This window comes from Dermacentor silvarum, chromosome 10 (assembly GCF_013339745.2).
Source record: "Dermacentor silvarum isolate Dsil-2018 chromosome 10, BIME_Dsil_1.4, whole genome shotgun sequence".
Lineage (NCBI taxonomy): Eukaryota > Metazoa > Arthropoda > Arachnida > Ixodida > Ixodidae > Dermacentor > Dermacentor silvarum.
In genome coordinates this window covers 154,494,050-154,557,255 of record NC_051163.1, presented here as the reverse complement: position 1 = coordinate 154,557,255, position 63,206 = coordinate 154,494,050, and the positions used below count along the sequence as shown (strand labels likewise).

At 44.1% G+C, this 63,206-nt stretch overlaps 1 protein-coding gene across 1 annotated transcript; it reads right to left on the bottom strand.

Moving 5' to 3' along the window:
* Positions 1-14,069: 14,069 nt before the first annotated feature.
* LOC119431946 (zinc finger protein 182) lies at positions 14,070-45,813 on the bottom strand. The gene is made up of 6 exons (XM_049658121.1): positions 42,641-45,813; positions 35,327-35,524; positions 35,128-35,247; positions 33,213-33,392; positions 24,987-25,421; positions 14,070-18,767 (listed from the first exon to the last, which is right to left on the bottom strand). Exons 1-6 carry the CDS (start codon positions 43,179-43,181, stop codon positions 18,112-18,114), a joined length of 2,130 nt encoding a protein of 709 aa, XP_049514078.1. The 5' UTR covers positions 43,182-45,813; the 3' UTR covers positions 14,070-18,111.
* Between the last annotated feature and the right edge of the window lie 17,393 nt (positions 45,814-63,206).

Here is a 63,206-nt window from a genome sequence, read left to right as displayed (position 1 = left end):
TGTGATTTGACGGGTTCGTGTCAAACTGCGCAGGCCGTTTGACGAATGGACCGAACGTTCTCAGCGAGTTAATCACCACTCGTCGTCATCCGAGAACCAGAAGGAAAACTGCGTAGAGTTTCATATTACTATTTTTTATTTATTTTTAGGTTTTTATTTATTTATTTATATATTTATTATTTATTTTTTATTTATTTAGGTTTTTATTTATTTTAGGTTTTTTATTTAGAAACTCTATGATATCACTATAACTTTTATTTAGAAACTCTACGGAAAACTGGTTGTCGCCATGACAACGGGACTGACGTCACGTGCGCCGGAGGGAACGACGTGCGAGGAGGACCGAAAGAAAAAAATTCAGAGCCCTTCCACTGTGTGAAGATGGAAGACCAGCGAAGCTATTGGTTTTGTTTAATTATATTTACACTTTTTTTAATTTGGTGGTTATGTTAAATTGTTGAAAAGACACAACCCGTAACTTCGTTGCGTCGCCGCGCCCCGTATGCTGTATGTGAGAGTGAAAGCGAGTTTAGGCAACTACATTCACACCCCCTTGCACCGTCGGCCGCAGCACGTTGGACCACTGTGCTTTCGGCTGTACCCATACCAAATCCAAGGGGCGACTGATGACATCGCTAAGGAAATGGATATTTCAAGAGATAATGAAACACAGTTATTGGTTGGTAGACTAGCTGTGACGTTATATCACTGGCGTTTCGACACGCATCGTCATAGGCTAGCGTTTGAGCAACAGTGTTCATCGCTCCGGCGGATTGATTTTGTCTCTTTGAGTCCCACGTGTGACAAGGGTAGTTCAAGGGCGCGTTACAAGTCCCCGAGCCAACAGGGGTATGTACCATTGAGCTTGGACCCTTTCTGCACTATCGTTAGGATCGGCCCCCATGACAGGGGTATATGCCAGTGAGCTTGGACCCTTTGTGCACTATCACCAAGATCGGCCAATTTCGGAGGGATGGAAAAAACTTTATTGAGAAAAGCACCTGTAAGGTTGCCGGCCTGGGCTCAGGCCACCCAGGCATTATGTGCGGTTAGGCATAGCCTTTGCACACCTGCCCGCGGACCGCTGGATTGCCCATAGTGGGTCATGTAGACCCGAGCTATAGTCAGAGCTCTTAGCCATCGTTTCTCGAGAAGGCCCGGTTCTATGTTGTCCTCTCGGTGTATTGCTCTGATCTCTGTGCATTTCCATAAGACGTGTGGCATGTCTGCGTGTTCGTGCTTGCAGAGCTTGCAGCTCGCTTCTGGGTATTGTATGGAATTTACTTTGTTTAAGTGCACTTGGTTTCTGATGGTTCGGGTTTGCAACCTTCTCCAATCTTTCTTGAAATCTGTCTAGTAGCTTGTGTGGTTGTGGGTATGCTTCTCTTTGTTACTTATAGTGTGTCAGTATGTCGTGGTACGTGACCAGTCTGTCCCTGTCGTCTGGTGTCGCTACTTCGTCGTCGTCGCCTCCTCCGTCTTCCCCATCGCCTCCGCCGTAGTACTCAACCCCTCCTCCGCGGGGGGTGCGGGGTGTCACGCCGTCACTGTCCGAGCCGCGGTGGGTTAGTTCTCGCGCGCCTCGGTGGCCCTTCTCGTTGAAGTTGCTCGTTTTTTTCAAGCGAAGCTTGTATTCCCTCACAAGTGTCGGTGGTGGTGGTGGTGTAACGATAAAACCCTATCGAAAACCTGTCGAACACTCGCGTCTCGTTCACTTGGTATCTGTCAAAATTGGCATGGAAGGGTACGAATGTATGACTAACATGACTGATATGTCATCGCATCAATAACATAACATGCTCGTCAGTTACGTCACGATTAACAATAATAAAATCACGTGTGGCGCATACCCGCATTGGATATGCGGGTATGAGCTAGTGACAAGAAAGCAAGAAATAATCAAGGAAATAAAGAAAGAAAGAGAGAAGGAAAGAAAAATTCACAGCCCTTCCCCTGTCGAGAAAATGGGGGTAAGCGAAGCTTGTGGCAAGACAGCACTGTCGCAGGCGTTCCGCTTCGTTTGCCCTATAACTCAGGGTCGGCGGCTTTTCGCTGAAGTTTGGCCTCAACATTGCGCTCCCGCGGCTCTTTGCTGACGTTTCGCCTGGGCTTGGGAAGCCCTCACGCTAGACTCGGGCGACAAGCTTCGCATGCCCCCTTTTCTCGACAGGGGAAGGGCTGGTGATTTTGTCTTTGGGTCCCACGTGTGACAAGGGTAGTTCAAGGGCGCGTTACAGGTGCCCGAGCTCACAGGCGTATGTGCCATTGACCTTGGACCCTTTCTGCCCAATCACCAGGATCGGCCAATTTTTCAGAGTGACACCACCACCGCCGACACTTGTGACCCTATAAAGCTCCGCTTAAAAATCACGTGTGGCTCATACCGGGGCTGCACATTTCTGTTCCGCTACCAGAGTAGAGCAGGTGCGGGGAAAGCTGCGGCGGCGCCGGGTCACGTGACGCGCGACCAATCAGGGTCGTTTTGTGTGTCTCGGGAAGTGAAAGGGAAGGAAAGGGGGTTGGCGTGCGCTCCACCGGGCTTCCCTCGCCTCAGATCAGTTTCGGCGTCCGGATGGGAAAGCCGCGCGTGCTACGTTCCACCGAGGAGCAGGCTGAGTTTGAACAACGGCGCCGCGAACTCGCTCTGGAAAGGGCTCGTTCTCGATGTGCCGATTCTGGCGTGAGGGCTTCCAAAGCCCCGACGAAACGTGAGGGAAGAGCCGCGGACCCCCAGTTGCGGGAGCGCGATGTTGAGGCCAAACGTCAGCGAAGAGCCGCAGATCCTGAGTTTAGGGCAAACGGTGCGGAACGCCTGCGACAGCGTTGTCTTGCCACACACAAGCTTCGCCTAACCCCATTTTCTCGACAGGGGAATGGGCTGGTGATTTTTTTTTTGTCAACATATCGGACACATTTTTTTCCAGATCCTAGCCATTGACAGCTTCGCTGCAAAAAGAAAAGCAAAGTCTGCGTATCCCATGCAATGCGGGAATCGATGTAATCGAAGCTTTCTATGCTGTTTGTTTGGATTGACGATAATTATTGTTCTGCTTTTCGCTTCTGGTCGTGGTGCCCACCACGCTCGTCATCTCCCATGGCTGCCACGCATTTTTGTTCCGCTTGTCGCTTCTGGTCGTAGGGCTCACGACGCTCGTCGTCTTTAATGGCTGCCACACGTCGTTGTCTTGCCTCATATCTTCGAGCCACCATAGCGAAGAGAAGACGCGAAGACGCTTCTGGCCTGGGTGTCCTCGACGCTGAGTGCACGCTTTGGAGCCATTTTGCTGGCTCGTATTTACGTGCTCCTTCTGCATACCTGGCCTGCAAGCCGCCGAGACGCCAGCTCCAAGCACTCTCTTCAGGCTATGGACGATTGTAATGTTTACACTATCACAGCTCCTGACGCGACCTCCACGGACCAGCACCTGCATTTTTGTCGCATAGGAAAGCAAACACAGCTCGTGACATACGCACAAACTGTGAAACGCCGCGCCGGCAGGGATGCGCGGAGGCGAGCGCCATCTGGTGGTGTTGCGAGAAACCCAGCGGCGCGCGAGGGAAAGTACACAGCAGCAGCGCCCGGGAAGTCGGGAGAAGAGGCAAAAAAAGCTTCGCTTTAAAATCCATTTTCACTCTGGCAGGGAAAAAGTGTTTACAAGCAGCAGTGCGGATTCGTGAGCAGATTCCCGAGACTTCGCGAGCAGCGCTCGTTTTGCTGCCGGAGCTTCCTCGAGAGCAATTAGTGTTCTTTGCCGTGTTTTTCTCTTCTCGGCCTAATGCCTGCAAACACGTAAACTCCAGTTAATCTTCGCTCCTCGAGTGTCAGCATCCCTTCGGCAAGCTTTGGCATCTCTGGGCGGGAGAGTGTTGGAGGTTTCCGGACACCGACCTTGTAGAGAGAGCTACCGGGCGTTCAGGAGGAAACCTTCGAACCTCTCCTGAAATTCAATAGCGCTCAACATAAGTACCCTATCTGGTGAAGCGCTTACCAGGGCTTTTTGAGGAATGACGAGGCATTAACTAGAAAGTCATTCAGCTTAGGGGTGATATAAGTGTTGGATAGTCATGTGCAGACGCAGTCTCTTTGCAGATGACTGCGTCTTGTGTAATGAAATAAACTGCCCGGCCGACATCACTGTGCTGCAGTCTGATTTAACAAAACTTACCGAATGGTGTGACATATGGCAGATGGAAATCATCATGGCCAAAACTAAACACGTAAAATTTGCTCCTTTTACTCGAGTTACCTCTGTCCAGTATAAAATACGTGGTATTACTATTGACACAGCATCTTCAATCAAATACTTGGGTGTCTTGCTTACTTCCAATCTAAGCTGGAATACCCACATTGAACACATTACCACAAAAGCATGTAATAAACTTGGTTACCTAAAACGGCACTTACACCTTGCGAACACAGATACCAGGCTTCGCGCATACAGTTCTCTTATCAGGCCCTCTTTAGAATATGCGTCCATAATTCGGCACCCCCATCATTCAAATCTCACGAACCTACTTGAATCAGTTCAAAATAAAGCTGCGCGGTTCATCTCGTCTTCATACTCTCGCTATCAAAGTGTGTCTTAAGAAGTGTGTCGTCTTAAAAAGTGTGTCTTAAGAAGCCTTAAAGAAATCACTAAATCTCTCGTCTCTTGACATGCGCAGGAAATTAACACGGTTGTCGTTCTTCCATAGCCTTTTCCACAGCAACATCCCATTTGCCCGAGCCCATATTCTTCCCGCTGCTCACATATCGACGCGCTCAGACCATGTTCATAAAGTAAAACCTATATTTGCCAGGACTAATATTTATCAAAATTCGCCTCTAGTTTTATCTATTGCCGAATTGAACTCACTCCCATTCAAACATTGTCTCGCTTACGGAATCATCATTTCACGCAGCACTACTAACCTTCTTAGAGTGTGTCAACCTGTCATAACCCACGTATTACGCTTGAATATTTACTTGAACATGTGCCCTATGGTGTGCCCTATGTGCACACCAAGCAGCCAGACCAACTGGAGCAATCGTCACTACCACCTGCCCTCTTTGATGCATCTCTGTATGCCAACTGGCCTCCGCCGAAAAGAGGCCACTATGCTTTATCGCTTATGGCTAGGGGTGGCATTCACGAAATCTTATTCATTTCTCATTAGAATGGCCGACAACGCTTTTTGCAATGCCTGTCTCTGCGAGGAGACGCTATAACACATTCTATGCGACTGTCCTGAATATAATGTTCCGAGACAGTCCCTGGCGTCCGTTCTAGCACACCTGGACAATCGACCAATGTCAATTGAAACGATTCTCACGTGTCGTCGACAGAAGACATCGCAGCTGAAGGCGACGAAGGGACTACTTAGGTTTTTAAAGGAAACAGGCTTGGTCAAGCGGCTGTGACAGTGATGTCACGTACTACGCAACAGTGACGGACTGTGACTGACGATGAGTGTGCTGTGTTATGTGCTCTCTCTCTCCTCCCCATCTTTCATTCCCCCTCATCCCGCTCCCATGTGTAGGGTAGTGCTGAACTGGTTAACCTCCCTGCCTTTCCTTCTCCACTCTTTCCTTCCTTACTTGAACATGTTTTTGCGTGCTTAGTATTGTATAATTTTTTCCGTTTCGTCTGATATGTACTTGCGAAACATCTTATCTGTATTTCTGCCGACGTTTTTTTACTAATGTTTTGACGGGGACTGATCGTCCTCTTCGCGTTTTCAGTTCTCTTGCGTTTTTTTACGCTACCAGATATTGTATAAACGTCGTTTTTGTTGCTGTTTTCGTTTCTTTGTATCTGTGCCACGTTTTGATAATTTTACTGTACCTAATAGCGTGCCATATTATTTATATTCTACACAGTGCACGTCCATTTGACCTTTCCCATCCCCCCCCCCCCGCCCCCTATGTGATGCCCTAACGGGCCTTTAGGGTACTTAAATAAATTTAAAAAAAATACACGTCCTTGCTTAACAGAGGCTTCCAAATGTTAGAGATACGGGGTAGAATTTGTAGTGCATACGGATATAGCGGAGAACTTCAATGACATTATAAGGAACAAGATTCTGGAGATTATGAGACGCCATAGGGATTAAATTTGACAACCTGATGCTCAGCGTGCACCTAAATCTAGTACACAAGCATTTGCGTATCACCTCCTATCGCAATGCGGTCGCCGCTGCCAAGATCGAACCCTCAACCTCGTCGTCAGCAGCGCAACGCCATAGCAACTGGGCTGCAAACTCTGGTGATCCTATGGAAGACACAATATCGCGTGTCTTAGCGAACACTTTCAAAATTTTTAAGGGTTGTATGTTATTCTGCGGTCTAGATAAAAGTGCTTTGTGACCTCGTTGTATGTGGAGGGAGGGTAGAAAGAAGTACGTTCACTTCTTTTTGGTTTCATGCGTTCTGGTTCCATGCGTTCTCGTGCATCATACGAGATGCCTTGGTTGTTTCTCCGGTGTTCTCGGTGAGCTAAACATGGCATCTTGTACATATATGGGGAAAATTAGGGGCATGATATGGGCAATATGTAGACAATGTTCCAAATGAGTGGGTTAAACTTGCATTTTCCGGTAGGATAGACGGCTGCGCTGTCAATACAACTGAGGTCAAATTTTGCGAACATACGGGGGAACAATACGCCAAGTTTACTTGCGATGGTAAATGTGTTGGTCAAATACAGCTTTTAAAAAACTGTTAGGAAGTATGCGAAAGTATCACACTGCTGTTATTAGCTAGGTTTTCCAATGTCCCAAGAAAACTCTGCGTTTCAAATATAGTTTGACGGAATAGCCAGCATTTTAAGTACAATGTGATGCGAAGTTTTAACGTTTCTGGCTTATTTAGAAGAGTTACGAATACTTTTTGAACCCTCTTTTTTTCTTTTTTTCAATTTTTTTTTCCTTTTTCATGCGTGATATATTGGGTTCGCCTGGTGGCCTCACTGAACTAAAGGAAGCCGCTTCTTTATGGTTTTTGACCTTGAGGAACAAGTAATGTTTGATGTGTTGGTAAAGTTCAATATAGATGGGTAACTGGGAGTTTCGCAACTAATTACGTATGCAAGCACTCACGTGTGTTATGAACCAGTCTAATGAGCGGGGCAGAATTAAATCCACTGCCAGTGAAATAGCGTGCTCAACGCAAAACCCAAACGCAGTTTGCGTCTCTCGCATGCGCTGTGGCGTCGACGCTATATCCTTGGGACCCCAAACCGTTTGGGGCCCTTATTCTAAAACTCTAATTTACTTATATAGTACGTGAATGTTTATAGCAGTTTATGCAGCTGATAAAACGACTAATACCCCTGTCACACGGGCACTCGAAAGTCTTTTGAGCAAAAAGACTTCTCCCGAAAAAGAGTTTCACCCGCAGACACACGACAGGGAGCGATCTCTTTTTCAGAAGCGGTCTTTTCTGGAAACGCAGTTCGCCGATCTCCTTTACGGCCGAAAAGGAGTAGCCTCGAAACCAGTGGGCACGAGCAATTATCATATATTAAACAAAATAATCGAATGCGTAATTTTCTGTCGCCTAGCTAGGCTCATCATAATAAAATAATTTTATGTCTCGCAGAAGGTGTAGTAAACCCAGTAATGCTCATTTTCTTATGTACTCTCGTAAGCAGGTCGAACCTCGTCACGTGATGACGCTCTTTAAACTACTATAATAAATCTTTATATGAACGTTTCTTATGTTAAATTTAAGTGAAAGACGTGTAAACAATAAGTTTTCGCTTTATATTTTGAGCTAAATAAGTTTTTTTGGCCGATATTGTTTCGAACGCTAGCGCCACGCTTTCGGTAGTGTGCCCAGAAGGAAACACTAAAAGGAGATCGTCGGCGCCGTGTGTCTGCTGCGCAACACCTCTTCATTCAAAAGTCTTTCAGCTTGGTAAAAGACTGCTTGTGTAAAAGAGTTTTTGCGTGCTCGTGTGACAGAGGTATAACCTTACTTCGTATAGCGGTGTAATATTTGCTAGCGCAATAAATATCGCAACCAATATTGAGTTTCGCCTATTTACAGCAGTCTGTGGCGACGCCCGGGAGTTCAAGAGGGCACGCATTGTGGTGATGGGTAGACCCTGAACGAGTTTCTGACGTCACCTTACCCCTGTTCCGCGCTCTTGCGCCTTGCATATGCACGCTCTCAACCCCCCCCCCCCCCCCCCACCCCCACCCCACCCTCCGACGCAATGTACAAGACAGCAGCAGCAGCAGCAGTGGAAAAGTTGGAGGATGGGCACGGAAAGCTTCACTTTTAAGTAATAATAAACATTGGTTTACGAAGGTAATATTGTTGCTGAAACCTTTGAGGCAGGTTGTTAGATGAGTAGTACCGTATTTATTCGATTATAAGGCTGTAACTATTATAGGGCGAAGGTGCAGTTGGGGGAGCCCAGAAATAAAAAGGTATGCACGCTAATATAAGGCGATATAGGGTAGCCGACGGATTATTCAGACTCGGCGGGAATTACCCGAAATGCTCAATTACTAACACACCCAAAACAAATAACGACAACCATGAAATAGGGGGGAGGAAGCTTCAACACGCGTAGTGCGGGTTGATTATATGTGCATTTTGCCTTTACATGTGGCTTCACGGCATCGCATGGCGCGCTATCGCAAAGCCACACTATCAGGCAAAATTCGCGCTGCCGTGAAGCCACACCTAAAGGCAAGAGAGAGAGAGAGAGAGATGGTGATGAAGGCAGGCAGGTTAACCAGATGTTATAATCCGGTTTGCTACCCTGCACTGGAGTAGCGAAATAGGGGTTATAAAAAAAGGACAGAGAGAGAGAGAGAAAGAACAGAAAGTACACGCAGAAAAAAAAAAAAAAAACGCACACGCCGGAAGAGCATTCTAATCACAGTCGTTCAGATAGGCCGGTGACTCGCAAGAAGCGCAGAAGCGCCTGCACGGCCTTCTTCTGTGACGTCAAGTCCAGTCTGTGGTGGAGAATTCTTTCTTCTCTGAAGGTGTTTATTGGAAGAGCTCGGAGCAGCGCAACGTCGACGGGCAGGGCAGTTGCAGCTTCAAAGCACGAGAGCCGTTGCTGAGCGAGAGCGCTCGACCCACTAGCGTTTAGATCCAGTAGCACTGAACCCACTAGTGTCTGTCTTCTTCGCTACAATCACCCCCGGGAACGATAAGGGAGCCCGGCGACCTAACAGCTTGTCACGATGAGCTTTACACGGTCGACATGGACAATGTCTCGTCCACGGCGGCACATGTCTGAAGATGGTTCCACTGGTTCTATAACGTAGTTGACAGGAGATGCGCGTTTGAGAACACGATAAGGGCCTTCATACTTCGGGACCAGTTTTGATGAGAGGCCAGGGGCAGTCAAAGGGACTGAGAGCCACACGAGCGCTCCCGGATCGAAGGTGACCGTGGAAGTGGCGTCACCGCGATTGCTCCTCTGGCGCTCTTGATCATCGGAAGTAAAGGCCCGTGCTAGGTCGCGGCACTCTTCTGCATGCCTGACTGTGGCAGAAATAGGCACACACTCGGATGCATCCGGCCGGTACGGTAGAATGGTGTCGATGGTGTGCGAAGGGTGTCGACCATACAGCAAGAAATAGGGTGAAAATCCAGTGGTGCTCTGCGTAGCGGTATTATACGCGTAGGTCACGAAGGGCAGAATGGCGTCCCAGTTCGTGTGGTCGGAGGTGACGTACATTGAAAGCATGTCGCCGAGTGTACGGTTGAAGCGTTCTGTGAGGCCATTCGTTTGAGGGTGGTACGCTGTAGTCGTACGATGAACAACGTGGCACTCGCTTCAACTACTTCCGGCAGGAAGACGCGTCCGCGATCGCTGAGCAGTTCTTCAGGTGGACCATGCCGCACAATGAATCGGCGAAGCAGGAATGTGGCAACGTCGCGCGCTGTTGCTGCCGGAAGGGCGGCCGTTTCGGCGTATCGTGTGAGGCGATCGACTGCAACAATGGCCCAGCGGTTACCAGCTGATGTCAAAGGAAGTGGTCCATACAGATCGATTCCAACGCGACCGAATGGCCAGTTAGGGCAGTGTAGAGGCTGCAGACCAGCTGGCGAGAGCTGGGGTGAAGATTTCCGGCGCTGGCAGTCAGGGCATGAGCGAACGAACTTTTGAACGTATTTGTACATTCCTCGCCAGTAGTAACGTCGTCGGCGGCGCTGGTAGGTTTTCAAAAGTCCTGAGTGTGCACACTGTCGATCAGAGTGGAACGATGCGCAGATCTTAGAGCGGAGGCTTCGAGGTACTACTAATAACCACTGGCGGCCGTCAGAGGTGTAATTGCGTCGGTGAAGCAGGTCGTCGCGAATGGAGAAATGGCGAGCTTGACGGCGCAACGCACGAGTGGTTGGCTGCGATGACGGGTCAGCAAGGAAGTCTATGATGGAGGCAATCCAGGGGTCCTTGCGCTGCTCGGAAGCGATGGTCCCAATGTCGACGGAAGAAACGTCGAGCTGGGATAATGAGCTGCAGGCATTGTCGTCAGGCAAGGGAGAACGTGAGAGGGCGTCAGCGTCAGCATGCTGACGTCCGTTGCGGTACAGCACGCGGACATCGTAATCCTGTAAGCGAAGCGCCCAGTGGGCGAGACGGCCTGAGGGATCCTTCAATGACGACAGCCAGCATAGTGCATGGTGGTCCGTGACGACATCAAATTGGCGACCATACAAATAGGGCCGGAACTTAATACGCGCCCAGATGATTGCCAGACATTCTTTTTCCATGACGCTGTAATTTGTCTCTGCTTTAGTAAGCGTACGGAACACAAGCCTACGAAACTGCGTAGTTCCTTGACGGACGTCGGTTTAGGGAATTCGGCGACGGCACGAAGTTTGGCTGGATCGGGGAGGATTCCATCGTTCGAGACGACGTAACCAAGTATCGTGAGCTGCCGCGCTGCAAATCGGCACTTCTTTAGGTTCAGTTGGAGGCCAGCGTTTGCTAAGCACGTCAAAACACGCCGTAGGCGTTGAAGGTGCGTGGTGAAGTCAGATGCAAAAACAACAACGTCGACAAGATAACATAAGCACGTGTGCCGCTTCAAACCGCGCAGAACTGTGTCCATCATGCGTTCAAAGGTTGCTGGCGCATTACAAAGTCCAAACGGCATGACGTTAAATTCGTATAAGCCGTCGGGTGTGACAAAGGCTGTCTTCGGCCTATCGACGTCAGCCATGAGTACTTGCCAATATCCGGAGCGTAAATCTAGCGATTTACGAACGCCGTCATTTCTGCGAGCAAAGCTGTCTGGTCGGACATGGCAGCCAAACCAGCGAGGTGTTCGTCACGCGGTAGAGATCGACGGGTCAGTGATCGCTGCCTGCGGAGTTATTCATAGCTCTGGCACAGTGTGATAATTTCAGCCACAGAGCGAGAGGTCTTTTGGCTAGCAATTAACATGTTAAAGGCGTCGTCTTCTATGCCCTTCAGGGTGTTTTGGATTCGATCAGACTCCGCCATGGTCGAATCGACTTTCCTGCATAGGTCCCGGACATCTTCAATATAACAGGTGAATGTTCCTCCTGGCTGTTGAGCTTGTTCTCGCAAACGCTGCTCGGCACGCAGCTTGCGAACAGCAGGGCGACCAAACACATCGGCGAGGGAAGTCTTAAATTAGGACCATGTCTGGAACTCTCCTTCATGGTTGTTATACCACAGGCTGGACACTCCAGCGAAGTAGAACAGAACATAGCTCAGTTTGGCCGCGTCGTCCCACTTGTTATGGGCGCTTACCCTGTCGTACGCCATGAGCCATTTGTCCACGTCAGTGTCGTCCTCTTCAGTGTAGATAGGAGGGTCGCGATGACGAGGCACCCCGAGACACGCAGTGGGTGCGGGGGAGGCGTTTGCTGGGAGGCGTCTTGGGGCATGGTAGATGGTAGGGTGCGGGACCGGAGTTCCAGGATGATTGTCTGAGGTTACCCAGCACACTCCACCAATTCTGAAGGTGTTTATTGGAAGAGCTCGGAGCAGCGCAACGTCGACGGGCAGGGCAGTTGCAGCTTCAAAGCACGAGAGCCGTTGCTGAGCGAGAGCGCTCGACCCACTAGCGTTTAGATCCAGTAGCACTGAACCCACTAGTGTCTGTCTTCTTCGCTACACTTCCGACAGAGGCCGGTCGTCCAATTGGTTGAACGCGTTGTTAAGAGATTGTCTCTGCGCACTGTACTGCGGGCAGTTGCACAAAATATGTTCAATCGATTCTTCATTGCCGCAGTGGCAAAACTCATATATAAGGCGGGGGGTGACGTCGAGGCTAAGAATTCTGGGAAAAAACCTCGCCTTATATCCGAATAAATACGCTATATAATACTACTGTATAGCAACCTTAGTAAAGCTCAGCAGATATCTTAATAGTCTAATTTTCTTATTAACAGCCTTTAACCACACCTACTTCGATGGCACGTGCAACTGATGGCGGATAATGACGCAAATTCCAAACCACGACCTCAAAAACTTGGAGCACGCTTAAGCTTCGCCCTTAAGAGTGGAACGCGATAGCATTATTGGACGCCGTTGACGCCGACACCGTATTTTCTGCGACATGGGGCCCGATCAAAACGAATTAGTAGGCGAAGTCCCAATTTGACCTGCCCAGGATGCGAGCTCCATGTGGATATTATTTTTGCAAGTAAAGTACCCAAACGCGCGGCTGTAGGTCTAGTAGAAAGGCTGGAAAAGGGGTTTGTGTTTGAGTTTCCTCGCAGCAGAATTAGGTTTTCTCGTACATTCAAATTGCAATCCGACGCCGATTGGTAAACAATCCGACGGCGAATCCGACGCCGAATTGTAAAGTCGTACTTTACCATTTTTCTGGCGGACTTCACTGTGAGAAATTCAATTTTTGTTGACCAAAACCTTGCACACCGTGGAGGGCCTGCGCAGTCGTAGTAGTTGGGGATGATTTTCTCCGCCACATGCCGACATCGCACGCCGATTGCCGACACAGGATTTTCTGCAACACGGGGCCTAAACGCTGTCGCGTTAATAAATTTTCAGCGTGCCGTGGGCACTGCCTAATTTCGGTCACCGGCTCTCAATGTTCTGGGTTCTCTGTGACTGCCGGCAAGCCTTCAAAATGAAATTGCAGGGAAGCTATACAACTGTCAGCCATGTCATTTGGTGTATGACCGAGGTAGGTAGGTAGGTAGTAAAATTTATTGAGGTCCGGAAGAATCTTCACCCCATTTTTATAGGGGCAAGACTGCGGGCCGCTCCCACGTTGGGGCGGGAAGGCCAAGCCTCACCGCCACAGCGTGGGCTTTCTGGACAGCCTGGAGTTGATCAATCCATTCGTGGCTCTTGACCAATGAATGCCCAAAAATTATATAGACACAAATTTCGTTCAGATCCATACACCTTAAAATATTGGCATAGTTACCTTTTAAGCCTAACCAGACAAGGCATTATAAGCCTTGTCTGGTTGCACACATGATGACAAACATGCGAATAATTCAAAATCCCAACCTATGGACAGTCTTTCTGCTGCAATGCTTCACTTCCCACACCAGAGCCTTTGCTCAGATTTTCACCTTCGAGCATGTCACACAATGATCGGACACTGTCACTCCCTGTCATCCAGTGTCATGAATGATGATGTCAACTACTGCACAGCAACGCAATTAACCATGCTATATGGCTACCTGCAGTGTCATGGAGGACCTTAATGATGCAAAGCCTGAAATGCAAGTATAAATCACCACAGATATGCAAAAGTTCAGTTGCCAACGTAATTACTGAAGCTACTGCAGCATAAAAACCTGATTGCCATTCATGATATGCTGCTGCTGGATGTCAGTTTTATGAATTGTATTTTTTCATGGCAGTCCATAAGCGTTACTTACTTCAAACTTGAATCTTCTGGAGTGTTTTTATGGAATGTGTAGATTGCCCCCTTAAAATTATCAATGTTTACTGAGGTCATTGCTGCATAAGCAAAGGTGCCCAGGGCCACAAACAGCAAGGCAACTTGACGATTTATGCCTTTTTTTTTCATAGTGCAAGCACAATTTTGTCAACTTTTGTACTACCAGGTAAATATACCACACTTCAAAGGCCAACTGAATATCATAAATGAGTTTTATTCACAGACTTTCGGTGTCAAAATTGAACACTGACAACAAGCACCAATTATCAAACTAGAAAAAAACAACTACACCAGAGGAATTGGTAGTGATAAGCAGGGCTGAGTGATTGCGAGTTAACATTATCAAACGAGCCGACATTGTCATCTAAGTGTAATATCGAACAATACAAATGCTTCTGAATTCCAAATTGCACGTCGCAGACATCAGCAGACGGACATGTTGCACCAAGACTAGTCCTCAAATGAAATACACAATCCAAGGAAGGAAAGAGTGGCAGGGAGGTTAACCAGTTTAGCACAACCGGTTTGATACCCCACACATGGCAGCGGAATGGGGGAGAATGAGACCAAGATAAGTGAACCGTACTTAGTGCCAAAAGGTGCAGTCCAAAGAAGTTACCCCAAGTCAGAATATGCATGTTTCCCACTGTCATAAGGGTGGCCCTAGGCTTAACAGGTACACCTGTCTAAAGCTAACCAGGCAGAATGAAACCTTACATGACAATAGGCATTTCCATAAAGAAATGCAACGCCACTCATCTGAGTGATGCTGGTAATGGTTTTGAAACAGTGTGCAGACATTGTGCAAACAGTGTGCAGACCAAGATAAGTGAACCGTACTTAGTGCCAAAAGGTGCAGTCCAAAGAAGTTACCCCAAGTCAGAATATGCATGTTTCCCACTGTCATAAGGGTGGCCCTAGGCTTAACAGGTACACCTGTCTAAAGCTAACCAGGCAGAATGAAACCTTACATGACAATAGGCATTTCCATAAAGAAATGCAATGCCACTCATCTGAGTGATGCTGGTAATGGTTTTGAAACAGTGTGCAGACACAAGAGTAAAGGAAACAGCCTAGCATAAATGAATTCTAAACAGCAAGTCTGCATGTCGCAATGCATGAAAAACACCAGCTTGTTTTCATGGTCATGACAATACCACAATGAAAAAAATGCAAGAAAAAGCATAGCACACGTGCTCCTGCCAGTGCAGACTTCAGCACCCCTCGTGCCATAAACAATATGGAGCTCACAATGCTATTTATACAAATTCTTTTCGTCTCATGTAGTAGCATCATAAACTCAACTGTACAACAAAATGTTGCAAAGGCTGCAGAAGAGCTGGAGCCATTGTCAATGGAATGTGCCATCTACATATGTTAATCATTTAGCAATGCCGACCTGTGCAATCACAAAATGTTTGCAACGCTTGAGATGCATAATGATGAATATATCAATATATGTAAATGTTCCTCTATGCAACAGTATCTCACAAGCTTGTCTTGAGTGTACAATAAAAGGCTGATGACTGAAAGTCTAGTTGCAGTGCTCTTACACACACCACTGTCATAAAATAGGAATCAACAGGAACATAACTTCCTGCTAAGGAAGCTTTAATAAGGTGGGCTTTTTAAAAGCTCCTGACTGGAGATAAGACTAAATGCATTAAATTAAGATTAAATATTTTTTAATGTATGTATACTGGCATGACGATGACACCCTGTGGTGCATACATAATCATGTCAACACAATAAAAATGCATGTTACAAGGAAACAAAAGGAATGTGTAAAAAATGTGTGCAAAGTAAAACCAGCAAATGCAATTCTGTTGAAGTCAATCAACAATCTCCGACGAGGTTGAACAAAAGACCGCTGCACTTCAGTCTACAAGGAACACTGAGCGGGGGCCTTTGAGTCGATTCAAACGATCTACAGATTTTTCACAACAACATTAAGCTTTCTTCTTTTGCTGCCCCCACTCGAATGTGGCCACTATAGACACGATGCAATGACCTTGTGACAAGTCAGTCAGTACTGACATGCTGACTGACTTAATGCAGCAGGTTGTTGCAGTGATTAAAGTGCATCCAGATTTTGTCAACACATGATGTGCTGCTGTCAATTAATAGGTAGCACACGCATCTGCTGAATAAAATAATATCTTAAAAACCTATACAACCTGAAAGAATGCAGTTGGATGATGAAAACAGGTTTCAAAAGATAAAGAGTGCGAGTATAATGTAAAGCTGAACTATCACACATGTGTCTTCCCACTTTCCAAAGCAAGTAAAGCCACATTCATTGGTGTATACATACAATAGGCATCATATGTGAAGTGCGTTTGAAAAAGGTGTGCAGTACATCAGGTCAACAGCAAGACATACTTTTTTCCTGAGAATGATATATAGACAGTCAGCAGAATTCAGCACGAGGACAGATTAACTGATTTTCTCAACCCGCATTTATTTTTTCTTCATAGCTAAGTGAACTGCACAGATGGCAGCTGTGCACAGCAAGGTGTGAACAGGGTCAGTAAACATAGTGTGTTTGAAGTGGCCACACTATCAGTTAGTTACAATCAATGCCCCCCTGAGGTTGCTTTTTTTTATTATTAAGGTCAGTTCACTACATTTGGTTTAACAGATGTTTCCCAAGGCCACTGATAGTGTACTATGTATCAACAGCAATGAGTTTGACACTGCCTGATGTCCCTACTGGTGGCAGATGCATAAACGTCCCGTTTTCCAGAGGGCAGCAGTCTTTTTAGCAATGCACACTGCAAGCATTGCAGTACTGGGCAATGTTTGCGTGTAAATGCCATCAATGAGTAAAAATTTATAAATGCTACTTTCAGGTGCCCTCTACTTCAGGACACATCTGGATGCAGCCACGGCTACTGGGAGGCCTTGCCACACGTTGACTGCTTGTGAATGTGCAGTTGCAATTCATACACACAAAAAAAAAAATGTAGTCAAAAGATGAGAACAACAGAGCTACCAACTGCTGGTGACCTACAACCACTCTTGCTGGCAATCAACTTCCACGCGCAGGTAACTGAGTTTGTGCGGAAAGGTAGCACGTTTGTCAATTTAGGCACAGCAGAGATAAGAACTTAAAGCCGGGCTAGTTGGCCTGGATTCATTATATGAACTGAAGCACAACACACGAAGGCAAAGAACAGAAACGAAGTGAATGCACAGAGCGCTGGTGTGTTCACTTTGTTTCCGTCCTATGCCTTCCAGCTGTGCTGAAATTAATAATGAATCAACTCCAGGGATGTTGCAAGTCTACCAGCAAGGACTAACACATTCGTAAACACGGCAAATAGTATGTGCTCTACATGTCAATCTCTCTCTGTTCTTACGTGAGGGAGACTATATTGAATTTCCATGTAAGCAAGAGTACAGCAAAAGCTACTTGCTTGCCCCACTCTTATGTGTGTAAGCTGCTTGATTTGTTTGCTGTAACTGCTTCAGGAACATGTTGCAGCAAAAAAACTAATGCAAAACAGCTTGTTCTTTCTTCAGTAACTTGGTAAACACAGCACAACATAACGCAGACAAAATGAAGGCAAGGCCTATTTTCCGTTACTGCAAGTACTGCCACTCTTTGCCTGCTGCTCAGTCATGTTTACAACATCACAGTGCTTGAAGCTGGTTTCCTGTTTAATGCCAGTTATTAGGCAGCTAGAAAAAAAATTTCTTACAAAGGACTTTTTTGTAGGACACAATGAAAAAAATATCAATGCGTACATACTATACATGTGCAAATTCCTGGTTGTGGCTGGAGCGCACAAAGAGGTAGCCGGACTCCTCCAGCTGATAGCTACTCATCAGTTGCTGGCAAGTGTGACGTGTCAGGAACCATGCCACTCCACATATAACTGTTTGTTGTCACACGCTCGCAACAGTTGAATACTCCCCAAGGTTTGATAGGCGTGTCACTATGAAAAGGTTGTGCAGATGCCTCAAAGCCTCTGTAACAGTTAAAGCACCGCAGCATCCGAGAGATCTACCTCAGAGAATGTTATGGGCTGCCATTAGATGTAGAGCACAAGACATCCTAAACTATGTGGCTGGATGTTAACTTGTTCACTGTCACATGCACGCAGATGATGGTGAGAGGCCGAGATTCGTCGGGCACAGCGACGGGAAGCTAGCGCAGTTGTTGTTCACAAAGCCTTTCATCATCACGAATGAAGCACTGAACAGCAAGAAGGCTTAGCTGAAGCCCTTCAAAAGCCGTCAGTTAATTGGGAGCGGCAGGTGCTCGGAGCCATGCTGCTGAACGTGCTTGGCAAAGGTGCTCTTCCAGGAGAAGGCCATGCGGCAGAACTGGCAGCGGTAGGGCTTATCACCCGTGTGGCGCCGCATGTGACCGATGAGGGTGTTCTTCTGGTTGAAGGCCATTGGGCAGAAAGGGCACGCAAAAGGCCGATCACCCGTGTGGATCCGCACGTGCCTTCGCAGGTGCCACTGGTCCGCAAAGCCCTTGTCACAGTGCGGACACTTGTAAGGCCTGATGTTGATGTTGATGATGCCTGCATCTGGCACCAGAATGCGTGGCTGGTTCGCAACACCTGCGGGGCGCCCACGAGCAGCCAGTGGCATGTTAGGTGGGTCAGCCGACACTTCTGGCCAGGTGGAACATTCTGCGATTCCTGCATTTCCAGGGCTCAGTTCTGCAGCAGCCAAGAAAAACAAGGTATGAGGGCGCGCACACAATGTTCTTGGAAACATGTCACGAGTGAGAACAAGCAGTGAGACAAAAGTGTTGTGCAGGAATGAAGCAACAAGGCAGGACGGGAAGGAAGGCATAGGCCGCGCTACCTGCTGTGTACCGATTCTTACATATAGAGACAGCTCACAAAACGAGGGCAAGCAAAAATAAGGCACAGGCAATCATGACAACCATGCACTGCACGGAACAGCATGACAACCGAGGTGGATACCCAGGTCAGTTGTCATAGAATGCCTGTCTATCAAAGGTCATTTGAAAAGTGAAAAAAACTGCACAGCTCCTTTAATTTTAACTTTTTTTTCTGCAAGTATATTCTGGTGCATGACAAATGTTGCGAGGCTCCATAAAAAAAATCTAATACAAAATGACTTGGCATTTGCCTTTAGTGTTCTTTTAACAGCGAGCCAACACCAACTCCCAAAATTTGAATACTTCTGAAATTATAGTGCATTCCGAGCATACCAAGACAGCAACAATTGGAGCGTACCATAAATTTTGTTACAAGTGCTGTGGCTGGGCGTTCTGTGTTTGCATGCTTTGGACACAGACTCACCGAGGTGAAATCACAGAAACAGAGCCCCTACACTGCATATATGAGTCTTCTGTGCACTTTTGTCTTTGTCTTGGTGAATAAATGTTTACACCATGCACCGTGTACTTATCTATATAGTGCTGGAGTTTCCATGCATGTTGGCCTGTGCACGAAATAGTCTAGCTTTTAGTTATATTAAAATGAACAAACAGAATATGAAAATAACATAGATGATGTTCACATTGCGGGAATAAAATGTCAAACAGCACGTCTAAATACTGAGCTCACTGAGTACAACTTTTAGCTACTGAACATGATGGGCACGTACAGCACCATATGCTAGGCACATGACGCATATCTCAAACATGCACTGAATGAATGCTTTGGACAGCATTTTTCAGAAAAAACATGTAGAAAAAAAGAACATTAAATATACAAGCATCCAGGAAACCACTGGCTTCCTTGCATTCCACATTTGCAATACTGTTGTAACATGAGGATACTGACCACATAACTTAAGTGCTAAATTGTTTTCTATATTTAACATACATTTTTCTCTGCTAAAACGCACAACGCAAAACAAGCAGCAGATATTATTGCAAACAATAAAATTAATTTGGAGAACACCAGCTACTATACATGCAATCTTATTCAAGCCCCCTTTGCAGCAACAGGTGATATTATCGTGTAAAGCTGCTCATACACATTGAATTAAAAAAATCAAAGTTGCTTTTACATCTCAATTGTCTTATCAGAAGCATTCATTTTACCGTATAAACAAAGCAGCATAAAATGCACACTGGCAAGAACGAACACACCTCCACGTTTCAGCGCCATGACACACTATTTATTTTCTCATTAGCACATGCTCTGTACAAAGCCAACATGCTCAAACATAGGTAAGAGTCCTCCAAACTGGTTGATAATGTGCGCGCTCCACAAATGTAAACACTGCCCTATCAACATTCACACGAGACAAAAATACAAGTTCTAAGTTTTGAGTTGTAACCGTGACCTGTAAGTGACCACTGAGAGCTTTCTCACTTTCAACATTTCTGACTTGCAGTGGTTACCATGCCGGTTTACATGACAAAGGACACTAAGCAATAGCAGTGTCTAAGCTAACCTTTAAGGTGATCCATAAGTGCGCGAGATCATTTGCACAAAAACATTTCCCCTTCATTACTGAAGGTTAAAAATGGTTAGGTTAAAACGAATTACTTCACTTGAAATGTCATGTACTGTACACTTGTACTATATATCTGTCTTAAATTAAACCGTGTGGAAGCTACCTGCTAACCATTGAGTGCTCAAGTCTTATTTACTATAGTAGGTGTTTCTTTAGCTGCACCAAATTTTTTTTTTAATTGTCTGTAGCAGATTACTCGATGAGGAAGACATCACTTGTATGAGAAATCAAAATGTTTCATTGAATTGCAATAATTGCAATAATTACATTATAATTAATTACCTAATGGCACATATTGAAATTTACTAATTGTAGCCAGTGAGTCCGCAAGGTGTATCTACTCTGAATGAATTCTTTCTGCACCAGTTTCGAAAAAACAATTTTCAAATGATTCAATGAAATACATTGGTGTCTTACTTTTGTGCTTCAATGCATGAAAGAACATTTCCTTAATATAAGTGGAACAGCAGTGCATTTTTATCGCCAGCTTTACAGCATATCTCGAAACTGGTGCCATCCGCAGAATTCACTGCGATATGCCGTGCAAACTCATTAACCAGAATTTGTAGATTGCGATTTGTGCTGTAAATCAATTAGTACCAAAATTACTGAATTGTTTTTCATTAGTCAATCCCACATTCAATTGGTCATGGAAGTAATGTCCGCCTCATCGATTCATTTAGTTCGAGGGTTAGAATCATGCTATTTGCCACAGATGATTAAAGAAATTTGGTGCAGCTAAGAAAAACACCCTATATAGGTGAATTTGCAGGCTTTGACAGCTAAAAAATATCATTTACTTCAATTTTTGCCTTCATTACACTGCTATTGTATTCTAATAATCATAATTACTACTATTATTTGTTCTAAACCAAATACACATACAACAAACTATCAACAAGTTTATTATTACACATGATGTTCATTATGCCAGCCTTCTGAATAGGCAGAAAAATATTTCTGCATTCCCTAGTTCATTACAGGAGAGATTCACTGCATGTCAAAAAAGTCAGTTGTGCACTAAGCCAATTATATGAAATCACAGGCACCAAACAACGCTAGGCAAATGACACAATTAAAAAAAACAGATGTGACATCGCACAAAGAATATTCACTGGTGACACTTGTGTAGACAGCATTTGTGCTAATTAATTACAATAATGCACATAAACTAGTACAATGTGTGAATATATGAATTTATAAAAAGACACTGTACATAAATAAGAGATCAGCATCGCATTCTATTTAGAGGACACGAAATAAGCATCAATAAAAGTAATGATTCACTGTTTTCATTTAATACACCTGCATGACTGAATTAACATAAGTGGTAAATGCGATAACCATAAGAAGCACTTTTAAGCACACTGAAGTATGCATGCAAAAACACATTTATGGAGTGATGTGTAACATAACTTGACCTACACCAACGTTTCACTTTCACTTTACAAACAAACACTATGGTTCTATGACAAAAAAATGAAAATGTGTACAACCTCTGGTATTCAAAGATCCAAGAAAACGATTAAAAGTTAGGAGATCACCACAGTGAAAATGTCCCCAGCGCATACTTTTCTGTGCGATGCCTATTCATTTGGACTCACAGTTTGCACCTGTGTCATGCATAACTAGAAGTAAAAAAATTAGGCCCTGTCTTTCACTGACATCCTATAGAAGCACAACAAACAGTAGAATGGTTTGAACGTTACCGTCAGTTTTATGTACACACCACAGCACAAAATTCTCACAAGTCTGTCATGAAACAGCTAGTCATCCACAAAATATGTAGTCTCTTGTTCAGGAACTGGTGTCCAAAACATTGTTCATTTCCGCACATGCAGATGACATGATGCAGAAATAGAATTTATATTACTAAGAATTGGTCATAGCTAAGCACCTCAGAAAATAAGACATAAACGCTTACAGATCGAATAACTGCAAACTCAGTAGATCATTGCTGTTTGTTAAATGCATAAGCAGAAACATTTCTAACAAATCTTCAACATACTGAAGCATGGTCACTAAATCATGTGTGCTCCAAGCTTTTTAGTTTTCAGAAACAACAAATAAATTTAAAAAAGGAAAAACTATTTTTAGTGCGATGCCAACTCAAATCTGCAGGATCAGCAAGATCCTCATGCAAGCGAAATATTTTCGCTGGTAGACAATATTTCACAAAACGATTTAGGAGAGGCAATAAAAACGAAGCTAAAGTTTTATAGTAGTACGACCACTTCCCATTCAATTGTTGCCAGATAAATGCAGTAGAATGGCCAAAACGTGCTTTCTGCACATTTAGTTGGTATTTTCACCACCTCATATCTACTTCTCCCTAACTAGCTAGAAAGTTTCCAAGCATTCAACAGAGGCATAAGTGTTCTTATTTCTGAGAATGCTGCAGTTCAACAATGAATATGCTGTGCAGCAAACCTGCAGGCCCTGCAGCAGACTCGGAGGCAGGGCCTTACTACACTTGTACACACACTTGTGGCGTCCATCACTATCATCAGCCTATTTCTCCATCCAGTATCGGACGAAGGCTTCTCCCAGAAATCTCCAATTACCCCTGTCTTGCGCTAGCTGATTCCAACTTGCACCTGCGAATTTCATAATTTCACGACGCCACTTAGTTTTCTGCCGTCCTCGACTGCGCTTCCCTTCTCTTGGTATCCATTCTGTAACCCTAATGGTCCACCGGTTATCCATCGTACGCAATACATGGCCTGCCCAGCTCCACTTTTTCCGCTTATTGTCAACTAGAATATCGGCTATCCCCGTATGCTCTCTGATCCACACGGCTCTCTTCCTGTCTCTTAACGTTAGGCCTAACATTTTTCGTTCCATCGCTCTTTGTGCGATCCTTGTTCTCGAGCTTCTTTGTTAACCTCCACGTTTCTGCCCCATATGTGAGCACCGGTAGAATGCAATAATTGTACGCTTTTCTGTTCAACAACAGCGGTAATTTCCCAGTCAGGATTTGGTAATGCCTGCCGTATGCACTCCAGCCTAATTTTATTCTTCTGTAAATTTCCTTCTCATGATCAGGGTCCCCTGTGAGTAATTGACCTAGATAAACATATTCCTTTACAGACTCTAGAGGCTGACTGCCGATCCTGAATTCTTGTTCTCTTGCCAGGCTGTTGAACATTACCTGTCTTCTGCATATTAATCATCAACCCCACTCTTACACTTTCTTGGTTAAGGTCCTCAATCATTTGTTGTAATTTGACCCCATTGTTGCTGAACAGGACAATGTCACCTACCAACTGAAGGTTGCTGAGATGTTTGCCATTGGTTCTCACTCCTGAGCCTTCCCTGCATAACAGCTTTAATACTTCTTCTAAGCATGCAGTGAATAGCATTGGGGAGATTGTGTCTGCTTGCCTGACCCCTTTTCTGATAGGTAACTTTCTACTTTTCTCGTGGAGAACTAAGGTAGCTGTGAAATCCTTGTAGATATTTGCCAAGATGTTCATGTATGCCTCCTGTACTCCTTGATTATGCAATGCCTCTATGACTGCTGGTGTCTCTACTGAATCCAATGCCTTCTGATAATCTGGCACACCAATATAGGGAGGTTGGTTATGCCTATGACGTTATACAAACCCAAACCTAGGATTGTAAACCAAGACTTTAGTAAGATTGCAAGTGGTAAAGCACATCAATGAAAAACACATTAGAGAGTTTTAGCTAGCAAGTACTATGTAATATTTTAGAGGATTGCTTTAGTGTAATACATACTGGAACGACAACACAATTAGCTGCATTGATGGTGAAGTGTAGTGTTTAAATCAGAATGTACTGAAACGTTCTTCTATTGTGCCACACCTCTTGATCAGGGACAGTTATAGCATTTGGAAATTTGTGCCGCTGCGAAAACAATTACATCAGCAAATAATACACAGAACACATCAAGAAGCTTAACGACACGCAGGAAGATGGAGGCTCAAAGTTATTAACAGTGGTCAAACAAGGAATGTTGCTAGAGCCAACATTGCTTGTTAGACCACAGTTAATTACATTAGAAGCCAATGTGGTTTGGTTGCACACAGCGTCAAACCAGCTGAATCTCTCTAACTATTGTTTTAGAACAAATTAAAACTCAGGAATGTTCAAAAACAATTTACCAAGGCTGTTATATTTCTCCTACGAATTCAAACTAGCTCCATGTAACCTTATGCCTTCAACACTTTCTTATCTATGTCAGCAAAACTGGCATGCTTAATTAATATGACATTTACCATTGATGAATACACATCAGTTTAGCTTACTGCTTTAGTATATACCAAAGTACATTTCTTGCTTGTTTCTCGAACCAAGCATATTGTTCTGCCATGTTATTTTTTTTTATCCTGTGTTCAGCTCTATATTATGTGAAACTATGTGAAACTGTAAAATTTTGCGATTGTTCTTTTTAATCTTGTAATGTGGAGAATGTTATCTTGTGTTCACCTTGTATTTTACAAATTTATGTATTTTCTGCATTTCTCTAGCAACCGTGCGGCTGCTTTGCGCTGCCACGTTCTGAACTGTCGCAGACAGGGTGTTTTTCAAGCTGCATTCGCAGCTTCTTCCCCTGCCTCCTCCAACCCTGTTGGAAATAAAAATAAACTTCAAAACTAACAGGGTGCTACTGTAAAATATGAGCGGTCACTGACACGTTGTCATCGCGCCGTGCTGCTGCAGGTGCTTTACAAGCGCGCTCTTCCAGGAGAAGACCATACGGCACAAGGGGCACTGGTATGGCTTGTCACCCGTGTGGCGGCGCAGGTGCCCCATGAGCGTGCTCTTCTGGTTGAAGGCCATCGGGCAGATGTGGCACCGGAAAGGCCGGTCACCTGTGTGAATGCGCACGTGACGCCCCAGGTGCCACTGATGCGCAAACGCTTTGCTGCAGAAGGGGCACTTGTAGCGGTCACCGCTAAGCTGCGACCCCGTCGATGCAGACGACATGCGTCGCGCTTCTCCAAGCGCCGCCGCAGTTGCTCGAAGGTGCGCTGGGGAGAGGCGTGGCCTGGCGGCATTCGCTGACACTCCAGTCTCCCTTGTCACATTTGGTTGGCCGAAGCTATCCGAAAAGGCCGCATCATGTACTGGAAGCAGAAGCAGACAGGTCTGTTGAGATACGGCTGCAGTCATTGATTTTTTTTCGAATATCACGTCAGCACAGTCAAACACTACAGCAGGACAAGTGTCTCGTGTGTCTAACATGTAGTCTCTCTAATTATAATAGAAGCTTCAGAAAAAAACACTGATAAACATGAACAAGAGAAACATAACGTTGAGCCTCTTTTGCAGAAACTGCTGTTATCGAGACTTTCTGGCTGCATTTGTGGCAGTAGCGCGTGGGTCTTTGTTGCCACTGTAAGTCTTTGTTGTAGCAGCTCCCTGCTGATCAAATTATGTCATCAACACCAACGGTAGACAACAACCGAAAAAAGGAAGGCAGCTTATCTACTAACAAATTTGCAGCTTTTCCATCTGGAAAGTTGTGCTCCAATTGACTGCACCATAGTAAAAGCAGTAGTGCTTCGAAAAGCAGCCACAGTGGTGCGCACAAAAGTGCATGAGACTGTCGGGGACAGGCACCAAAAGAAAAGACGCAACGTGAAGATGCTAGCAGCGCAAAGTGGGACACAAGATATAGAAGAGAAAAAGAGCAAAAGCCATAAGGTTTCTTCAGAGAGACAGTAAACAGGACAGTTGCGTTAGCAGAATCCAAATGAGACATTCAAGCCAAGCCAAGCACAACTAGAAACTATGTAGTGCGCAAGAAAGAAGACAAGCATCTATTGTCAACAATTTGCCATGATAGTCAGTGCAATGAGAGCGGAATCAATTGGCTATCATTTTGCCAATAATAAGTGGAGGAGCTGGGTAGCCCGCAACCTGTGCACCTTAGTAAGGCTTCACACTCGCAGGTTCATGCCAACAATGCCAGATAGCGCATTTCAGCAAGCTCCATTGCCTCAAGCTGTCATCTGTAGCCACTGATTTGCTAGCAAGACCCTTCCATGTTCAATGGAAGAGAGACCAACCTTGAAGATTGGCTCACTTCCAATCAGTCGGTGAGCTTTCACAAACAATGTGAATGGACCAAGTCTCGAATTGTGTTGCACAGACATGAGCTGACCTAAAGACTTGTAGACTATGAAAGGCATTGCACAAGTTGGCGGCAAACAGAATCACTCTGCATCAATGCCAATGATCAAGAATCGCATGAGCAAAAGGCAACTGCGATACAATGAAAGGCTTTCACATGACATGACATGTGTCAGAGCAACAACTACATCGAAATAAACTCTTGCACAAAGGGGCTGCCAACAAATGATCGAACTACAACCCTGTCCTTTCTTGCTTCAAATTTCAGCCACAGTGCATTGTATCAGCATCATGTGAGGCTATCCGATACAAAGGTATTTTGTGTTCTCTTGTAAGTACCCAGCTAGGCCTGCAGACTGGGTATTTGCTGTTCAACTGTCGTTCAGCCAGTTTTCAAACGAACTACTATTTAATCCACTGAATGAACTGAAGACAAAGCCTGACTTAGGGCAGACTGTGAGGCAAAGACGTTTGTGCATGGAGACAAATGTTTACTACAAGAAATGCTGTGCAATGTGTTGCATGCATTACAATGCTCAACAGTGCACAACCTGCTACCAGCACTGCTCTCCATTTCAGGTGAAAGTTCATGTATCGTTACTTCTGTGCTCAAGCATTCATCGCGGCCCCCAATCTCGTTAATCAATTTTTCTGTTTATCTGCCTCGAGCTGCTGTCTAAGACACAAAGAAAATGTGTGACAGCTGTAACAGCAGCAGATATTAAGTGCTAATGAAAATTCACACGAAGCTGCACACGACTTAACGAATGCTTGCTAAGTATCGCAATCCAACTGAATCATGCCTGACCAAAACTTGCATTCACAGTGAGACTCATTGTGAACTGTAAACAAAGCTGACGTGAGGAATACTGGCGATTCATAGACTGGCACAGAAATGGGAACCCAATATGAATGTAGACATGTCAACCACTGCAGCCTAGTTGGAGTACGCAGTCTCGCTTCTTTTAATGATCACCCTCACTAAAGCTTTTTGAGGCACTGCTAAATGCCTATGTACATAATAACGATTAGCAAAATAGGGTTATACAACATAAGAAGTCTGAAAGTAAAGGCCAACTGCCACAACACTTTGGACTACATGAAAAGCCTAGTTAAGAGCAGCCTGTGCAAAAGAAATGTTATGTTTGAAATACGAGTGGACGCGTCAAGACAAGCTAAAAAAAATAGACATTTTGATACCAAAATTGCAAAAAACACAATGATTAATGCTTGCCAGAAATGATCCAGAATACAGAATATTGAGAACTAGTGCACCTCCTCAGCATGAACTTTAAAATTTTGCAACACCTTAAAAACCTCAGAGGCCAGATTTAGAATTTGCATCAAATTCACCAACCATCGACTGCACACGGTGTCTGCTTAAGTGTCATTTAAAGGCTGCTCAAATAGAAATTTATACAATTAACAGCCCTGCATCTTTGGCAAGATTTCTTCACTAGCCTGTACTACTCAGCTACAACAAATTTAGTTAAAGAGAAATTTTGCTGCAGTTGTTAATGTTGACAGTCCAATAGGGCACACACAGCGTGGTTAGAGGGACACTGCAAGCATTCAAAGCACACTGTGTGATGTTAAACCAGAAACAAACAGTAGCCATTTCTCTCTTTGTTCTGTTCTGAATAACTGATGTTATGCAACAGCACATTAATTCAAGGCACAAGTGTGGACTGTAAGCCATGTTCTAGAAAATCTTGGAAAAATGAAATTTCGATGGCCGGAGCACAACCAATGTTTGTGTCACTACCTTCATTCACCTGTATTAGTTCTCAAAGCAGCTTTTTTGTATATTTAGATTCTAAGTCAGTTCATGCAGATTTAACACCACTTGTAGAGCACACACACGCAAGGAGCACTTGACCAAAATGCTGAAATATACTTTCCATTACTACTGACGCCACACAAGATCACCTGCAGCTTTTGTGTTGGCAGCAAGTAATGCGTCACACCTAATTTTCTTTTTAAATTATTTAATTGCAATTACAATGTGATTAACAAAGTTTATAACACCTGCAAGTCTACAAAATAAGCCAAAACATAATTTTTTGGCTGCAGCGGTAGTATTTATGTTGGTAAATACTACTAGAAACAGGCTTGCCAACGTCTGATATTGCACAGATGGCAAATAAATGCATTCCAGAAACGAGACAAGTGACAGATGTCAGTTGCACCCAGCTTTAGTGGCACAATCGAAGAGCACAGCATCCTTTTGAAAGGGCTTCTCAAAGAAAGGCAAATAATCTTCCAGAATGATAACAAGGCAGTACATGTTCACTAGGGATACAATGTCACATTTGATGACATCTTGCTCATTATGCGGCAACACAATCCAAAACTAGCACAATGCAAATTGTAGAGACACACCATCAAGGCTTACACCTCATCCATGTCCTGTCCAAGTACAGTGGTGCCTCACAGAACGAACTTAATTTATTCCCTAGGCAGGCCTGTTCTGTGAGAAGTTCACTCTGCAGGGTGTGTTTTCCCACTGTTTCCCATGGGTAGCCTATTAATGTGTCAGTGCGTTTGCCGAGGAAAGAGGATGTTTGAAAGAGAGAGAGATATCGCAGACAGGAAGAGGTGATATCTTCTGCAACCCAATTTAAGGACCACGGCTCAGCGGGAGAGATGCTGGAGAAGGGAGTAAGGGGGGACTACTTACACTAGTGTTTGCACGCAACTGTGCTTTTTGAAGCACTTCTCAGTGCAGCCTACTAGAGCCAGTCTGCCCAAGCTAGATGAGATGGAAGACAGTGCTGCGAAAAGCTTTCTCCTGTCTCTGTCTGGGCCTTTTTGAAATATCCCGGACAGAAGAACTTTCTCAATGTGACCTGCCTCTCCCTTCAGAACATTTCCAAAGGCGAGGCAAGAGTGACGCCAGAGCGAGACTAGTCGAGGTCGTAGTATACGTGCTATCATGAGTATACGTACTATCATTAGGCAAAGGAGTGTGAAGGCCTAGAAGGCAACACACAAGTGTGCCTGCGCGTCGCCTCAGCCTCCATGTTCCTGGGCTGCAATTGTCCCCTTGTTATAACACACCCTCGGTACAAGTGACACCCTGTTATAACACCCTCGGTACATCTGGACATCACCTAGTCGTCTGGTTCGTTCAGAGAAACCAGGTTAGTTCTGCGAGTTGAAAGTGCAAGTGCGTTCGGCTTGCTCTTCCAAATATTTATTGAGTGAGCCGTTTGCTAAGTGAGGCACCACTGTACAATATCAAGAACTCTAAAGTGATCACACTGGCAGAATGCAGAACAAGAAATGCAAGTCTTCAGAATACAAATTTCTTCTGAGCACAGTTATACAAGCAAAATGTACACTTCTGTGCTTGCAACGTATATCAGTCTAAAGGGCTGAGGTACAAGCACTGATAAAAAACCACGTGGTCGAGGTGGGCAACACAAAAAAAAACTAAACACAAAACACAAAAGATAAACATTTGGCACCCGCATGGGAGCTCTTCAGTCATGAAGTATATGGCATTACCTGCAGCTCCTTTTAATATGTTTCAACAAGGAATGCTGTTAAAAGGAAGACACGAATGGAAGATCCACGTCTTTTTAGTTCACTCTGTGCACTGTAGTTGGTATCAGCTGTGACTTTGAGAAAGGACACCATGCTACCCCGACGATTCAAGAACGTACCTCAACTCAAACCTCTCCATTTTCTCCAAGAAAGTGGCAGCACTCATGTGACATAATTCCAGTGTTTCAAAAGTGCTGCTCAGTGATTCCTGAGCTACAATTTTGTAATCAGGCATTCCTGCCATCTACTAAAAGAACCATGTTGATAGAGTGTTTCCTAAGCAACTTAACACTGCAAGACTTAACACTGAAAGAATTGCTGAAGAGCATTATGAAAAATGTCCATATACTGTAGCCAGGAACTGTGAACAAAGGTGCATTTGTGAATTATGGGGCTGGTGTCCTCTCTTTTACAATTCTGGCTGTAAACGGTTTCTTAGTGTTCAATATGTCCAAAAAAATGCCGCAGCACTACTTTCGTTACACAAACTCCGTAACTGCTTCAAGTCACAGGGGTTGTCAAAGCGTTTCATCATCTACAACGGCTAAAAAAAATCACTAAAATCAGCAATAAGGAATTCTAGTGTGAGCGTACATCTTTTAACCTTATGCCACTGCTACCACAAACGTTTTTACATTCAGTAAGTTAAACAATACTGCCATAGCAAAAGTGATCCAAATTGTGATGCCTCACGGAAATGATACCAAAAAGCGATTTTACCAAAAGCAAGTATAAGTACACAAACAATGATGTACTCACAAACAACCTTAGGTTGCCACGAAGGGAAAGCTATTGAGGTAAGGCTCACATGCAACAGAACGTTTATTAAAATAGTTCTGCATCTCATTTGCATTTGTTTAGGCTGGAAAACCAAAAATATGAACATCTCACTTACTACAATGATTATATTTAAATGAGGCATCTATACATAAATTACACAACCCAATGTTAAATTTTAATTTTGTTTTGTTAACTTCGCTCTTCCACATTTTAGTAAACACAACACTCACGAGTGGAGGCTATACTGATTCAGAATCTGCTCCAAGAGACAGAAAGAGAAAGTGCGCTCAAACTGCACTCAACTACTTGGCACAGCAACGTGTTTGCAGAAGCTTTGCCACTGTAGATTATGCTTCATTGCCCCAGAAAGTTTTCCATGAATATACTATATTGGAACTGGCACAGTGACTGCTGCATATATATACACTGTTTAAAGTCACGTTCACTGAAAACCTCTGTGCCATGATTAACTGTGGAAGTTGTTTCTCGCCATGAATAAAGTTACGCCTTATACGCCTTCTGACTTCAACTGTACCAGAGAGCTGGAAGAATGCCGACATTATATTAATCCATAAGAAGGGAGACATTGAAGAACTGAGGTATCCTAGGCCCATTAGCTTGGGCCTGCTATTGTAGGCCTATTAACTCGGGCCTTGGAATTGCATAAAATATTCACAATGTGTAATAGAATCAGGGCAACACATGACTTCAATCAACCAAAAGAATAGGCTGACTTCAGGAAGGGATATTCTACAAAGGATCATGTTCATGTCATCAAATAAGTAATTCAGAAATCTTCGGAGTACACTCAACCTATCTATATGGCTTTCGTAGATTATGAAAAGGCATTTTATTCAGTAAAGATATACCAGCAGTCATAGAGGCACTGCGTAATCAAGGAGCACAGGAGGCATACATGAATATCTTGGGAAATATCTACAAGGATTCCACAGCTACCTTGCTTCTCCACAAGAAAAGTAGAAAGATACCTATCAAGAAATGAGACGGGCAACAAGGCCCAATCTCTCCAATGCTATTCACTGCATGCTTAGTATTCAAGCTATTAAACTGGGAAGGCTTAGGAGTGAAGATCAACGGTGAATTTTTCCACAACCTTTGGATTGGACACGACACTTTTGTGCTTCAATGCATAAAGTTTAATGGATTAATCTGGAACGCTAATGCATTTCTCCACAAATGTCCGCAATTATATCTCCAAACTGGTGTCATTCTGAGAAATCGTTCCAAGTTGATCCGCTTTGCAAACTACATGGCTAGAATTTGTAAATTGCAATACGAGCCATAAAGTAATTAGTTAAAAACTTAATTAGTAAATTTTGTTAATTAGTCAATTATGCATTTCAATTATTTGTGCAAGTAACATCCGCCTCTTCGAGTAGACCAGCGGAAGAACTAGAGTTGTGCTATCTGCCATAGGCAACCTTTAAAAAATTTTGAAAGCGTTCGCTGATCCACCCTGTAAAAAAGCAGCATGATGTGCCATACGCCAGTATAAACTCACTGATACATTCCCACCCTGTACAAATTTAGGGTTTATGCAGTTATGGTGGACAACATTGAAAGTAACCATTTTATTAAGACATTTTTTTAAGATTACAGGTTTTGCATGATGCCTTTTAAAATGGTTTAAAGGTTCAGTCTCTTGGTGCTCAAGAAGCACATACTAATAATCTACCCAAACAAGGGCACACAGGCACTCTTACACCGTATGTCGACAAAAAATAAACCCAATCTGCAGCCCCAATTTATGCACTTGATTCCCCCTGCTGCAACATCATCACACCCATGGACCTTTGGCCTCAGCACCCTGAATTTGCTGTTGCTTTCAAGAGTACATCAAGCTCCATAAATCTTGCCCAACACATTCAGAGTTTACAACTGTCATGAGCAGTAGCACACGCCAATGTGAATCGTTTCCCATGTCTTCATGTTCTGCACAATGGGGCCACAAAAACTTAGCACCAGAAAATACGCTCGGGAAAGCTGCTAAGAGTGGTTCAAAAAATGGCGCTGAATAATTAAGCAATATGTCTTCTGACATTTAGGACATTGCAGGGCCGCATCCATGGAATTCACGTAGGGCATCTGAGCTATTACACAAGTATACTGGGGACCTGCAAGGCCATCTCTCTAGTGCAGTCCACCGTTTAAGAGCTAAACCGGGCTTCACCAGAAATTTCAATAATAGTACAATGGAGTGTGTAGAGCATCGTCCATGGGGCATTCTAGTGCAAGAAATTTGAAAAGCGGCTTAGTAGTAGAAACAAAATTTGCGAGGCGATGATGAAGGAACACGAGCCACCCTCCCTGCAACAGAGGCTAGCTATCTCACTGGCTTGACTAGTGTCGGCACACAACATTCCTCTCTTGCCTGCTGTCACATCAGAGTTGAGGGTGTGTTTTCAACATGTGGCGTTTGAGGTGGTGATTGCGCTTGAAGGCCCTGAAGCACAGCGGGCAGAGGAACGGGTGCTGGTCCGAATGTGTCACTTGGTGCAGACGAATGTTGCCTCTCCGGGTGGTCACGTAAGGACACCGCAGACACCGGTACTGAATCAAGCCGTTGCCTTTGTCCGCAGGCACGAAAGAGCTGGCCTGCTGGTGATGGTCGCCTGAAGAGAAAGGCATACAACAGCTGATTTGTGGGCAGTGCGGAACTAAAGGGCATCACGTTTCTGACGCTGCCATGGGGCAAGCAACCAGTCTTTCTTATTCCCATCTTAGTCAGAAAATGCAATATACTTCATAAACATCCAATAACTTGATCCAACATGTGGCAAGATTTCACATGTTCAGTAAAATTCGACATATTAGGAAGAAATTGCAGTCAGTAACAGTGTCAGAATAATATGCTACTGCAGACGATACTGCTTGACCATTGCAGAATATGGGATGAAGCATTGATCAACAAAAAAAAAGAGCCTGACAACCTGCCTTTTGCTAAAATCCCTCCCGATTCAATTGACACCCTAATGCTAATGGGACTGAATCGAACATACCATTTTCCACACATGCACTAACTGTGCCGTACACAGAATATATCGAGTAATGACATCGTACCCACAATGGGAACATAAGGAATCTATATGGGTTCCGAAACATAAGCTATTTATCATGGCATGGCCAGTGACTACTCTTTCTTTTTTTAAAGAAGTTCAGGCAACAAATGTTATCGCATTTTAGAAATGATGCTTATGTAAATTCCTCTGAGTGGCCACATAGATGGATTTCATATGCAGCGACATGCCATGAGTAATTCAACTGTCGACACTTTGTATCATGCTAGTACTGTACTTCAGTTTCTCACCAGAAAGAACTTTTTGTATGTACATAATGTGGACTGCACATATGCAACGTCACAGAAATTCCATGAATCAACAAACCTGGAATAACAGCTGGCTGCTTAAAGAGCCAAATACAACTGCTCTTGGCTCAGATCTGAGAAGCTCTTTTAGGCCACTTTTAAGCTGCATAAATATGCTTACTTCAGGGGCGTACCAATTGTGCACTCTACACAATCATGCCACAGCTGTGCACATAATGAAGGCATGATCACAATATTTTTGTGCTTAACAATGATAACTTTGAAAAGTCTGCCATTATCACAACTATACACATCAAAAACATGGCTATGCACATTGTAAAGGACGAAATGGCTGCACATTCATCGGTTGCAGTTACTCTGTGTGACTACTCTGTTAGAAACCCATGTCCCCTGGCCTGAGCGCACGATGCTGGCATGCTTCTTTTTTCTCAGCAAATTGTCACCCACGACAAACAGACAAGATGGTTGATGATGACAGCTGCACCACATCGTCTTCTTTGCTCCTTTTGTCAAAATAATGCAGCATTGGAGCTGTTCAAACTAGCTTCCAACAAGTGAAGGCACTGGATTGGGCACTTGATCTTGCATCCTCTCGCCTTTCCTTTCTCTCTAGAATCATCGTACAGACGAACTTGTTTAACTTTTTCTTGCGTATGACATTCTGCGTCTGGCCATTTGGCTCTGGTAAAATCAGCTCAACTCGTACTCGCTCTTGTCATCGTTATACGTGTCTGCAATAACCTGATGGGCTGGCTGCTGCGGTGGCGGTGGCTGCGGTTGCTGCTGGCGTCCAGCCAGGCTGCAGCAGAAGCCCATGAATGCTCCGATGCCTTGTGAGCGACTGGAGGAGGTCGGAGAAGGTTGCTTCCATTTCTTCTTGGACCTTTGTATCATGAGCAGGTTGTGCACGTTGTTATTCTCAATCTCGATGTAGACGCCCCGAAGGTGTCGGTTGGTACATAAGTGCAGCGGTCAGCAGTTGGTCGTAACAGTGCCAGGAAAGATGCGCACTTTCGCTCAACCTTGACTGAAGTTGTCGAACTTAGAGTCATCAGGCATCTCTGGTGGTGGTGCACTCTGTGGTACAGATGGCGGGAAATAGCTCTGCCGGTCGATGAAGGTGAGAGAGAGAGAGACGAACACTTTTGGTCGAAGACATTGAGGCTGTTGTATATGACCGGGACGTGGTTGTGATGCTCTCGACAGAGTATTAGCACTCACCCAGGTCCGACCTGAACCTGAGTGGCTGCGTGTAGCTGTCCTTCTCAATGATACAGTAGACATCGTTGTGACCGTTTTTGTGGCAGCTTGTGTCCGTTTTGTCATTCAAGAAGGTCTTAGAAGGCCTCGTTGCTGCCGATATGTTAGACTCAGGCTTGTGGTCTGAACACTGCTTCGCCAGTGGTGTTCGTTTCCTCACTGAGGTGGCAGTGTTGAGAGGAGAGAGTGGTATTGACTTTATCGGTTTTATTTCTGATGGTCACAGGATAGGCTCCAAGTCTGCCACACTGTGCACACAATGTAGCACGAGTGGGCAGGTGTGTACGGATCGTCGTCCAAGTCAGTTTGTACCATGCAGCTGGCCATTGACGTCTGTTCCACGCACGCTGCACGGTGACAGGCTTGGCTTCGCGGAATATTGCACATATAATAGCTTTGCCAAGAATGCAAGACAAGGTATGAGCAACATTATTGATAGAATGGTGTGGCAATATAACCCGCATATACCGCATGTCATACATCTTCTTTCCGGAGTTTTACGTGCCAAAACCAGTTCTGATTATGAGGCACGCCGTAGTGGAGGGCTCCGGATTAATTTTGACCACCTGGGGTTCTTTAACGTGCACTACAACGCAAGCACACGGGTGTTTTTGCATTTCGCCTCCATCGAAATGCAGCCGCCGGGGCCGGGATTCGATCCCGCGATCTCGTGCTCAGCAGCGCAACGCCTTATCTGACTGAGCCACCCCGGCGGGTTACCGCATGTCATACAAGAAGGCGTCACATATACATGTACCTAAATATATTCGGAGGGCCTGCGTGATTGGGGATGATTTTCTCCACCACTCGCCAACATCGCACACTGACGCTGGATTTTCTGCTACACGGGGCCCTTAACGCTAAAGCGTTAAAATAGCAATCCTGCAGCACTGTCCCAATTAATGCGCCATTCTATTATAAAGGCCAGAAGATGGACTGATTTAGGCAGGACACAGTAAGAAAATGCAGTTTTCAGCCAGAACCACACTACCGGAAGCACATAAATGGCTGTTAATACCTCGCACATTTTTTCAAAAAAGCTTGTACAAGAACTTCATTTTGATGCAGATCTCAGGCAGATATTTTGACACATAGCTATCAGCTCTTTACAAATATAAAAAAAAACTAAATCATGCAGAAAACAAGATAACTCCATATGGACACTGAATAAGATATATTTTTCTATCACTGACTGTCCACTTGTATGTTGTACTCTAGCAGTACCCACTACTCGATGTTTCAAAAGTGAGATCCATGTCCACGCATGGTGCACATTCAAAAGGTGCCATCCGAGGACATGCTTCCACTGGAAAACCTTGTTGCATCGTGGGCAAAGAAAAGGGCATTCTGAATGTGTCTCTTGGTGCAAATCAAAGATGTTTTTCCAGGTGGTCTTATAGGGACACAGTCAACACCGGTACTCAATCAAGTCGTCGTCTTTGTGCACATGCACCCAGAAGCCAGCCTCGTGATGGTACCCTAAAAGAAAAGTATGCAACAGTTGAAATGTATTCAGTGCAGGACTTGGTGTTACATTTATGCTTCTGATGCTGTCATGCAGCAAGCAATCTATGTTTTTTACTCCAACCTCAGTCAGAAAGAATGACATGCTTCATAAACATCTAGTAACCTAGCACAGCATTTTACGGAATTTCAACTGGTCAGAAAACAGGTTACTAAAAAAACTGCAGTCACTGACCATGTCTAAATAGAATGCTACTGAAGACCACGTTCACATGCTTGGCCATCGTATAGAACATGACGAAGCATTGATCATTACAAAATAAAGAAATCCAACAACCTGCCTATTACTAGAGTTGCTCTTAACACCCAACATTAATAGGACAGAGGGAAACATATACCATTGGCCTACTTGCACTCATAAAGCCGTCTTGGAATATAATTACCAATTTCAGGGAAAAGTTGAGAGTTCTGAAATGCCAATTATGGCATGCTCAGCGACTGCAATGTCTTCTTAATTAATGCAGCAATTTATGTACTGAAAGAAGTTCATTCACAAAATTTTTGTGCTACCTTTTTAAAATACAATATGGACCTCTTTTTGTTAATACAAAGATGACTCTCACATCAAGAAAAAACTGTGCAATGAACGGAACACAAAGGTTTGCACAGAAATGAGTGAGGAGAGCACAGACTGCGCCCTTCTCTTTTATTTCTGTGCTTCTCTTTTTCATGTTACATTTCAGTTTTTACTAGAAGCTAAACACACACATTTGCGACATTTTGTAAGATATTATTGAACACAGATATGCAGCCAATGTTGATACATACCCCTTATAGTTGAATGCAGAAGGAGTGTGTTAACTTACTTACATACAGGATTTTCCAGCTGATTTTAGTCAATGTTAGAAAATATCGCAAAGCACTATAGGAGGACGGAGCCAAATGCACATCATTGGACATTGCTTGTAGCACATCACACTACTTATTGAGTCCGGCTTACTTGAATCACCAGTCAAGGTTATTTCACCAACTACTTAATATTAACTTTAGTGTGAGACTTTCAATGAGAATGTTACAGGGTGTTCTAGGAACCATCTCATTCGGCAACTTCCAACTTGCTACACAATCATTTTTTTCTGCATTCTGAAGAACACCTGCGAGAAATAATAAAAGCATGGATGCCTGCATGCGTGCCCCGATTTGTGCGCTCTCAACCCTGCTGCATCTTAATTAATTTAGCTTAATTTAGCTTGGTGTACTGCTGCTTAAAAAGCAACATGGCAGTGACGCAGTTGTTGGCTGCGTGATTTAGGCCAGTGATATGTTTATCTAGCTGCGGTTCATGCAGTGATAAGCAGACTGTCCTGTCACTGCCCTGTCAGCGGGAGTTCATTAATTTAGGCCACCTGGGGCTTTTTAACAAGAACCTAAATTTAAGTACACAAGTGTTTTTCCATTCTACCCCCATCGAAATGCAGCCACTGTGGTTGGGAATCGAACTTACAACCTCACACACAGCACCAGTATCATCTTTCGACGTTACATTGAAAACTTAAAGTTTCTCGTGCTGCACTTGAGCAAGTGTTGTGCATTAGCATTGACGTCAAAGCTGACACTGATAAAAAAAGTCAGTGCATACAAATTCTCCTCTCGAAAAAACGAATTTATTTGATCATGTAAATGGCACGGCAAAAGACAAAAAGGTGTGCAGATAAAAATAAACACTCCTCATTGTATGAATACTCTACCCACGTGTATTTACATTTCCTACCAGCACATGCGTCGTACAAGGCCAACATGCTCAAATCTAAATGAGGGGCCACTATTCTGGTTGATAATGTGTACCATCTAGAAATGTAAACACTGCCCTGTCAACATTCACATCAGACAGAAATATGTGACCAAACGTTAAACTCTAGGTGTGATGCACAAAAACCAAACAGCACTAAGACTAGCGGTGCAAGAAATGCAAAAAAGAAAAAGATGATAGCAATGACCAGCTGCCTCACAGACATTATTAAAGAATTGTAAATATCACGGCTATTAGTTATGGCACAGTTATCTCGGGCACAGTTATAACTATGGCAGAGAAAGAGACTGGGTCTCTAAAAGGAACAAATGTATTTGCTGTAGTGCTATGCATTTCTTGCCATGCGCCTAAAATTTTCCTAAAAGTGCAAAGCTGCCGCACAATAATGAACAGTCACACACTATGAGACAAAACAGCTCTCAAAATCAAAATGCAGAAACTACCACGAAAACTATAAAAATGAAAACAAGTACAGCATAACATGTTTTACGTCAGCTAATCACAAAAGCACAATGGTTTCCCCGTGAACCAGCCGCCCCTGCACTGAATATCAAATGCACCGAACTTGGAAATCTTACAAGCAATAACGAAGCTTGCCTGCATTCATTCCTTCTATACTCTGTAAACTCTGTCTCACAGATTCGTGCAGTGTAGTCAAAGGCACAGTTTGGGTCTGCCAAAAAGTTAGGAGACCGAGGAAATGGGCTGGTCCACAGTTGTGCCAACTTTATCGCTTGCTCTACTTCGCTCATTTTGCATCACTAGTCCTTCTGTGATTCTTCCATCCAACTGGTGGCATGCACGGGATTACCAGAGGACAGTGGACGCGCAGTTCTCCCAGCTCTCATTCCTGATAGGCTGACATGATCCGTAGCTTTAACTGCAGTGCTCGGACTTAGTGAGATATGCAGAGTGCCTAGCTTTCCTGTTAGCTGTGCTAATTGCGTGCACTGTAAGAAACAAGTACTATAAGTAGCAGAAGCGAGGCCTGAACCTGCCTTGGCTCTAACAACAGCTTGTTTTAGCTTGTTTGCTTCCTTTAAGGCATGAGTCAAGTGACAACACATGAGCACACTTGTAGATTTATACATGTTGGCTGATATGCCAAAGGACTAAAAAAAATGCGATATCGCAATATTCATATCATATCGTACGTTTTTCACAGAAAAGCAATATCTACACTTTAACGCAATTCCTGAAATATAAAGTGCTAGACATTGCCCACAAGCATTTTTACATATTGCTGAGAGTTAGAAGTAATGCTAGAGATTATTTCTCTTGACCACTTTCTGAACTGTTTATGTTTGTACCACCCGTCCTAAATTGAGGAGAGTGAAAGCTGGCCAACAACCCTTGAGCATTTCAGTTTCATTCATTATTTCAGTGACTTAAATTTGCAGGCTTTGAAAGCCACAAACTGCATTTATTTCTTACATTGCATTAAGCCACATACACAAACAAATATGTTGGTTCGGTTTTAAACTGGGTTAGGTTAGGAGATCTCAATAAATTTTAGAATGATGCGCCCTTATCCAAGTCTGTGGAATTGAGAAGATCCTCAAGCGACCGAAAATATTGCTTTGGTAGATACACTTTCAAGAGTACTTTAGATGTACTTAAAACAAAACAAAAAAGTGACAAAAAGTTCCGGTAGGATTCAACAGGTGTGACCATTTTTTCATTCAGACGAGGGGAAATAAAAGCAGTGCAACTGTTGAAACACGCTATCCACATGTTTCCTTGGTTATTTTGCCACCAGCACATGTTCACTTCATACTACCGTAATATCCTGAACCACCGCCCACCCCCCTGTTAGGCAAAAAAAAATTGATTGTGTCAAAACCACCCAGTCATCGCCCACCCCGAGAGACCGTAAACCACGGGCCTCGCAATATGCGAAAAGTTCGTACTGGTTCGGCTTTGGGCACAGGCTGATCGCAGTCACGGCTTTGAATTGTTCTCTTCTGGCGCTGCCCTCGCACAATGCAAGCAATGGATTTCGAGGACAGCAAACATTGTTTTTATGCGAGCAAGATAACATGGAGCGATAAGAGCTGAGTGTATCTCTCGTCAAGCCATGCTATATGCAAAGAAAAAATGCATTTTTCCACCTTTTTCCAATTTTTTTTTTTTGGTCCCCGAGACATGGCCCACCCAAATTTTTCTATGAATTTGAGGCGGGGGCGGAAGGTTGGGGGGGGAGCGATGATGCAGGATATTACGGTAGTAAGCTGCTAAGTTGCCAAACACCGTTAAATAAAGCCGTGCATGAATATTTCACCAACAGTGAAGGAACAGGAAACATGTGCTTGCTATTCAGCACCTTTAACATTATTTATGCGCATGATGCTGCTCCAAATAACCCTTCTTTGAAAGTTGGGAACAATAGCGTCTGCAACAAGCAGCACAGGCTGGCCACTGCTTCCTTTGTGTTCACACCTACGGTGCTATGCAAACACGTTAACACCACAGGGCCATGCTTTAATGACGTTAGAAGTGGCAAAGCACATGACTGAAAAACAAATTAGGGCTTTAGCCAGCATATAGCCATTTTGGCATCATCATTTTATTGGAATACTGGGTCAGAAAAGCAAACAGCCACATTGATAGTAACTAGGCTTGTGTGAATATTCAATATGTTCGAATATTCAATCGAATATTACGCTATTCTGTATTCGCTTCGACTTGAATTTCTGTATTCGAAGCTTTAGAAGTATTCCAAACAAACGAATATACACATTTTTTTGTGTATAAGCCGCACCCTCCATTACAACTCAAAGAAATGAGGGTAGCTATGTGGGCTTGCTGGTATGGCATCTTTTTGTTTTAGCGCAAGCTGAACAACAGGGGCAACAAAAAGGCACATTTGACAAGCATACAGCTCTAGAAAGGAATTACATCCGCGTGTATAAACTGTAGAAATAGCTGCATAACACCCAAATCTTCATAAAAACAGTCTCCATCTGTGGAGGCACGAGTCGTCTACATCGCATCTTCAGCCAGGTGCTCCGTTTCCCACCTCTTCAGCGACGTAGATGGCGGAGAACTTTGCCCTAAATGTGGTTTCACTGCAGCATGACCCGCACTACTGTGAAACCACATTTTGAAGGAAGTTCCCACTGTTGTGAAGTCGAAATTCTCCATATAAACCCAAATTTACTGTTACTTTGCTTTAATTTTTTCATCTGTGCACATGCAGAATGAACTGCATTAAGCTCACGTGCAGACGGAAAGCATCAAGCTGAAATTTTGCAACACAGCATAAACTGACGGCATCACGCAGTCCAGGTCAGGCTTCACAAGAACATGACGACGCACTACGGGCAAATGCCAAACGCTTTCGCGATCTCAACTACACAAAATTTTCAGTCGACTGATGCACAACAGTGAGAGACAGCTTGTAAAATAATTTTCTGTGTAGTTGGAATTGCAAGAAGTGTTGAACTTGCATTTTTTTGTGTGAAAATGTCCGAATAATGGCACTTTGAAAATAAATTAAATCAAGAGATGAATCTGTTTTCGTTTTTGCAAGAAAAGAAGCAACTTTTCTTTGATTTATCAACATCTGGCTCTTATGTTAAGGTTTTATACAAATCCCACACCTACTCATACTATTCGATTAAACATTATTAGATACTATTACTATTCGCTTCAACTTTGCTTCAAACAAACAAAAAAATTTATATTCGTGCGGGCCTATTGTGACAACTGTGACTGAAACCAGTAATCACCAAAGCGTTCTTAGTTTGTGCAACGCTTCTTGATGAAAAAATGTGCAGCGTTTGGGAGTTTGAATCATTCTGAAAATTTTTGCATCAGCAGAGCAGAGCATACAATGTCGTAACACATTAGGAAGCCTATGTGGTTTGGTAGAGTGCAGCATCACCAAATGCCATTAGCAGCAATGTCGTTAGCATTTTAGTGCTAGCATTCCATTATAATACAAATTATTGCCTAAAGCTTTTCACAATAGCAAGGTTCTACTACAAATATTTACCATCACTGAGGTGACGCCTGCACGCCGTGCTTTTGCAAGTGCTTTGCAAATGAGCTCCACCAAGAAAAGGCCATCGGGCACAAGTGGCAGAGGTAGCGCTTCTCGCCAGTGTGGCGCCGCGTGTGCACCACCAAATTGCTCTTTTGGTTGAAGGCCGCCGGGCAGATTTGGCACCGGAAGGGCTTGTCACCCGTATGGATGCGAACGTGCCGCTGCAGGAACCACCGTTTCTCAAACAACTTGCCGCAGAACGGGCACTTGTAGCAGCGGCCGCTATGTTGTGACCCTGCCGGTTCATCCCCTACGTGCCTAGCTTCTCCAAGTGGCGCCGCCGCCGTCGAGTGCAATGGGTCGGGGCATGGCCTGGTAGCAGTCGCTGCCACTCCAGCCGCCACTGTCAATTCTGGCAGGCAGGGGTTATCCAAAAAGCCCGTATCATGCGCTGGAAGGAAAGATGCAAATAAGGAGATGAAGGAAAGTCTACTGAAACATGGCTGCAGTCTTGTATCTTTTTCTAACGATATCACACCGACGCAGCCATCCATTGCAGGGCTAGTGTCTCAGTCATCTAGCAGGTGGTCTTTAATCGTGATGGACGCTAAAGCACCAATATAAAAACGAAGGTGAACAAAGGAAACTTAATATACTGGGCCTGTATTACGTAAGTCGCCATTACGGAGACTTTCCATGCAATCGTGGCAGTTGTGTTCCCGCTGTAGGTCATTGTCTCGTAGCTTTGTGGTAGATACAGTGGACTCCAGATAAACAGCGCTCATTTAAGCAGAAATGCTGAATAAATGGAACAAGGGGACCAATGTTGGTTGGTTATCCACAGGAACAATGATAAACTTTGTTTAAACAAAAAGCTTCTTTTTGCAAGCTCCGTTTAATCAGAACTGGTACTTCAATTACCCCCTACCCATCGGCAATGACACTGCATACAAAGCGGAAGCAATTTGACCACCATGCCAGACAGCGATGCCAAATAGTTAAGAAAAATGAAGTCTAACAGGCATTTGCGCTGTTGCATGCCGCATCAATGGCTGCTCTTGGATGTTCAGGTTGCCCAGTTTATTTCTTCCTTCATGCATAGGCAAAAAGTTATTCCTCAAGAGGAACATGGCATGACAGGTGGCATATTACTTAACAGTCACGTTTGCCACTAATGCTTTCTTCATGCCATTGAAATATGAGTGACTGGTTTGATCGAACGTGAAGAATGAGGGGATCACTTATTATCTGTTGCGCCACTCCTGATCGCTCCATAACAACGTATTCGCTGAATCTTGTGGCAAAGATCATCATGCTAGCTAATGATGACATAGTTATTACCATTCCAATGTGCATTACTGTTTTGGGCCAGACTAAGACAAGGTGCAGGTGCAAGTCTGCTGCACTAATTTGAATGTGACGGCTGTGCAGAACTCATGGAAAAGTGTTTGCACATGAACACATGCCTTGTGCAAAATGAGCTGCGTCACTCAAAGCACTACACAATGAAGTTTTTCTTTCCCTACAGCAAAATTAAATCATTAGAACCTTTCACTTTAGATAATGGGTAATCATTTTTCTGTCTTTCGTCTAAATTAAACTTCAGTTGAATGGAACATTTTTCTCTGTCTCTTCGAGTTCTATTTAAGCAGAGGCTGCTGTATAAACATACCACGCCAACACTGAAGAATGCCATGAGGCCAGCATAGCCACTTGCAAACTTTTCCTCTAAAAAAAGGTGTACGCCAAGTGACTGCATTGCCAACACGTCACCGATATACACACGCTATGGGCATTAGTTTGCACTCAGCAGCTTGCACAAAAATAAGCTTCCATCAGATGAGAGAACTGCACCCCACTCTTAGTTGCTTTCAATTTCAGCCACAGGACATAACGATCACTACAGTACAAGGCTATCTCCGAAATCTTTAAGTGTCCCCCTTCATTAAGCTCATGAACATACCCAGATAAACCTGTGGACCACATATGCCCTACCACACTGTGCTTTGTGACTCGTTTGGAACAGTCTAACCAAACCTCCATCGCATTCAGTGGAAGGGCTGTACGCAAAGCCTGACTTAAGAAGAAGTGTGTAACCTCCATCACATTCAGTGGATGGGCTGTACGCAAAGCCTGACTTAAAAAGAACTGCGAGGCAACAATGTTAGGCTACAGTGACTATTGCCCACTGCAACAAATGATCCAAAAAGTGTTTGATGTGCATTGCTTAACAATGCTCAACCTGTCAGTAACACTGCTCAGCATACAGGGCAAAACTGCAACTTTAAACGTCTTACACGTTTATCATTGCTTCTGCGCTGAAACTCCCATCACGCATCGTGCATCTCTAGTTCACTATTTTTATATGTATTTATCTCTCCCTATGTTTGCAATAGTTGCGGTGAAAGCAGAATTGTGCTAATGAAAATTAATGTGAAGTGTACCCCAGTTTACGTACACTTGCTAAAACTAAAACAAAATTGAATGTTCCAGGAGCAATTCACTGTAAGCTCTAAAGACAGCCTACCTCAGAAATATTGGCAATTCACACAATGTACGGCAAAAGAGCAACTTGACATGAATCGGAAAACACATCAAAATGACAGGCATACCTAGTGCCAACTATGCTTTAGCTGTTGTACACAGTTTAGCTTCTTGATGCTAACTACAGTTTTTCAAGTCACTGCTAAATTTCTTTGTACACCAGAGGGGTTAATAAATTGGGCTGCACAACACAAAAACGGCTGAAGGCAAAGGTGTCAGTCCATGCTTTATGGCACATAAAGCAATATAAACTGACATACAAGTACTATTCACAGCACATTTTTTCAAAATGTTAAACCCAACACCGTAAGCAAATTTTTCTACCTCCGATTCGTTCTGAGCAATGATCTATATCATGTTCCAACAGTGCAGTAGTTCAAGGCCAGACAAAACATGCACTGTAAACTATGTTCTAGAAATGCTTCAGGAAGAAAATTTTACTGGCAGGAATTTTTGTCATCTTATTCTGCAATCATTAGAAGGGGGTATTCTGAGAGAGCCTACCTACTGGACTGTCCATTTCGGCCGCCTGTAATTGGCTGGAATTCTACAAGCGAGAAGGAGACTGGCACCTGCCTCCGTCTCGCTCTTACAGCTCCAACCAATCGGAGGCGGCAGAAGCAGACAGTCCACTAGGTGGACTCTTACAAACTAACCGCCCTCCCTCCCCGCCCTGTTTTAACCATAGTAGGCCTGATACAGCAGCCAAAATTCCATACAATGAACATGGATATGACAAATTTTTTTCTTGCTTATATCAGCATGTAACAAAATATATGTTTATAATGTCAAATATAACAAAGGTACTTCTGTGTTGGATGCGACTCATAACGAGGTTCGATTGCATAAAACTGCGGCAACAAAAATTTGCATCAATATGCCTCAGATTATATATGCATGACCGTTGTACCTTGGACGAGTTGTACTTAGATTACTTCCAAGAGGACTTCAACCCTAACTCTCTGGACTTGGCCATAAAAATTTTACTTGTGCAATGCACACCACCAACTGTCTATGCAGTTGTGGCCAAGCAGCAACAGCCAACTATTTGAATGTCGAAACCATCTATCTGATGGTCTTATCTTTCACCAGTCTTATTTCTCGAAGCAACATTATTGTAGCTTTATACTGTAAGTCAAGCCAATGGTACTGTAGAACTAATAGCGCCAACAGAGGCAGCACATGTTCAGGTGATGCAACATGCTTGGCATTAATGCTGCTACCACACGAGTTCAGTTGCAGTTTTCTTGTTGTCGGCGAGTAATGTTTTGCACATAACCTTCAGCCTCGATTAATTAACAACATTGAAACATAATAAAAGAAGTTTACAACACAGGCAAGTCTATCAACAAAGCAAAAATCCATCTCCTTAAGCCTAGAAACAGTACTTCTCAGTCAAGGAATACCAGAAACAAGATGGAAGACAGTGCACTGTCACGCAACTTCATAAATTTCAGATTCTTTTTTTTTATTATTTAGGCTCACGACTGCACAATAAGTCCATCACATACATAAAAAACTTTTTTCATAAGTTTTCAGGCTAGCCCTCGTTAGAAGAGCACCCGTGATCAAGATTTTAAATCACTGTAGTGTGACTTCAAGATCAGCTTGCATTGGCAATTACACATCAAAAGCATGAACACACCAAAACTAAGGCAAAGCCCACATTACAAACTTTACTCAAATATTGAATGTTGCCAAGAGCATGGTATTTAGGACACCTGTCAAATGTTCTAGAACTGTGAAGGATGTTGACACAGGATAAAAATATAAACAGTCAGTTTATGAGAAAAAAGTAGAGATGGGCGAATATCAACTTTTTCAAATATGAATAGTAAATATAAAATATCAAACTGAATCTCAATTAGTCGAACACGGACGCATATATTTACAACAGGAATATTTATGTTGGTACTATGATCAGGTACCACACATGTTCCGACTAGGGCAACAAAGACAGCTAGCAATCAGGGACACGTGATCAGTTTTAAACACACGATCCCCATTTGTCATTAGAAAAACTGACAGAATAGCGTCTCAATACCATTAGAGCCTGGTTGCAAGTAAGCTGCCTAAGAAAGATTGACTGCTGTATGACTAGCTTTGCAAAAACACTAAATAAATGGTTACCGAAAAACATTAGAAGTTGTGGGGAAAAAAAGGCTGCTCAAGGACTTGTATGCCATAGATTCGTAAAAGGGCTTGTTGCAAGGAAAACATCCTGCTAAACTGCTAAAAATGCTAAATGACAAGCTTGCATTAGCCATTCATTTCTGCATTGCTTAAAAACGTTTTGTCGTTGCCACTTCTGATAATTAATGATACTTTGTTTAGCAGATGAAGAGAAGTAACCAGACATAAACAGTCGGTTGTTGTGAAATACTTGGTTAGTTTCGAATATTCGAAAATAAGGAATAGTTCCTTTTCGAATTCTAATTGGCTACTGTACACTAACTATTCACATTCGTATTCGAAATTTCGAATATTCGCCCACTCCTGGAACGTATTTCCAACTGCACTTGCACATGAAATGGTTAAACACGCATCGTATAGAGACAACGTGTAGCCATTGTAGCATATCAACACGTTTGTTGCCACTACAGGCACTGGCATGTGTCAAGTCGACCAATGTACACTGTGCTTCCCTGTAGGGCTTTATTTTTGCACAACATTTAAACAAACAAAAATCTATCAGGATAGATGTCGAGTAAACATGTCTTGACACGAGAGATAAATTTTTGTTTTCACAAAAGAGCCTACCAGGCATTGTCAAGTCCCAAACCAACCACAGGGTCCTAACCTTGTGCTCCTAACATACAGTAGTCGTAACAGCAACTGCAGTACGCTCTTAAAGAACAAATGCAAGAAAATTTCACTTTGGCTTAATAGTTTAACAAGGGGAAGTATATATACATTATTGAAGCAATCTTGGTAAAGCTACAGGTCTGACAATTTTCGTATTAGAAGCGCTTAAATTACACCTGAGCGGACGACACGCGTACCTAATGGTGAGCGCATATGACAACTCAGCCTGTAAGGTTTTGCAGCGCACTGTGGACACCGCATAACCTTGGAGGTCATGCCAAGAAACTAAGCATTCAAGGTCATACATCATTTCTGGCAAGTGGTAATGGCAGCATTTTTGTCAGCTTCAGTATCAAAAACGGCTATTCTTGTGAGCTTTTCGCGACGCATCTAGTACTCACATTTCAAACGTAAAATTTGGCATGGAAGCTCCTCGATGTCTACACTTTAAGGATTTTACAGGCGCCAAAGTCAGCAGGAGATTGCAGTTAGTAACAGTAGCTGGTCTCTCTTGCTTTGTGCATATTGGCACGGAAATGCATTTGCGAACAGCTGATAATGTATAGACGGCAAATAATGGCATTTTTAAACAAGTGACAGACGTCAGCTATGCCAAGGTTTGGTGAACGCAATTGAGGGGTTAGTTACGAGAATTGTGGTGCAGCAAAAGACAAGGGACAGCAGAAATAACAAAGACAGGCGTCTGCGTTGCTTCTGTTGTCCCTAGTCTTTTGCTTCACCACAATTCTCGTAATTATTCACGCACCACCTAGCCCAGCAACGCATTTTATTGAACAATTGAAGGGCCCAGCATCATTTTTGCAGTGCCTTTCAAACAAAGGCAAACGATCTTCAGGAATAAAAACGGGGCAGTACATGTTAGCTTGGGATAAAATGTCACATTCAATGATGTCTTGCTCATTCTGCAGCAATCCAATCCTAAACTTGCGCAATACAACTTGTAGAAACACACCATCAGGGCTTACACTTCCACCATGTCCTGCCCAAGTACAATAGTATCAGGAACTCTAACCTGGTCACGCCAACAGAATAGACGGCAACGGTGCAGTCAACAGAATACAAATTTCTTTTGAAAACAGTTGCATAACAAAAACTTACACTTTTGTGCCTGCATTTTATATCAGTCCAAGGGGGGTAAGGTACAAGCTCTGATGAAAAGATGTGTGGTCAGAGTGAAACATGGGAACACGCACACAAAAAGAGAAATGCTGGCAGAGAAATCTAAACTAAAAATAAGCATTTGGTACTGGCACAAGGGCTTTGCTCATGAAGAATATCGCTGTAGATACATCTTCTTCAAACTGCCTTTACCAATTCATGCTAGCAAAGAGCAGACAAATGAATGATCACCATCTTAGTAATCCACTGCACTTGGTGCGATTTGTATCACCGCGACTCCAGGCAATGGTGCCATGTTTCGCTCTTTTCGGAGTGATCAAATCACTGCTAAAAAAAAAAAAAACTCGAGAAAGAAAAGAAGCAATCTCGAGATCTTAGGCACCAGATAAAATATTTTTCCAGCACTGACTGCTTGCTTTTACACTTCTCGTCTTCTACAACGCACTACCCAAAGTCTTCAACGGTGAGATTTGGGCCCACATCATGGACCTGCAACAGGTGCCGCTTGAGGTGGTGATTCCTCTTGAAGGCCTTGGAGCATTGCGAGCAGACGAACGGACACTTGTCTGAATGTGTCACTTGGTGCAAGCGGAGATTGCCTTTCCAGGTGGTCTTATAGGGACACAGCGAACACTGGTACTCAATCAAGCCGTTGCCTTTGTCCACAGGCACGAAAGAGCAGGCCTGGTGATGGTTCCCTGAACAGAAGATTACAACAGTTGATTTTTATTCAATGCTGTGCTCAAGGGTCTTACATCTGATGATGCATGTAACAAGAAATCTATCTTTCCCCACTTCAATCTGTCATAATGTATAACATCCTCAATAAACATCTGGTAAATTAGTTCAGCACTTGACACAATTTCAGGAAGCGTTTTACGTGAAACGTCACAGAATGAATTGCAGTCAGTGACCACGTCAAAATAGAATGCTGTTGCAGATAATGGAATGAGATGAAGCATTAACCATCACCAAAAAAAAAAAAAATAGAGAGAGAACCTGACAACTTAGCTGACAACCTAAATTTTGCTAGAATCGCTCCCAATTCAATTAACACTTAACCTTAACAAGAATAAAGGGAACCTGCCTATTTCCTTTGATCTACTTGTACTTCTTACTATGCCACATCTTAGAATATAAATACGATCAGCTTACCTTTTCCAGATGATTAAAGGTGGGTTCTGAGAACTGAAACTTTTATTTTGACATGGTCAGTGACTAACTTCTTTGTTAATCTAGCTACTCATCCCCCAAGGATGTTTCAGACGTGAATGTTCTGACAAACTTTTTAAGGCACAAACAAGAGACACGGCAGAAAAGGAAGGTCAAACACAGGACAGGCCTACTTTCAACTGTTTGAAACTGATGAAAGTTTTGAATCGTGCATTTTTTAGTAAAGTAGTAACATAGACTTGTTTCAATTACCACAAATGTATTTGTAGAATGCCACGAATAATCTAACATTTTGCACCCAGGTTGTACCATGCCATTTTTGTATTCCAGTGTTCCACCAGCGAGAACCATTTACAAATATGAATCAATATATCAGATATCAATATGAGTTACAAATATGCAATTTCACAGAAGTCCTGCGAACGAACAAAGCTTGAGGACCCCTGAAGCTGCAATTAGGCTTACGTCAGTGGTTCAAGAGTTGTGCACTTCACATGGTTGTGCCTTAACATGACATCACTAATGTATGACACCAAAATTATTGCACATAACAATGCCATCACAACAACAGTGCTTTCAAAAAAGCCTGATAGTATCAGTCAGGTCACCTTTACAAACATTTAAAATACCCTTCAGCTGTTTCTGACCAGCTGTGTTTGGTGAGTGCATTGCTTGTTGGATTGTGAAATATTGTAGTATATGCTGCAATTTGCAAAACTAGAAAAATTTATGCCCACACTCCTTTCGTGCTCACCTACAAAGCCAATGCACTAAAAACATTGTAAATGCATTACCATGCACATCCCCACATTCCCTTTGACTTGGATGCACTGAAAACAATACACATTCGAGCATCACGTCATTCAGATGTTGGCAGGTACAGTAATAATGACTCTTCAAAGTACCTAAACATGAATTACAGCATAAACTAAAGGACACTGCAAAAACAATAAATCCAATGCCATAACACTTGAATGTTTAGAAGCAACACCTTTAGCACTATAACACTTACGTAAATTACTAAACACAAAAATACTTGCAATATCTAGCAAAATAATTACAAACACAAGTGTGTAGCCGGTGTTACAACGTATCAATTATGGTAGCAAAAATAAAGCAAGTAATTACCACATTTACACCCATGCAATGTCAAGGACAAGCAAATGATGCAAGTCCGAGATATAGAATGCACATCAGGAGAGCATGATTATGCACTTCAAGGAAGGAAAAAATTTAGCGATTGGCTTTTGGCTTGCAGTTCATTATATCACGGTGGCGTCCAATAGACAAATAAGAGGCTCCACATTCTGATTACCACTGTAAAAAGTAAAAGTTGACTTGCTAAAGTACCAGTGCACCAAATAAGAACAGGTGAGAAATCCGTTTAGTCCTTTCTATGAAGATGACAAGCATAGCTTATCAGTACACTAAGATGCTACAAAAGCCATTCCATCAAACCACAAAATTAGCACACAAGCTATTCTGCAGTGTTGCACGTCACAAAATACAGAATCATGCTTGCCTCGATAAAAACGAAACTCTCAGTTCCTGACATCACATTAAAAAATTATTCTTGAGCATTCAACGCTTCGATTACAGCCGACTTCTAAAAAGTAATTCCGAGTACGTTTTACAGAACACATACAGCTGAAGGCCAAGAGCCTAACACTATCTCATTTTTTCTCATATGGCAAGAGTGTCATGTTAATTTCAATGCATACATAATGTTCTGTGCATACTGGGTGCATGAAGTATTGGAGGACACATCTTTGAAATCAACATCCTCATTCTATCTGTCTAGGCACTTTGCCTCTACCAACTCCTCTGTTACCTATCAAGCGCATTTATTCTGGGGTAGCAGCTTTCAGTCTGATACAGGAGATGAAGCTATATATATTGTCCTGGTCACTTTACACGTCGACCCCATTGACTTCCAAGATTGCCACCTGCTTGAATGTTGCAAAATCCTTTGTTTTCAGGGTGACAAAAGAGTTAGCGGTCAACTGACATCTGTGACAAAGAAAATTAAGTGCTGCCAGTGGCCAAACGCCATCCAGGAGATTGAGTTCCTCCCCTAGGTGGAGCTTATGAAACGAGAGCTCCGGAAAGCCAGTTATGATCATTTCCAAGCAGTTGTGTGCCCAATGTCATTAGGCGCCACTACTAAGAAATGGATTTGCTTGCTCCCACAGTGCCAGTGCAGTGTAAGAGTGGCTGGTTGTGACCTTCTGCGGTCATGTCAGACTGAATGTGCCATCCTAGTTCCCATATTTTAACTTGCTACAGTGCTATGTGGAGGTCCTTGCAAAAATCATCATCATCATCATCATCATCATCAGCCTATATTTTATGTCCACTGCAGGACGAAGGCCTCTCCCTGCGATCTCCAACTACCCCTGTCTTGCGCTAGCGTATTCCAACTTGCGCCTGCAAATTTCCTAACTTCATCATCCCATCTAGTTTTCTGCCGACCTCGACTGCGCTTCCCTTCTCTTGGTATCCATTCTGTAACCCTAATGGTCCACCGGTTATCCATCCTACGCATTACATGGCCTGCCCAGCTCCATTTCTTCTGCTTAATGTCAACTAGAATATCGGCTATCCCCGTTTGTTCTCTGATCCACACCGCTCTCTTCCCGTCTCTTAACGTTAGTCCTAAGATTTTTCGTTCCATCGCTCTTTGTGTGGTCCTTAACTTGTTCTCGAGCTTCTTCGTTAACCTCCAAGTTTCTGCCTCATATGTTAGCACCGGTAGAATGCAATGATTGTACACTTTTCTTTTCAACGACAGTGGTAAGCTCCCAGTCAGGATTTGGTAATGCCTGCCGTATGCACTCCAACCCAATTTTATTCTTCTGTAAATTTCTTTCTCGTGACCTCGCAAAAATACCAATAGAATATTCCAATGGCCCAATGGAGCTGCCCTATGGGTTGTACGGGTAATGTATTAGAACTCTATGGACTATTTAGTACCTATAGGATTGTATTAATACCAATAGGCTCCAATAAGTGACATCTATCTGTCGCATATTAGACCAATAGCGTTTGTATTAGTACCAATAGGCTTGTATTGGCATGAATAGGGCCCAATAAGTGCCTGCTATTTCACCAACAGTTTCGTATCGATAGCAATATAGTTCGATAAGCAGGAGCTATTCATTGTCTTTTTGTTTCCTGTTGGACAGATAAGGACTGGAAACAAATTATCGAGCGGGAAATGCACATAACAGCGCAGTTTCCCAAATCACTTCATTGTACAGCTCGGAAAAGGCATGCAAACGAATACGATAGAGTGGTGAGGGTCACAGAACTCGCGTGCTAAGAATCTGGCAGTTTCATGCAAGATCAACTTGATCCAGCAGTAGTCCCCACGCAGGCCCTCCCGCATGGCGTATAGGCGTTACTGAACTAGTTGAATTTCTAAAAGTAAAATGCGTCAGAAATTTTTAAAGTACGACTTACACACAGCCTACAGACATGATAGTGTCAGATTGTAATTTGAATATACGAGAACATAATTCTGTAATGTGGAAACTGAAACACAAACCCCTTTTCCAGCTGGCGTTTGCACTCTGTCTTAGCAGGCACAGCGCGCCCCTCTCATTTTCTTGCAACACCATCCAGATGGCGCTTACCTCCGCGCATCCGCGGCAGCGGCTGCAACCACCGTGTGGGGGAAAGAAAAAAAAAGAACCAGAAAGCTTGCCTTCGTGCATAGCATTTGATGCCAGTGTTTTAAGGTAAACATTACAGTTCCATAAGCTGCAGTTGCTTGGAAGCACGAGACGGAATCGGGGATCTCTGAATGCTATCACGTTCCACTCTTAAAGGTGAAGCTTAAGCGTCCTACAAGTTTTAGCCACCCTACCAAGGTGCCAACCTCGATATCACACCTCCCTGTTTGTTCTGATGGCTCTGCAGACACACAAAACTGTTTCAAGTTTACATCAGCAGTTTCCCAACTAAGTTTTGCCATAGTCTGGCAAAATTCTGACCTTTAGTCATTTTTATGCCTGCCTAAGTGATTTTTCTGTGGCTATTGTACTGCATGTCTGAGATAAGTGCCATCCTGCAGAGTGAACATTATAAGCTTTACTCTGGTGTAAACGTTCCTATCGCGTGAGCATGCGTGATCGTCCCTGCCAATGGATCCTATTGGACCAATACATCTATTAGACCATCGGTAGATTGAAACAATACTCCTATAGAACCAATACACTTATTGAGCAAATATGCACATAGAACCAATATGCCTATAAAACCAAAAGACCTATTGGTGTCAGTAATCCGATAGGCTATGCGCTTTCTATTGGAAATTCTTGCTAGGGGGGCGTGACTGAGAATAACAAACACTAAAAACTCTACTACTGTGGAAGCAATGCCCCAGATCAACGTGCACTATCTCATATTAGCATGCAGCCATTAACAAAGCCATATTCAGTCGATTCAGGCTGAAGGAGGCTTTATTCGACAGCTGCAGAAAATAGTGGTAACAGAAACAATGCAAGAAACTTGGAACACATGTATATTGAATCTCATTTGAAATATTGGTGCTATTCCTGAAGTTGTCCTTATGTCCTGAATTACCCCACGCACCCAGTAAAAGCACATTATGTCTTTACACCTTTAACAGAGGTGTTTTGTGTAATATCGACAGTATGGACAAGAACCGTTACTGACATTGTGCAATCAAAGTAAATTTATGAAGAAAACCTTTGTAAACATGACTGTAACATGACTGCAGCGCTAGCCAGCAAGGACAACCTATCACTAATATGCATTATGGAGAGTTATGTGACAGCATGATCTTGTAAGCTGTTCCACTCTTCATTGACAGAAAATAACACTGGCTACCAGGAGAGTGAAAAGGATAATGCTGATTGCACCAAACACCTGAAAAGAAAAAAAAACAAGAAAGTTAATGGTATTTCCAGTCAAAAATATCGTTATTAAAGAGAGAAAAGGTATTGATGGCAATTTTCTTTTACAAATGCATCGTTATACTACAACTGCGGATTAATATACTAAAATCCTACAAGTCTACCAGAGCAGAAGGAATCACAGTACATTCACTATACATTGATTCACGGTAGCCACAGAGAGCTATTCACTTTCAAATATGTTAAAAATATTGTACACTCATTCGCAAAGGTATATGGACCTCAGGCTCACGAAAAAACCTAAATTTCTTTGCAATTCAGATGCCCTAACTGAAATTGACGAGTTCCCTAGAAAATTCAAAATGGCAAGTGTGAAGTGCAGTCCTTGATTTTAACTTACCCTCATAGGATGAAACGAAAATCAGCTTTATCACACAGTCATTGGCACGTAAGTACATGCATGTAAGAGGCCTATACAAGTCAAACTGGGGGGTGCATGAATGACCAGACACAGGAGTACAAACTTTCCATTAAGAAAAAAGGCCATGGCCATCTTTCTGCACATTACATGGCTTTCAATTGCGAACCTCAGTTTCAAGCAACTAAAAACTTTCTGAAAAGCAAACTTACTACTGCATGCAAGCTTTTAGAGTCTTTTTATCAAGAAACAAGGCAAGGAGTGCATCAGCAACACTTCTGTACCTCTATTTGGAAAAGAGATTCAGTTTCTGCATTGATGTTCTGTGCCATGATGAATTGTACACATGCACTGCCTTTTGTAAATGTGTTTTTTCGTTTCTTGTAGTGTAGTGGACCAAGCCAAGTCAATCCAGATACCAGCAGCAATCCAAGACAAAACTAAAAGAGGGATTAAAGAAAGGGTCATTTTGGAAATCATGGTGGTTTCCACGGCCTCCCTTGATCCGTAGCATTGAACACAAAGTTAAACTTTAAGCACCAGTCCTTCAGTAAATGTAATAAATCAATTGTGAGTAAAGCATCCGCACTCTCCCGTTTTCTATACTTCATGCCCCTTTTACTTGTGCTACGATGACTTCATTAAGTCAATTAACTCGCACAACATGTTCTTTTGAAGTTATGGTTGACAGAAGGGGGATCTGCCAGTCTTCTGTGGCCTCCAGTTTGGCCCACGAGATGGCAGCAGTAGCTGCGAACACGGTGGCAAGTACCAGCCGATGATGACCTTGCACCATACTGCCAAGTCAGGGAGTTGACTCAATGATGCATGGCTCGCACGATACTGCTATCCCAAAATTTTTGCACAGCCAGTCACTGCACAGCACAACAGGAACACCTGCACAAGCAACCACAACACAAACACCTTTTAGCCAGTAAAAACAGTACTGTTTGCTTTTCAGAAATGTACTAAGAAGAACACAGAACTAACCAGCATCTATGACAGCTGGACCTTGATCTTATTTAATAAATATCCTATAGAACGAGAGTACTATTTTAATGTCACATGTGACTGTTATAAAACAGTTTGACTGTATGCTCCATAAAGTACTCAAGAAGTAACGTTCGTTTCAGTACTATGGATGCCTCTCCAAGCATTTCCAAACCATTGAGTTGTACTACAGTATCTTGAAAAAGACACTTTTCATTTTATTTCCTAAAATTGAACGGCTCGAAATAGTTAATTACAGAACGCACAAAATTTAAAAGGTACACTTACAATTCTGCACAGCACAAAACTCGAATTCTCTTAACTCAATTACGGTAAACAGCACATATTGAGCCCCCTTCTCCCAGCCCCTAGAATAAAACTGATTTTGATGAATGACTGAGGAATATGAAAGTAAGTAATTAAATGAATTGCGAGAGTGTTCAGGTATTTGTACAGGAAAAACACTGACTCACAGTGGAGGAAAACAACTAGGAAGCTTACAAGCAAGTATGAGACCGGTATAGTAAGCAACATGGCAACAAAGAACGTCAAACACAAAATCATAGAGGCTGAGACAATCTCCTGGGTGGCAGCAATGGAAAAGAAACCTGCTACGAGTAACTAACAAAAAGGTAAAAACGAAATCGGGAAAGAAACAATTTATGATAACTCTGAGGGAATCTCTTTACTTTTCGAAGCAAGATCAGGATGGCTTAGAATGAGTGCCTAGTTACAAGGTGAGGTAAACCAAAGAAGAAGAAGCATGTGCTTGCTGCGGTAAAGCTAGGAAAACGATGAAATATGTTTTATTATAATGCGGCAATATCTACCCAGCTGTCAGTTTAAGCTCCGTTGGTTTTCTAGAAGCACTTGGGCTCAGGTGTAGCAGGGCGGAAAGTGAACATGCCTGCAACAGAGATTAGTAAAAGGTGGTTCGAGATTTGCTGGCAGAAACATAGGGAGACCACAAACAAGAGGAGTACAAAAATTAAGTTCCCAAAAATGGCTCAGAATGCTCGATGCTGGAACTTCCGTTCATAAAAAAAAAGAAAGAAAGATAGGTAAGACATTAGGCAAAATAAGAAAAAGCTTTGGTGGTGCAAGAAAGCCACTGCCACATTTCAATGGAGTGCTCATCGCAGCCATCCATCTAGTGAGAAAGAAATCAGGGGGGGGAAGATATGTATGATAACGCGAAGGGCAGTGCCTTGGTATTTGAGGCCCGAGCTGGCAGCCCGAGGACAAAAACACACTGGAGCAAATATGTGCCACAGAACGAGGCATGTGTATACTGTAACAAAGGCCCAGAAACGACTCAAAACATTGTAATCGAACGAAAAGACATTCACCCAGCGAGACCTTCCAGAAGTGTTGGGATTCAATAAAGATGGAAGGATTAACTGGTCAGCCGTAGAGGTCAATAATAGACATTTAGATATTGGTGGGAAAAAAGCAGGGAAGAGATTGATAGTACCGGAGACATTGCAAGCGCAGGTAACAGAACAATATAATGATCGAATTTTTGAATACAAAAGTTAAGATCGAAATCAGATAGACAAAAGGCTAGATCCATGGTGAAAGAAGTAGCAATACTTGATTGCATCAAGCAAGCTAGGCGACTAGTTGCCTCTGGCTCGTTCCAACGGGGATACCAATAAACATTATCATGATCGGTAGAGTCACTAGAAAAACGAACTGGTGACTAGTATTAAGTAGTATGCCTCGATGCATGCGTGCCGTGGCGTAGTATTTTCTTGTACACTTTACCGCCGCGTGTGGCGGGCGGGAGGGAGTGTGCTTCAGTTGCTGTATCTTGACAGCCATCTGCGGTGGAGACAAAGTGAGCTTTGCCCTGTGTTTTTGCGGCTTAGTTCGCATTGATGCGAGCGGCAGCCGAAGATCAATTCGCTCGGTGCTGCTGCCACACTTACTCATTCCAGCGTTTTGACAGCGAGTTTCTGCAGTCATCGAGTGAGATGCGTTCATGGTTGCTTGCGTGCGTGTGACACCATGCTTCTTAATTTAGTTTGTGTGCTTATGGTTGCAAGTTTATAGGGCCGATAAAACTACTATCCTTACTTCGTATCGCTGTCGACTAATGTGCTATCACAATCAATGCTTCGCCTTTCGGGGAAACTGCGACATTTTTTTTTTGCTTTTACTGCTCAAACGCGCGCTATCTTGGTGCGGAATCGTTTTTTTATTTAGTAAAATGAATACGACTGCGAACAATCCTTACAAACCTTCATCGAAGTTGTCCTCTGTGCAACGTGCAATTTCATAAATTAGATGTAAGATGCCTTGTGAAATGAGCGTATGTTTAACTTGCTTTATAAAAAAAAAATTCACCTACAATTACGATACCCCCTAATGCCAAATTTGAGCGCAGCTCTTCATGCGTTTTCACTTCGCAATATATTGGCTGGCATGCACAATCTGTCCCGTGCGGCACGTTGCAGACGGAGCGAGGTGTGGCGCGACTGCCTCGCTATTCTGGAGATCGCGAGAGCCAGCGTGTGGGTGTCATGTGGCCGCGATTCACAGCCGCCGCCGCCGACAGACCTCCCAGACGATGCGCGCTACCTTGGCGTTATCTCGCACCCATCGTCACCGCACTACGCTTTTCTTCGCACGCTTTCGCCATACCCTCCTCCTCCGCTTCCCGCCTCATGTTTCCGCTGCACCCCCCTCTCCGCTTTCCTCCTCGCGCTTCTTCGCTCTCGGCGCATTTTTTATGCCCCGCTGCGCGCCGCGTTCGCTCTCATCTTTTGCTGAGCTCGTTCGCTCGGTTACGCCGGGAACGCCAACGATCGCCACAGGAACGGGTGCCTAACGCTCAAAAATGCTCATCCCGGGCTTTTTGGGTGTTATTCCATTATTGTGGCACCACGTAAGCAGCAGTAGGTCCCGTATATGAAGCTCCGCCGGACGGCATCAGCTGAAGAAATTACAAGCATGTGTCATTTCGGTATTTAGACTGCGTGTAGAGGCGAAACGTTCGAAAGTGATGAATGGGCAACATCACGAACAAAGACAATTCGCTTTTACAAACATGACGTAGAAAACTCCCGACGCATCCCAAACAATACCATACATACGTGTCATCACTAACGAATTAAGCATTGCGGATATAAATCGCATCCACGGGATCGATCAACCCATCAGACGACCTGCTAATACATCACGGTGGTGCCTCACCAGCGCCACAAATCTCGCCGCACTCGAAGGTCCGGGACGTAGGTCGAGCGCCTCTATAACTGCGAATGCGCCGTCTCCACCTAGCGGTGACGTTAGAGGCACCTTATCTCGAAAACAGGGTGTATGCGAGAAGGCGCGGAGAGGTGAGGGAACAAGCGCCGCTCCATCGAAAATAGCACCAGCGTAACGTCTGCGCTATCACACGCAGTACGCAAGTTGATGACACAGGGCTTTGCTTTGCTATCGCTTAACAGCCGATGCGGTACAGAATAGCACGATATTGCCACGTGTCTAGCGCGGCGATGACGACGACATAAGACACATCAGCACTTATGAAAAACATAGCAAGAAGAAGAAGAAGCAGTGACTAGCGCGCGGTATTTTAAAATCGTCCGTTCTTGTTACTGCCTCTGCCGACAAGTGCGGTTCGTTTGTCCCGCGAGCTTTCGCCGTCGTGACACTGGTGGAGGTGCTGGGTACTTCATGCTCGGGACACCTGCTCGGACCCGTACACGCAGTCCCGAGAATCAACCTCTCAACATTACTCCAGTGCACCGATTCAGCCGCCGCCTGTTAGGCCTGAGCCCAGAATTCACCAGCGTTCTAGCTCCGACCAGCATGGACACTCCTACATCGGCGAATCTTCCACCTTCACAGATGAAGACAAGCCCTTCCCAGGTGACTCTTCAGCATCCTCTCGTTCCGGATATCTTTCGGGGCGATGCGTTTGAAGACGTTGAGGATTGGCTTGATCAGTATGAGAGGGTTGCCAAAGTCAACGAATGGAGCGCAGAACAAAAGCTTAGGCGCGCCTATTTTGCACTAGAAGCGCGCACGTGGTTCCAGAACCAGGAAGCATGCTTCCAAACGTGGAACGACTTTCGACGCCAACTCCTAGATACGTTCTCCTGTTCCGACCGGCGGGATTACGCGCAACAGCTAATTGAAGCGCGCTTCCAGAAACCCAACGAAAGCGTCGCTATGTATGCTGAGGATATGTCCCGTCTATTCCGCCAAGCTGACCCTGATATGCCCGAGACTAAGAAAGTGCGCCATCTCATGCGCGGAATTAAGGAACAGTTGTTTGCAGGCCTGGTATAAAACTCACCAACCACGGTAGACAAATTCATCAAGGAGGCCACAATAATCGAGCGAGCACTTCAGCAACGATGCCGCCACATTGACCGCCTGTCCAATACCACACCGATGAGCGCCGCCGCTCAGAATGCCACCACTAGCGAAAGCTCTCTGCGAGAGCTGATTCGCAGTATACTGCGTGAGGAACTACAAACCCTGGTTGCTCCTTCTACCGAGCCAGCAGTTGCTTCTGTTGCCGAAGTTGTCTGCCAGGAGCTGCGGCAAGCCTTTTCATCGCCCGCGCTGTGCCCCGAATCACGCCCATTGAGCTATGCCGATGCCGTTCGTCGTCCTCCCCCTCTACCGCTGACCACGCCGTTCCATCCGCGACCTGTTACTACTCCATCGTGGCAGCGGGAGCCTGGGAGACAACCACCAGCTCGCCGAACTGACTTGTGACGCACTGCTTGTCGGCCACTCTGCTTCTACTGTGGGGAACCGGGCCACATTGTCCGTTACTGCCCTCATCGAGACGTCGCGTTTGGAAGCTTTCCATGTTCAGCTTCCCCGCGCTTTGAATACCGCCGTGCCCTGGACGAGGGTTACTCGCCGACCACCCAAGCCGCTTCCCCACATCGTCGCTGGCAGTCTCCGTCACCTCAACGTTCCGCTTCCCCCAACCGTCCCAGTTTCACTGACATCGTCAGAGGCCGTTCCCCCAGTCCTCACCGGGGAAACTAACGGCCGCGACCTCCGGGGGGAAGGTTGCCAACTGTCGAGACGCCGAAAAGACCCCCCAACCGCCGCAACAAGACGACATGCAGACGACGAGTAATGCCAACGAATGTGTTCGCGCCGACCTCAGCCTTTTAGTTGACGGACATCCCGTAACAGCCCTTGTGGACACCGGTGCCGATTTCTCGATTATGCGTCAAGAGCTGGTTGACCGCCTTAAAAAGGTGAAAACACCATGGACAGGGCCACACATAAGTGCCGGGGGTCAGATAATGACACCAACGGGTAAATGTACCGCCAGACTCGGCATTGGTGATTCCAGCTTTGTTGCCACGTTCGTTATTCTCCCCGAGTGCTGCAAAGAACTCATCTTGGGGATGGATTTTTTGCGGGATTATGGAGCTATTATAAACATCACGAAGCGTTTGGTCACATTTTCAGCGAACCCAGATGTAGACTGCAACTATGATAGACAGCACGGGCGTTTTCGACTAGCCGAGGACGTGACGATGCCGCCGCGAACCCGCTGCCTTGTGTCTGTTTCTACCGAGAGGCCTTACCACGGTGATGTGATAGCGGAACAAATCAATGTATTATTGCTCACACAAGGTGTTTCGATTGCATGGCGCATTCTGGCTTTAAATCGTGGGCATGCAGCAGTGCTCCTTACGAACTTTAGCAACGAATGCCGCCACGTCTCGAAAGGTACTGCAGTTGAGTTCTGCGATGACATGGTACAAGTAAAGGACTGCTTCGCTGTGCACGACCAAGGAACGAGTGACAAGACCATTCTGGCCCCGACAACATTGTCCGTCGACGTTTGCTCGGCCCTGTTGCCCGCTGAGAGGCAGCGCCTACTGGAACTAATACAGCAGTTTGAGGATTGCTTTTCGTGTACGTCCAAGGTCAAGCAAACACCACTGACCAAACATCGGATAATTACCGATGATACCACTAGACCGATTCGACAGAACCCCTACCGTGTGGCCCCGAAGGAACACGAAGAAATACAAAAGCACGTGAAGAAAATGCTCGAGGATGATGTCATACAGCCTTCGAAGAGTCCCTGTGGTGTTGGACAAGAAAAAAAGACGGCAGCTTACGTTTCTGTATTGACTACTGCAAGTTATATCAGGTAACAAAGAAAGACGGCTATCCGTTACCACGCATCGATGATTCACTCAACAGGTTGCGCCACAAACGCTATTTTTCCTCCATGGACCTACGCAGCGGATATTGGCAAATAGAAGTCGATGAGCGAGATCGAGAGAAAACTGCCTTCGTGACGCCCGACGGTCTCTACGAATTTAAGGTGCTACCTTTCGGTTTGTGTACAGCGCCAGCCACTTTTCTGCGTCTAATGGACACCGTACTTTCAGGTCTAAAGTGGCAAACGTGCTTGGTATGCCTCGACGATGTGATAGTTTTTTCGGCTACATTTGAAGAACATCTAACCCGGCTACAGGCTGTTCTCCAAGCCGTACGCTTTGCAGGCCTCACGTTAAAGCCTGAAAAATGTCATTTTGGCTTTAACGAACTCCAATTCCTGGGCCATGTCGTCAGTAGCGAAGGTGTCCGGCCTGACCCAGACAAAATAGACGCGGTTACAAAATTCCCCA

Coding starts and splice junctions, on each gene's coding strand:
- LOC119431946 (XM_049658121.1), bottom strand. CDS start 43,181: ATGGATGGCTGCGTCGGTGTGATATCGTTAGAAAAAGATACAAGACTG. Junction 35,525..42,640: donor CGTGCAGGCGTCACCTCAGT/GATGGTAAATAT, acceptor CTGCCACCTCAG/TGAGGAAACGAACACCACTG. Junction 25,422..33,212: donor GTGCTTCAGGGCCTTCAAGC/GCAATCACCACC, acceptor TTCTGCTTCCAG/TACATGATGCGGCCTTTTCG.